Source organism: Mesocricetus auratus, unplaced genomic scaffold (genome assembly GCF_017639785.1).
Source record: "Mesocricetus auratus isolate SY011 unplaced genomic scaffold, BCM_Maur_2.0 Super-Scaffold_100019, whole genome shotgun sequence".
Lineage (NCBI taxonomy): Eukaryota > Metazoa > Chordata > Mammalia > Rodentia > Cricetidae > Mesocricetus > Mesocricetus auratus.
Window position 1 is genome coordinate 16,338,489 of NW_024429200.1, and position 72,089 is coordinate 16,410,577.

At 38.2% G+C, this 72,089-nt stretch overlaps 2 protein-coding genes and 1 long non-coding RNA gene across 5 annotated transcripts; 1 reads left to right on the plus strand and 2 right to left on the minus strand.

Annotated features, from left to right (window-relative positions):
* Positions 1-20,918: 20,918 nt before the first annotated feature.
* On the minus strand, positions 20,919-41,430 carry Hyal5 (hyaluronidase-5). 2 transcript variants are annotated; one of them, XM_040728721.1, is made up of 5 exons: positions 41,327-41,430; positions 39,792-39,848; positions 27,676-28,828; positions 26,851-26,940; positions 20,919-21,637 (listed from the first exon to the last, which is right to left on the minus strand). In XM_040728721.1, exons 3-5 carry the CDS (start codon positions 28,627-28,629, stop codon positions 21,101-21,103), a joined length of 1,581 nt encoding a protein of 526 aa, XP_040584655.1. In that variant the 5' UTR covers positions 28,630-28,828; positions 39,792-39,848; positions 41,327-41,430; the 3' UTR covers positions 20,919-21,100. The 2 variants fall into 2 exon arrangements, with proteins under 2 accessions (XP_040584655.1, XP_005078156.1); XM_005078099.2 differs by lacking the exon at positions 39,792-39,848.
* A 114-nt stretch (positions 41,431-41,544) lies between these two features.
* LOC121133018 lies at positions 41,545-55,502 on the plus strand. 2 transcript variants are annotated; one of them, XR_005869749.1, is made up of 5 exons: positions 41,545-41,793; positions 41,884-41,963; positions 43,419-43,747; positions 44,235-44,426; positions 55,188-55,502. It is a non-coding gene; the product is annotated as an uncharacterized LOC121133018 (long non-coding RNA). The 2 variants fall into 2 exon arrangements; XR_005869748.1 differs by lacking the exons at positions 43,419-43,747; positions 44,235-44,426; positions 55,188-55,502 and adding an exon at positions 42,046-42,787.
* LOC101843883 (hyaluronidase PH-20) lies at positions 50,661-55,191 on the minus strand. The gene is given in 7 exon segments (XM_040728701.1): positions 50,661-51,018; positions 51,021-51,201; positions 53,507-53,599; positions 54,061-54,096; positions 54,098-54,361; positions 54,363-54,694; positions 54,697-55,191. Coding segments are annotated over 7 exon segments (1,482 nt in total). The 5' UTR covers positions 55,022-55,191; the 3' UTR covers positions 50,661-50,767.
* Positions 55,503-72,089: the final 16,587 nt, after the last annotated feature.

The window sequence follows — 72,089 nt, forward strand, 5'->3', positions numbered from 1 at the left end:
GAATCCTGTCAACATCCATGATAGTTTGTTGACTGGCTATGTCACATTCACACCTTACTTAAGCAACTGCAGTTGTTATGAGTTACTGAGTGCAGTTGCCCTGTCATGTCAGAAGACAGTTTCACGTTGATCCTACCAGACCCTACAGGCTTTTACAATCTTTATAGCCTTATGGTGGGATGTCCATTAAGCCTTGGAAGATGGGATGTGATCCCATGTATAGGTGAGCAGCCACAAACACTTGTTCCCTACACCCTGAACAGTTGTGAGTATTTTAGTTGCTGCCCTCCACTGCACAAAGACTCTTCTCTGCTCAGATCTGCAATTAGCACAGCTGCTTTAAGCAGAGGGACGATTCTGCCCACTGTGGCAGGCTGCACACGACACTGTTTCAGACTTGGAATTATAAAGGAGTCAGGGTGCTGGCAAGGGTGATGGTGACAACAGCACCACCCCACATCTTCTCAAGAGTAGCTAGCAGATGGGGAGCATATTCATGTCAGTAACCTCAAGAGCCTAATCTTTGGCTTCTGTTCCATTTTATCCTTTACCATGTTGACTCACAGAATGAACCTTAAGAATGATTTTCTGTGGCTTTGAGATGGACGGATAAGGTAAATTTGCAGAAAGTGATGGGAAGAAGAAAATTCTGAAGTATAAACAATAGTTTAACCAAGTTAGAGTCAGTCATTTCTAGCAGAACAGGCTCATCTGCTGATACACCTGATAAAATACCTCTGATGGAATGAAAAACAACACAGCACATTTTTTTATATCCAAGGCAAGCACTTTGCTTCCATGCCATGGGAACCTAACAAAAATCAGTCTCGACATTTTCCACTTCATGTTCCATCACCCTCCCTATACTCGATCACCTAAGCTAAGTCCCAGTGAAGTGAGAAGAGCCTTAGCTTCATTCAGTTTCATAGCACTCATTTCCATCATATTCCATGAGAAAGTATTTGCCTTTGGACCTAACAATGGTTCACTTATGCCGCCAATTCCATATTATAAATAAATAGGGTCCTACAGCTCTGGGCCAAGAGAAGTCAGTATCTGTCAATGAAGGTCCAGTGAGGACAAGTTTTCCTTGCACAGAGCCTGAGGTATGGGCATCTGAGAAGTAGCTTGTGGATGGAAGCCAATCAAAATGAGCTAACCAGCCCAAGAAGAATCAGTTGGAGGGTCTGGCCAAGAAGGAACCTGTACATAGAACTCACTGAATCCACCTGGATTGCCAGTCACTAGGGGAAATTTAAAACATTATAGGGCTGGCAATTGTATTTTTGATTGGTAGAATGCTTGCCATAAATGCAGAAAACCCTAAATTTGATCCCCAACCAAAGCATCAGATGTGGTGATGTATACCCATAATCCAACATGTGAGAGGTATCAGTAGATGAAGACTGGAGAATCAGAACTTCAAGGTCATCTACAGCTATATAGTGAGCTTTAGGTAAGACTGAGGATATCTGAGATCCTGTCTCAAAAAAAAGGTAAAAAAATAATGAAGAAAGGAATCTGATTTAATTCCTGACCCATTTGTCATTGTCTTTGTTATCCTGGTTATGCCACTTAACATTCCCCCAGCCTCAGTTTTATCGTCATGGAAACAGTTACAGCTTCTTCCTCAGGTATGGTGAAGCAAAGAATAGAACATTTAGTATAAATAGAGTCTCCTGAGAGTTCTACTAGTGGCATCTTAGTTAATATTTCTGTGGATATTTATCTTGAATAAAAGGGAGAGTGCACTATCTGGTTTTATGGAGTCTTCCACACACTTTTTAAGGCATTCAGACAACACAAGACAACTTCTGACCCCTTATCAGAAAGTAGGTTCTTAAGGTCAAAAAAGAAAATAAATGAAAATAAACTATCTGCAGTTGTATAGATAAATAGCAGCCTTTAAAATCAAACCTGATCATCATGCTCTATTGTGAAAGTTGAGCAATTCCAGTAACTTAGAGTTTCTTAGGCTTATTTACAATTCCCTCAGTGTGACATCTTAATTTTCAGTTTTATTTAGAATATGATGGCCATTAATATTGATTGTCAAGTTGACAGTGCCCAAAATCACCTAGGAAACAAGCCTGTGGGCATACTTATGGATTAGGTTAATTTAGATAAGAAGCTACACCTTAACTGTATATAGCATCGATACATGGGCTGGGGTCCTGGTATTTCTGTAAGGTAGTACAGTGGACTGAGCTCCAGAATCTATCACTCTTTGTTTCCTGGCTGTAGTTGCCATTCACTCAGCTACCTTAAGCTCCTGCAGCCAAGATTTCCCCATCATGCAGGCCTCTGTCCTCCAACTATGATCTAAAATAAAATCTTTCTTCTATAAGTTTTTTTGTTAGAGTATTTTATCACAACTATAGGAGGAATAACCAAAAAATATTGCTATCATAGGTAACTATGATAAACCTGACGACTTGGTTTGCCTTAGTTAGTGTTATCATTGCTGTGAAGAAACACCATGACCAAAAGAAAGGTGAAGAAGAAAAGATTCATTTGGCTTATTCTTCCACATCACAATCCATCATCTAAGGAAGTCGGGGCAGGGACCTGGAGGCAGGACCTGATGCAAAGGTCTTGGAGGGTACTCCTTACTGTCTTGCACCCATGGCTTGCTTACCCTGCTTTCTTATAGAACCCAGCCCAGGAATTTCTCCACCAACATCGGAATTACACTCCAGTCAGTCACCAATTAAGGAAATGCCCAATCAGCTTGCCTAAAATCATCCTGTCTTATGGAGGCATTTTCTCAACTGAGGCTCCCTCCTCTCTGATGACAAGTTTGTGTCAAGTTGATATAAAAACAAGGATATGGTTCTTAGAATTCTTCCTCAAAATTTGTCAGGGTATTTTAGCAGAGAAATGAACTCAATTATCCTTTCTCCCCTTCTCAACCTAATAAACTTCAGTCCTTGAAGCTGCAAGTCAAATATTATCATCAGAGTTTTTTTCCTACAGTCATCAAGAAATCGGCTCCCTCCTATCACTGGAGTCACACCATCCTTGTCAACTTCCTCCCTCACTGAAGTCACACTACCCTGTCAGCTTTCTCCCTCACAGGGATCACACTACTCTTGTGATCTCATTAGATTTTTAGGTCTTTCTGAATCTCCTAACCACTCCATAATAAAAGGGATGTTAACAGGATTCCTCAAATAAGCATGCCAGAATGCTCTGGGTACCATGTACATGACTATGTGTATTTTGGAAAGATGAAGGAAAAAAGAAGTGTGGAGATATCATTTTCTTGATTTCCCAAGTAATTTGGTTGTATAAATAATTTTTATGCCTACTAGGACGTGTACAGTCACCAAGTACTCATCACCAAGTGATGACATATGACAGAACAGTTCCCTACTGGGAGAGGTTAAAGGCTGTGTGGTGTGGCCTACGGGCTGGAAGATGGCTGCATTGGTAAGTTCTTGGCACGCAAACATGAGGACATGTGTCTAGAATGCCAGGATCCATATGAAAACTATGTGTGCCCACACAGTCCTTTAACCCCAATGCTGAGAAAGCAGATGGGATGATTCTTGGGGACTGAAGTTGGGAAGCCAATCTCCCCAAATCAGTGAGATCCATCCAAGATCAATGAAATACTCTGAAAAAGTGTAAGAGTGCAGAGTAACTGGAAAAACTGTCAATGTTGAATTCCGGCCTAAACATATACCTGCACAAACACACATTTGCACACATTCCATACTTCCACACAAGCATGAACACACATCTACAGCATGTAAGATAGCATGAGCATGTGCCCTCCTGTTACAGTGATGAACACCTGTCTTTATGTACTTCAAGATGAGCTTGAGCTAGAAAAATATCCAAGAAACTAATAGCAAAGAAATATAAGCATCCTTGGCTTTGCTTTCTGCCAAGAGTGACATGTACTTTTTATGTAACAATGTTTTTGCCAGTGGTAGGAGTCAAACTACTGGTGTATCAGTACACATTTTTCTTCCAAAACTATGGTAGTATTGAATGTTTTATTCTAAGAAAGGAAAGATGGGATTGAAAGAAGCAACTTTATCAAACTTTGGTTTCCTCTTACCCAATAACCTTGTTTTACAGTAGTGGTAAGGTGAAATCCAGAAAACCCATCAAAGTTATATTAGCAGATGAAATAGGTGACTCCAGGGTCCCTATGAACTGAATTAAACTTTTTCATTACAGGTATCTTCAAAATACTATTTTGAGACATTTGATGGAGACCTTGATCCCTTGAAAGGTGAGTTCCTAGCTGCCAAGATCTTCCTGGAGTTCCAAACCCATCCCCCTCTCCTAAGTAGAGGACTCTACAGATAAATCTCAGAGGGCACCTACAATGAATGCCTAGAAATGCATTATTGTGCATGATTTTTAACTGAAAGATAAACTAACTAAATTTTTTCTGGAGATGACTGGCTATCATTTCTGTTTCCTGAAATAAAGTGTCTTCAAGAACACATACTGATTACTGTTAAAGTAGCCCTGGAACCTGACATCACAGTCTTCATGTCCCTGTAGCTCTGTGATTAGCTCAAGTGCTTTCTGTTGTATGTCAAAATCAGGCCCAAGATGAAGCAAACTTTTTAATAGTTTTCCTTGTCTTCAGTTGCCAGTTTTCCCTTTAATATATAAAAACAAAAACAAATTAAAGTGTATGTAAGCCTAAGTGGCCGTTTGACACTTGAGCTCAATGGTCCAGCACTTAGAAAACTGATATTAGACATTTTTCAGATGTGGTTCTGAATCAGAAACTAAAAGAATAACAATGATTTTAGTCTTCATAGTAGTTTACAACATAGTCTCATGGGGGCAGTATTGTGTTAATAGTGGACAGTGGGGACTTGAGAGTCAAGATCAGCCTAAAGCAGATGCATCTCAATTGAGGGAGGAAAACATTTACTGAGAGATCAGAGATAAAGCACCTAGTATTCAATAAGAGACAGCTTAATTCTGAAAAATTATAGAGCAATGATTGGCAGTTTCACCCCTGCAGATTCCAGTGTTTCACAGGAGAAAAACTTCACTGCACTATTAATGGCTGAAGTTGAGTCTCACTACTTAGGAACTCAGTGTTCTATGGAATACTTATTTTTGATTGATCAATTCTCACAAATATTTATGTACTTCCTATGGCAAGATTTTTGCTTTTTGTTTGTTTGGTTGTGTTTAGCAATGAATCAGCATCTTTATTTTTATTGTTTTTCATATTTTATTGGCTCTTTGGAAGTTTTATGTACTTAAGTTTATCATATATACCTCCTCCCCAAAACTCTTCCCAAACCTTACCCTTCCCTACCCATGCGGTTTTGTGTCTCTTTGATTTTTCCATCAAAACAAACTCCTGCTGCCCAAATTTCTTTATTTGATGTGTGGCTTCCACTGGAGAATGGACAATTCACCCAGGGCTATGTTCTTTAAAAGAACTGATTCTTTTTCTCCAAGAAGCTATCCATTGCAATAGCTACTCAGTTAGGGGTGTGATGTCACACATCCTTCCCTTTATCATGCTAGGTCTTGGTCTGACTTGGGCTTTGTCTTTTACATGTTGTCACAGCTGCTGTGAGTTCATATGTGTAGATGTCCTCCTGAATCCAGAAGACACTGCTTCCATGTAGTCACCCATAACCTCTGTCTCTTAACCTTTCTGCGCTTCTTTCCCAATGGTCCCCAAGTTCCTATTGCTGCACCTAAATACCATGACCAAAAAGCAAGTTGAGGAGGAAAGGGTTTGTTTGGCTTACATGTTCACATTACTGTTCATCACAGAAGGAAGCCAGGACAGGAACTCAAACAGGGCAGGATCCTGAAGGCAGGAGCTAATGCAGAGGCCTTGGGCGGGTGGTGGTGGGAGCTGCTTACTGGGTTGCTTAACATCCCTTGCTCAGCCTAACTTTTTATAGAGCCCAGGACCACCAGTCCAGGGATGGCACCATAGGCCCTTCACCATTGATCACTAAAGAGATCTAATGGAGACATTTTTGTTTTCAATTGAGATTCCCTCCTTTCAGATAACTCTAGATTGTCAATTCAAGTTGATATAAAACTGTCTAGCACAGTTCCATTATTCTTTCCATCTTGCCTAGTTGTAGGTCTCTGGGTTAATCACATCTATCATTAATAAAACCTTTTCAGATGAAAGTTGAAAGATGGGTATAACAAGTCACTAGGAACCAGTTTAATGAGATGTTCTATTTAGCAGACTCATAGTAGGTTTTCTTCTAGAGTTTATGACCTATTATCCATAGGTCTTTTACTCAATAATTGTGTCAGATACATGTTTCCTCGTGAAGGGTAAGAGTTAAATCAGAAAGTGAGTGGTTACACATATTATGATCATGCCACTGTTGCACGAGTAGTCATTTTTTTCTTTTTGGGGGGTTCGAGACAGGGTTTCTCTGTGGCTTTGGAGGCCATCCTGAAACTAGCTCTTGTAGACCAGGCTGGTCTCAAACTCACAGAGATCCTCCTGCCTCTACCTCCCAAGTGCTGGGATTAAAGGCGTGCACTGCCACCGCCCAGCCAGTAGTCATATCTTACCAGAGCAGTCATTATTGTAGCTCCCAGGGTTCTCAGATGAGTAAGACTGACAGTTACTTTCCTTAGCCAATGACATACATAGCACCTTCCAGCACTATGAAAGCTAGTCAGTATGGGTGGGGAATACAGTGAACACTAGCTTGATTATTCATATTCTATGATTCAAGTATGTGATATCTTCAGGAATAGGGTTTATAATAAAGTTCTAGAGAACAACCAAGAATACTGGCAATAGCTTATAATGTTTGGTTGTCTGTGGGACCTCTCTGACTAACAACTATAAAAGCAGTAGCCTGTTCCTATCACTGAGCTTTTTGTTATCCTGTGGTGTCTAATAGGGGCATTGCTCCACGTTATAGGGTGACTCCATTTTAGTGTGTGTGTGTGTGTGTATGTATGTGTGTCAAAACGACTATTTAAGATATGTTTCAAATGTCATTTCAGCTATCAGATGACTAGTGGCTATAGAATTTAACAAAGTCCTGTTAGTGAGTGAACACCTGTTATTCACTACTGTGTTGGTATTAGTTATGTTTCTCTAGAGGGACAGAACTTATGGTATGAATATATGTCACTTTCTACATTATTATGGATTTACCCTATGCATCAGCAATTCCATTGCCTGGCCTACACTGTGCCAAGATTATAGATGCCCATGGTGCTAACAGCAAGATTTTGAAACAGAAAACATTTTCAAAGGGATTAAAACTGGGCTGGTTTAACCCTCAGAAACAGCTGACCTGACAAGGGTTAACTCTTGAGTCCCAGGCTGATATTTGGGAATCAAGACCCCCTGAATGGAGGTGTCAGTGAGGAGGCCTAAGTAATCTATTGAGCCTTGGGCAGTAGATCAGTACTCATGCCGAGTATACACATGGACTTTGGACTCCCATCCAACAATGTGAGATGCACCCTCACCCTGAACTCTTGGGGGAGGGTCTAGGCCCTGCCCTGGATGAAATGACAGACTATGGACACCCCCAAGGAGGGCCTCACCCTCCCTAGGGAAATGAGGAGATATTGGGGGGGTTGGTGGGAGGGCACAGGAGGAGGGGAAGGAAATGGAGAGGGACCTGGAAGTGACTTGTGAAGCAACCTTGTTTCTAATTTAAATTTAAATTTGAAGAATCCTAGTCAGGTGAGCTTGGGTCTGGGGGGGCACTCCCCATCCTCTGCCCAACACCCATCCCCTCGATCTTCCAGGGCTGCTCCTGGCATTTATAAGACCGGCCCACACAGGAAAGACATCAGCCCTTCTAGGCCCCAAACTCCTACGATCCCAGCTTCAGACCCCAAACTCCCACGATCCCAGCTTCAGCCCTTCCAGTCCCCAACCTCTGGCAGCCCCAGCTTCAGCTTAAGCTTCAGTGTCAGCACTCCCAGCTTCAGCTTCAGGAAGGAAGGAGACCAGTGGAGACAGAAAGACCCCACCAGCACCCACTGGAAGAAGAGATGGGAAGAAGACAGAATAAGAGCACACTCAGCAATAGAAAGACCAACATGACTCCACCAGAATCTAAGGAACCAACACCAGCAAGATCTGAAAAGCACTACATAGACGAAGCAGAGGAGACAGACCTTAAGAATTATTTTATGAAGATGATAGAGACTCTCAAAGAAGAAACGAGTAAATCCCTTAAAGAAATAGAAGAAAAAAAAACAAACAAAAAATCCATGAAATGGGGGAAAAATTCAAGAAATAAACAAATCTCTCAAAGAATCTAAAGAGTACCAAGAAAAAACAACCAAACAAATGAAGGAAACAACTCAAACAGTTGAAGGATTGATAGCTGAAATAGAAACAATAAAGAAAACACAGAACGAGGGGATGCTGGAAATGGAGAAACTGGGTAAACATTCAGGAACTACAGATGCAAGTACCACCAATGGAATACAAGAGATAAAAGAGAGAATCTCAGGTGTTGAAGACTCATTAGAGGATACACAGTCATCAACCAAAGAAAATCTCAAAACCAACAAATCCCTAACACAAAATATCCAGGAAATATGGGACGCCATGAAGAAGCCAAACCTGAGAATAATAAGTATAGAAGAAGGCAAAGAAATACAGATCAAAGGTACAGAAAACATATTCAACAAAATCATAGAAGAAAACTTCCCTAACCTAAAGAAGGATATGCCTATGAAAATACAAGAATCTTACAGAACACCAAATAGGCTGGACCAGAAGAAGAAGTCACCTCGCCATATAATAATCAAAACATAAAACCTACAGAATAAAGAGAAAATATTAAGAGCAGCTAAAGAAAAAGGCCAAATAACATATAAAGGCAGACCTATCGGAATTACACCTGACTTCTCAATGGAAACGATGAAAGCCAGAAGATCCTGGACAGATGTCCTACAAACTCTAATGGAAGAAGGATGCCAGCCCAGACTACTATATCCAGCAAAGTTTTCAATTACCATAGATGGAGAAAACAAAATATTCCATGACAAAGCCAGATTTAAACAATAAATATCCATGAATCCAGCTCTACAGAAAGTGCTAGAAGGAAAACCTAGATCCAAGGAAGAATACTACACTCATAAAGACACAGGCAATATATTATCCCACTTTACAAAACACCAAAAGAAAAAGGTAGGAAAAAACTACACAAAATAACTTCATTAACAATAAATCAAGCACAAACAAGAATCATCAATCAATGGTCATTGATATCCCTCAATGTCAACGGCCTCAACTTGAATATAAAAAGACACAGACTAGAAGAATGGATACAAAGACAGAACCCATCCTTCTGCTACAAACAAGAAACACATCTCAACATCAAAGACAGACGGTATGTCAGAGTAAAGGGTTGGGAAAAGATTTTCTAATCAAATGGACCCAAGAAACAAGTGGGTGTAACAATACTAATATCTAACAAACTAGACTTCAAATTAAAATCAATCAAAAGATTTGAAGAAGGAGATTTCATATTCATCAAAGGAAAAGTCCATCAAGATGAAGTCTCAATTTTAAACACCTATGCCCCAAATACAAAGGCACCTATATTTGTTAAAGAAACATTACTAAAGCTCAAATTGCACATATAATCTCACACACTAATAGTAGGAGACTTCAACACTCTGCTCTCACTGCTAGACAGGACCTCCAAACAGAAACTTAACAAAGAAACAAAAGAACTAATAGAAGTTAGAACCCAACTGAGAATAAATGACTGTGAGTACTTAGTCATATGGGATATTTATAGCAACCTTCCATCCACATGGCTCAGAGAACTCTATGGAAGTAGTTAGAAAGAGTATCAGAGATGAAGGAAGGGAAGAGTGTTGTGAAGCCTGCCTTTAGGATATGACATGGCTGTAGTTCTCATGAGATAATAGGTGTGAATAACTGCACAATAATTTCACATGATCAAGTCATTCCAGAATTCCAAGGGATTGGAGAAAGACTAAAAAGGTTTCTTCCCTAATTGAGGAACTTTTGGCAATTGATCACTGCAAGAGAAGAGAGTCATTTTTCTTTGGATGTATGCTTCACTGAATGGTCCCATTTCTACCTACATGCTGGCAGGACTGATTGGACTCAGCGAGGTATCTAAAGAAACAAGGAGTTCACAAAGTTTGGAGGGAGATATTTTGCAGGGAAATGAAGAGTATGGAAAATACATTGAATATATGTATTAAGTTGTTAAAGAATAAATCATTATTTTCAAAAAAAAGAAGTTATGACCCAACTGGGTTTGACATGCATCTATAGAACATTTCACACAACCACAAAGGAATATACCTTCTTCTTGCCACCACATGGAACCTTCTGTAAAATTGGCCACATAATAGGAAACATAGCAAATCTCCACAGATACAAAAAAGTGGAATAACCCCATGTATCTTATCAGACCACCATGCATTAATATTATAATTCAACAATAACACAAATTGCAGAAACCATACAAACTCATGGAAACAGAACGATGCACAATTGCACCATCCCTGGGTAAAGGAAGAAATAAAAAAAAGAAATTAAAGACTTCCTGAAATTCAATGAGAATGAAGACACAACATACACAAACTTATCGGACACTTTGAAAGCAGTGCTGAGAGGAAAGTTTATAGCACTAAGTGCCCACATGAAGAAACTGGAGAACAGTCATACTAGAGAATTAATAGCACAGCTAAATGTTCTAGAACAAAAAGAAGCAAACTCACCCAGGAGGAGCAGACGCTAGGAAATTATCAAATTGAGGGCTGAAATCAATCAAGTAGAAACCAGGGAAACATTGAGAAGAATCAATGAAACAAAGAGTTGGCTCTTTGAGAAAATCAACAAAATAGACAAACCTCTGTCCAAACTAACCAAAAGACAGAGAGAGAGAGCATGCTAATTAGCAAAATCAGAAATGAAAAAGGGGACATAACAACAGACTGTGAGGAAATCCAGAGAATCATCAGGGCATACTTTGAAAATCTGTACTCCACAAAATTTGAAAATTTAAAGGAAATGGACAATTTCTTGGATATATACAACTTGCCAAAACTAAATCAAGAGCAGATAAACAATATAAACAGATCTATAAAACTTAATGAACTAGAAGCAGTCATCAAAAGTCTCCCAAACAAAAAAAGCCTAGGCCCAGATGGCTTCAGTGCAGAATTCTACCAGAAATTCAAAGAAGAGCTAATACCAATACTCCTCAAAGTATTCCACAATAGAAGCAGGAAGCTCACTGCCGAACTCTTTTTATGAGGCTACAATTACCTTGATACCCAAACCCAACAAAGACACAACTAAGAAAGAGAATTATAGACCAATTTCCCTCTTGAACATCGATGAAAAAATACTCAATAAAATACTTGCAAACTGGATTCAAGAACACATCAGAAAAATCATCCACCATGATGAAGTAGGCTTCATCCCAGGAATGCAGGGATGGTTCAACCTTAGAAAATCTATCAATGTAATCCACCATATAAACAAACTGCGAAAGAAAAACCACATGGTCATCTCACTAGATGCTGAAAAAGCCTTTGACAAAATCCAGCACCCCTTCATGATAAAGGTCCTAGAGAGATCAGGGATAACAGGAACATACCTGAATATAAGAAAAGCAATATACAGTAAAACAACAGCTAACTTCAAACAAAATGGAGAGAAACTCAACGCAATTCCTTTAAAATCAGGAACAAGACAAGGCTGTCCACTCTCTCCATATCTCTTCAATATTGTACTTGAAGATCTAGATACAGCAATAAGACAACAAAAGGAGATCAGGGGGTTACAAATAGGAAAAGAAGTCAAGCTTTCATTATTTGCAGATGATATGATAGTCTATATAAGTGATCAAAAACTCTGCAAGGGAACTCCTAGAGCTGATAAACACCTTTAGCAAAGTGGCAGGATACAAAAAATCAGTGGCCCTGTTATATACAGATGATGAAGTGACTGAGAAGAAATCAGAGAAACCTCACCCTTTACAATAGCCATAAACAGCATCAAATATCTGGGGATAATGTGTTAACCAAGGAAGTGAAAGACTTGTATACCAAGAACTTTGAGTCTGTAAAGAAAGAAATCAAAGAGGATACCAGAAAATGGAAAGATCTCCCATGCTTTTGGATTGGTAGGATCAACATAATAAAAATGGCAATCTTACCAAAAGCAGTCTACAGATTCAATGCAATCCCTGTCAAAATTCTGGCACACTTCTTCTCAGACCTCGAAAGAATATTAATCAACTTTATATGGAAAAACAAAAGGCCCAGGATAGCCAAAACGACCCTAAACAATAAAGGAACTTCAGGAGGCATCACCCTACCTGACTTCAAGCTCTATTATAGAGTTATAGTCCTGAAAACAGTTTGGTATTGGCACAAAAATAGGCAGGTAGACCAATGGAACCAAATTGAAAACCCTGATTTTAACCCACACACCTATGAACACTTGATTTTTGACAAAGAAGCTAAAACTATACAATGGAAAAAAGAAAGCATCTTCAACAAATGGTGCTGGCATAACTGGGTACTGGTATGCAGAAGACTGCAGATAGATCCATGCTTATCGCCTTGTACAAAACTTAAGTTCAAATGGATCGACGATCTCAACATAAATCCAGCCACACTGAAACTTTTAGAAGAGAAAGTGGGAGATACTCTTCAACGAGTTGGTACTGGAGACCACTTCCTGAACATAACACCAGTGGCACAAGCACTGAGATCGACAATTAACAAATGGGACCTCCTGAAACTTAAAAGCTTCTGTAAGGCAAAGGACACAGTCAACAAGACAAAAAGGCAGTCCACAGAATGGGAAAAGATATTCATTAATCCCACATCTGAGAGAGGGCTGATCTCCAAAATTTACAAAGAACTCAAGAAGCAAGTCTCCAAAACACCAAAGGATCCAATTAAAAGGTGGGGTACAGAACTAAACAGAGAATTCTCAATAGAGACACTTAAGAAAGTGCTCAACATCCTTAGCCATCAGGGAAATGCAAATCAAAACAACTCTAAGATACCATATTACTCCTGTCAGAATGGCTAAAATCAAAAACACTGAAGACAATTTATGCTGGAGAGGATGTGGAGAGAGGGGAACACTCCTCCACTGCTGGTGGGAGTGCCAACTCATACAGCCACTTTGGAAATCAGTATGGAGATTCCTCAGGAAAACTGGAATCAACCTACCACAAGACCCAGGAATTCCACTCTTAGGCATATATCCAAAAGAGGCAAATTCATACAACAAGGGCACCTGCTCCACTATGTTCATAGCAGCATTATTTGTAATAGTCAGAACCTGGAAGCAGCCTAGATGCCCCTCAACTGAAGAGTGGATAGAGAAAATGTAGTACATTTACACAATGGAGTATTATTCAGCAGAAAAAAAGCAATGGAATCTTGAAGTTCGCAGGGAAATGGATAGCAGTGGAAGAAACCATCCTGAGTGAGGTAACCTAGTCGCTAAACGACAAACATGGTATTTACTCACTCATATATGGATTTTAGACATGGATCAGGATAGTGCCAGTCTGCACTTCCACTGAGAGAGAGTCTGGGAAACAGGAAAGAACCTAAAATATATGCATGGTACCCAAGAGAAGAGAAATAAGGCAAGATCCTCTGAACAGATGGGGAACACTTCAAGGAGTCGGGGGGAGTAGGAGCTGGGAAATAGAGAGGGGGAGAAGAGGAAGAGAGAGTATGTCATGAGGGAACAGGAAGGTTGAGTGAGGGGGCTAGTATAGGGGGAAGAGGGAATCATAGGTTAAAAGACAGATCAGGCACCATTGTGACCTCTAGTGTTCTAAAGGGATGATACCAATTGCCAAGCTAAGCAATAGTGGAGAGACCACCTGGAATGCCCATTCCTGATAATGAACTTGATGTCTATAACCACCCGGGAGCCTTCATCCAGTGACTTATGGAAGCAGAGGGAAACACCCACAGTTAAACACTGAACTGAATCCAAGGAACCCAGCAACAGTGCGAGAGGAGCGATGAGCAAATTGGCAAAGAATGGGCTGGCAAAACCAGCAGAGACAGCTGATCCGACCAGGGGAGAGCTCTTGGACCCCAGACCGACAGCTGGGAGGCCAGCATGGGACTGATCTAGACTCCCTGAGTTTGAGAGTCAGTGAGGAGGCCTGGGCAACTTATGGGGCCCTGAGCAGTGGATCAGTGTTTATCCCTGGAATACAAACAGACATCGTGTGTCCATAACACAAAGAGGGATGCTCTCTCAGCCTAGACTCTTAGGGTAGTGCCTGGACCCTACCCTGAGTGAAATGACAGACTCTAGATATCACCTATGTGGATGAATTGGCAGTAGGGGGGAGGATGGGAGGGATGGTGCGGTGGGAGGTACGGGAAGAGGGGAGGGAGAGGGAACTGGGATTGACATGTAAAACAAGCTATTTAAAATTAAAATAATAAAATAATTTTTAAAAATCAAATTTAAAAATAAATAATAAAAAAGAAAAAAAAAGAAATAGCTTTTCTGTCAGTAAGACCTTCCTATAAAAGTTACCATAATTGTGACTGGAGTATGATGTGGTCACTACATGGTATACTTAAACAGGCACTCAAAATACACAATGCACAGGAAGAGTGTTTTATAGAAAATTATGGACAACATACTTCCAGCTGTGGTAAATCTACACACATGCATTTACATCCATAATCCTGAAACAGCTTATGCTATAAAACTAACCAAAAGGATAGAATCCTCAGCTGGTCTTCAGCGCACACCAGAATCCTGAAGAAGTTGGCTCTAATGCCAGTGAGGAAATGGAGTTTCTAGAAAGAGCAATCAGGCAAAGAGAGCTAACTTCCTTCTTCGGTGTTCTCTAATAAACGTTGCCAACAGAAGGTGTGTCCAGATTAAAGATAGGTCTTACTACCTCAAAGGATCTACATTAAAGGGAGAATCTTCTCAGCTCAAAAGATCCAGATTAAAAGTAGACCTTCATAATTCAAATGATTTAATTTTTAAAAATTCTTCCAGGGGTACCAAGAAACTTGGGTTTTAGTTAATTGCTGATGTTGTCCAGTTGACAGCCAAGAGTAACCACCACAACTCCACCTCTTGCCAACTTGACACATAATGGTACCTTCTTTTGCTTTGCTTGATATTCAAATGAAAACAGTAACCAGGTCATAATTATACCTAATATGCTAGAGCTTTCCCTCATATAACCACAAATGCATTATAAATTTTAGAACAGGAGGCAATATTCCTTCAGGAATATTCTTTTTAGTATCTCAAACTTAAATATGATAGCCACTGACACCCTCTTTACTGGTTACATTACAGATAAAGACATTAAGGAAAGAAAACATAAATATCTACACAAATACATCTTTAACAAAATATGACAATAGCACTCGTGTCGATTATAATCCTCACTCCTGAAACTGGTCACATGGCCTTAGCTGATAACTACCTTCATCTACTACCCATTCTGTATTTCCTCAAACTTCAGTGAGCACCTCTACAAGTCTAGGTTCTTTTCCTGGAGGAGTGACCCATACCTTCATTCCTGGAGTATCTGTGTGTCCTTTGCCATTCCTCTTGGGTTAGGTTGTTTTGTTTCCCATTGACTTGAACCAAAGGCATATACTAAAGATCAGCTGAGACATCCAACCTGGTGGACTAAATAGTTACTGTATTCTTGGACCTTCTGTTGGTAGACAGTCATTATTGGACTATCTAGATCTGTTCCTCCAGAGAATCCTGACTAATCATAGCTTGGTACCAGAAGCAGTTCTGGAGCAACAGAAATACAAAAGTGAATTATTTAAATGTATGGAGTATGCTTTTCAATTTACCAACACCTATGGTTAAAGAAACCTCTAGAATTACTAAAACCTCTCCTAGAAGCTCAGAAAGTCCTGAAGACCTAAGGTGTAAACTATTTTCAAATTTAAGGAGGCGAGTGAATTTAACGATCTTGATTAAGCAGCTGTGAAAGGCGAAAGATTTGGTGACTGCGTATAAAAATTTTGATAATTTGTGAAAAACTAAGGAAAGTGATAATGTTGGTTGGTTGCTCCTAGTCTCTCTGGTAAATTGTCAAATAAAAAGAACAAGCTCCATGATAAAATTAACCAACATCTGGCATCTCAGAATACAGTGAAGGACAACACTGAACTCAGTGATAAAACTGACTGACTCCAGATGAACATAAATAATCTAAAGGTGTTTAAATGTGCCCTGGAGGATAACTTTCTCTCCAGCAGCTACAGAGATAAAGTTGTGGGAAATCAAATGAAGCTCTCGTTACAAGCTTGGCTGAATTACAGTGAAAATTCAAGCCCTAGACTTAGAGGGTGTTGGCAGTTGAAGTAAGGACATTAGTTGGTAAAGAATGAGATCCTAAGGTCTGGGATGATGGTGTGTGGAAGGGCCCTTTTGAAGCTGAGAACTTTGATCCCTCAGAATCTCAAGGGTTTATCTCACCTGAAGAAGTCTTTCCGCTTTTCTGCAGAAGATATGCCCCCACTCCCAACCCCTGAAAAATTGTCTTTCCCATCTTTGACTGAGGAAATCAGTCCTTTCAGGGTCTGCTAAGCCAGCAGTGACTACCTCTGAAGGAGGTAACTCACAAGACAGTGCTAACGTACCTCAGGGCTGCTAGACCTATAAAGCTGAGTAGGCTCCTAGAAGATACATAGAAAACATAGTCCATGAAGAGGCTCACTATGCTGCTAATGACCATAATGAGTTTGCTAATTCATTCAAGCAGCAGTCTGGAAATAACTGTGGGGATGGATTTTCAAGGATATGGGATAATGGCAGAAGGAACCCAAAACTCCATCAGGCTGAGTTTATTGATATGGACCCACTGTGAGGAAATTTATGTTTAATACGAAATCTCATAGAGTTTCTTTTACAATGTCAAGTTTGTTTAAATGGTTGACTAAAGCATTTGTCAAAAGATGGCTTACTGGAAAGGAGTTGGAGATGCCTGATAGCCTTTGGCTCAGTGTTTAGGAAGATATTTAAGGCTGGGGAAATTGCAATGCTAGAGTGAGTATGCTGTGTAAAACCTAATCCTCCACAAAAGGAAGGCCCAGAAGACATGCCATTCACTAATCTACAAGATGCAAAATGATGAGAGGGCACCAGTATATTTGAAGAGTTTTGTTGTAGCCTCTTTCCTTGTACCAGACACCTTAGGGTTGGAGATGCTGCTGCTCAGTTGGATGCACTAAATGCAGTAGGTTTATTGAGCCCCAGGTTTATTGAGCCTCAGGTGGGAGCACTGAATTACCAAAGGCAAGGTGATCATAGTTATCCTAATAAGCAGCATTGACAAGGCAATTGTTATGGTGGCATGACTTTTATGGATTTTCAGTGCTGTTAATCAATCATGGTATTTCCAGGCATGAAATAGATATGTCTACAGCATTTTTGTTTAATCTGTATAAGAAGAAAAACTCTCAAATTAAAGAGAATCTCAGCCTGTGAAACAATTTCCAGACTTGAGCTAATTTGCAGACTTAGATCCCTTGAATGAAGGGGTGGCTAAGTTTCCCTAAGGGAAGACCTTGATAAGATACATAAGAGTTTTACTGTTACCCTTTCCCCAGCCTCCAACAGAGGGATCTGCAGCCTTTTACAAGGGTAACTGTACACTGGGGGAAGGAAACTAAGAATTTCTGGGGTCTATTGGACCTGATTTCTAATTGATGCTGATTCCTGGAGATACCAAGAAACATTGTAACCAACCAGTTAAAGTAGGAGCTTATGGAGGCCAGGTGATTAATGGAGTTTTGGCTGAAGTCTGACTCACAGTAGGTTCAGTGCTTTCCCAAACTCATCCTGTGGTTATTTCCCTAAATCTGGAAATAACTTAGAAGTTGGCAGAATTCTCACATTGATTCCTTGACCTGTGGAGTGAGGGCTATTAAGGTTGGAAAGGCTAAATGGAAGCCTGTTGTGGAATATTATTTTAAGGTGCATTACATTTGTTTATGCTGTGGAACATTTGAATAATGATTTAAAGATGTGTTGCTATTGTCTATGTTGCATTTGTTTAACTCTATGAAGTTGTGTTCCTTTGTCTATATAAAACACCTGACGATCTAATAAAGAACTGAATGACCAATAGCAAAGCAGGAGAAAGAATAGGCAAGACTGGCAAGCAGAGAAAATAAATAGGAGGAGAAATCTCGGAAAAAGAAGGAGCAAAAGAACAAGGAAAGGAGAATGCTAGGGGCCAGCCGCCGAGGAACCCAGCTATTAGCCAGTCATGGAGTAAGAGTGAAAGTAAGACAAAGAAGTAAGAAAAGGTAAAAGCCCATAGGCAAAAGGTAGACAGGTTAATTTGAGTTAAGGAAAGCTGGCTAGAAATAAGTCAAGCTAAGGCCAGGTGTTTATAAGTAATAAGACACACTTATGTCAGCCTCTCACATTCACACCCAAAATTCACTTCCAAGGTCGTTCTTCTTTCTTTTCCTTTCTTCTTTGTGTCTTTCTTCCATTCATTCTTCCTCTCACTCTTCCTTCTTTTCTTCCTTTTGTTTCTTTATGGCATTTAGTACTTAACTCAAAACTTCATGTACACTAGCTAAGTCGTCTTCTACTGAGCTATATAACCCTAACCTTAGACTTACTTTTAAAAAATTATCCCTTTTCCTTTGTCTTAACTACAGCTCAGTAAATACCTAGCTCCTGCCAGGCGGTGGTGGCACACGCCTTTAATCCCAGCACTCGGGAGGCAGAGGCAGAGAAACCCTGTCTCATAAAAAACCAAAAAAAAATACCTAGCTCCTTTCTAAAAACACATTTTTTGTTGAAAATGTGATCCCTTTATAAAATGTTTTCTTTTTTATGAAATATTTTCATGGAATGCAGCCTTCATTTCCTTCCCTCAATTCCTAAACCCATTACAGCACTTTTAATCCCCATCTTCTTATGGAAAGAAAAACTGAATCCACTCAATGCTACTTGAATGTACATGGATGGAGGACCATATATTAGAGCACAGATAGCCTCTCCAGGGTCACATCCTTGAAGAAAACACTCTCTCTCCTCTCAAGGAGAATGTTTTTTGTGAACCTCAACTACTTAAAGGTAATCTGTACTCAAACAAACTAATAATAAATCAGTAGAAAGTCAGTTACTATTTTTTGCTTTGTCATTAATTTGGGGAATGTCTGTTCTTGCATCTCTACAATTTTACTTTTTATGTTTGTAGCATATTCTATGGACATTGTTTTTTATGACTCTACCAATGAAGATGAGCAGAAAATTCCTATCATTTTCTCTGTAAGTCAGATATTAACATGATACTTGATAAAAAGTACTTGACTGAAATGGAAATGCAATTTGCTTCTGCAAACATCATAAACAAAGTTATGTTATATGTTATATGTAAAATATTATCAGTGAGACTAATTTTCAGCTTGGCATATGTGTTAGCAGTTGTATAACTATGAAAGACCTTTCAAGGTAGATAAGTTTGTTTTGACATTCCATCCAGCAATATGTGAGAGAGTTTCCATGATCAACAAAACAAACCCATATCCTTGTGGATCTTTACTGAGTTATGTTTAAAGTCAACTGTTTTTAATGAATCATATCATTCAGTCTTTTCAAGACCATAAAAAATAAACCTTAACTGGATTTACCAAGTCCTAAGCTGAACTTGGAATTTGGAATTTGTTTTTCAAACCACTCAGTTATAAACTCTCTTTTCAATTTTTGCTGCCACCTTTCTAACTCCTGAACATTAGTTACTGTGACACCCATCTCACTAAGGTAGTATATATGTTGGGTCTGTTTCAAAACTTTATCAGATCATTTCTTTTCAATAACTAACTTTTGAAGACATAGCTTTGACAAAACCTTAACAGGACTGAAGGGTGAAGGATTCAATTTAAGGAAAAGCAAGCATTGCTCCTAGATCTTAAGGTTAAGAAAGGTGTCCAAGATCATCCCCAAGTTCAAAACCTTGTACTGAGTCCTCATGTTTTGTACTCAACAATTTTTCGGTGGGCTCATCCTAAGTCCCAGAGGTTGTTAGTCACACACCAGATACAGTTGCAATACAAGTCACCAAATAACTGTCCTAATTGGGTAGATATTGCAGGACTATAATGGGAATTAAAACAGACACATCATGTTGCCAGTGAGTGAAGAAAAAGGGTAGGCATAAAGACGTTGCAGTGTCTTCACTGTAAGGGGGTCAGCGTGGGTCACAAAGACTGCATCGTTTGACCATTTTCTGCTTTGCCTACTCTAACAAGCATGCACAGCTTCCCTCCTTCTGAAGTGTTTCCCTCTCGTACTAGCTTGCATCCACCCTTTTGAAAACTTTTACTCATTTCTTTCAGGATACTCTGCCCTCTTGGCTGCTTATTTGCATGCCAGAGTATTGTAAACATACTAGATCATTGAAAACACACCGTGTTGTCATTCGCAACATTCATTTATTTCGTTTTCAAACATACAACAAACTCACTAAAGGAAAGAAATATGCTGCTTTACAAGGATTTAGTGACACTGAATACCAATCCTGAAAGAAGTAAAACTCAATAAATGATTGATGAAGTAGGTTAATGTACAAATAGGTGCTTAGGGGAAAAAGGCCATTTAGGTGCACTAATTAAACTTGAGGAGAAGAAATGAAAAGTTAATAAGACTTTCAAAATATGAATTTCAAACATATATTAAGTCATATAAAAATAAGATTATCATTTTAAAGTTTACTTTTCCATAAATCCTAAATATATTTTTCAAGATAGAATAGCTAAAAAATATGACAGGTTAAAGCACTGCCATTTTAAAGTTGTAAATTTTCATTTTCTTTCAAGATTTTAACCAATGATAAATGACTAAAACATTACAAAATTTTAACCAACAGCAAATTACTAAAAACAAATTACTAAAAGACATTCATTTATAGAAACTTGATTTTATTTAATCTTCACTCTTCTCAGGCTGTTAACCCTGTAACTATGACAGCCTTGCACTCAGATTTTGATAGAAGAATATATTTTGTCTCTGAAATTCAAAGTAGAATCTTGATCATTTATATAGAATTGTTTCTGAAAGATGATGTCCAATTTTTGAGTGATGGAAAACCTATAGCAAATATTTCAAATGCTGTGAATAAAGAGATAGAACAAAGAGATACCCACTGACATCTCTCCTTGGCACACATGGACCTCCTGTGGCAGATGATACAATATCTGACTGACTGCTATTAGCAAAATAAGGGCGCTTCCAGTTCACAGGTAGAGCACTAGGTGTTGCAATTACAAAGGAATTAATGCAAGCCTCTTCAACAGCACACACACTGACCGTGCTCACACTTTCCAGGTCATCTCTCTCCTTGCAGTTCAAGTTGGAGTAGCAGCTGCAACGGAAGTTTTTGGAAAAGTACTGTAGGTCGTCAAGGGTGGGACTTCCGAGGATTACATATTTTCCACTTTTCAGAAATTGAATCTGAAAATTTTGGGGGCTCAAGTGAAGATAGTTATCTGAATTCCAGTCTTTCCTCGAACATATACCCTGATCTTGGCAAAGTGTTTGGCTACACATTTTGGCTGCAAGGGTGACGTTGATTAAGTAAGGATTCAGGGTGTTCTCCAAGTAATCATGTAAGTTCAGACAAGCTTTCTGTAAAAACGTAAGACAGAATATGTAGACATAAGTTCTATGTGACAATACACTGCATCAAGCAACGCTAAGAAAACAAAACAATAGACACACCACATGTAAGGAAGTACTCTTTTTCACTTTAACAAGCAATATTATTTAATCAATTATTTTCACAACATTGCTAAGTTTTGTGTGCCATTTCATGGCACTGAATAATTATTTAGTTGAGACTCAGTTTAGCCTTGAACTTCCACAATTATTATAGAATTAATCAAAAGTATAGAATGGTTCATCTTCTAGAATGCGGGCCTTCAATCTCTCTTGCCCTGGTAGTTGACATCATAGCCTCACAAATCACTTCCTGTGTGACTTGGGAATATCTCAGACTTGTAAGTCTTAGTTTTCTATTTGGATGACCCCAAGTCTAAGTAATAAATTTGATTATGCTTAAGTTTAATCACTTGAAAGATAAGGATGACTTTTAAAGCCTGATATTTGGACTATTCCAAAGACAAAAAGAAAGATACATTTATATAGGCTAAACATAGGGCCTGTGATTTCTTCACTTAACCATAATAAATCATAAAAATGATAGTAAGAATCATATTTGTCAGACAAGTTTAAACAGCATCAAAATAGTTCCCAAAGTGATGGCTCAAAACAAATGGGTTCAACTTGTTTAGTTCATAATAAATGTTACATAATTGTGTGTGCGTGACAGTCAGTTCTTTGGAAAATTTAGCAAATTTTGAGTATTGATCATCTTAACACTGGTATAAATGAAGACTGAAGATAAAAATTGATTAAGCCACTTAGAATTCTTTGCTGGATGCATAGAATTCCAGAAAAGAGTTCTGGTTCCTAATTCCTTGTTATCTCTTCTATGGGAATACCCTGATTAGAAGTTATGCACTGTGAATCAATAGTGACAGAAACATTGTGGAAGTAACCACTGCCTGATTGGATTTAAGGCCCACTTTGTGCGATGGAACCTATGGCTGACACTGTTCAAGTGGCCAAGACCTAGGAGGAACTCAAATACTATTGTTCTGCTAAAAGAAAACAGCGATAAAACAACTCCTAATGGTAGTCTGCTATACTCACTAGATCAGTTTCTCACTTCATTCTAATCAGAGTTTTCTCTTGCTTTAAGTGGTAACTAACACAGAAATCCACATTGGGACAATATGCAGAGAGTGAAAAACCTTGTAATACTCAGTCTTAAATTGGATATCTCTGTCAAATCCCTCACCACAGGGCTAAGGGGATTATGTGAAAGAGGAAGCAGAAAGATTGTAATAGCCAGGGAGATGAATGACACCAAAGAAACAGTGTCTTTCAGACACAATAGGACTAACACACATAGGAACTCACAGGAACTGTGGCAACATGCATAGAGCCTACACAGATCCAAAGAAGACAGAGTATGAGCAGTGAGATGGCGAACAGACAGGTGTTCCCATCCCCAACCAAGAAGCTTTCTCCAATTAACAACCACTCACAAAGAAAACTTAGTTTCTCCAAATGGACTTTGGACTCCCATCCAAAAATGAGAGATTCACTCTCACCCTGGACTCTTGGGGGAGTGTCTAGGCCCTGCCCTGGATGAAATGACAGACTATGGACACCCCCAAGGAGGGCCTCACCCTCCCTGGGGAAATGAGGGGATATTGGGGGAGGGGTTGGGGGGAGGGCACGGTAGGAGGGGAGGGAAACAGAGAGGGACCTGGAACTGACTTGTGAAGCAACCTTGTTTCTAATTTAAATTTAAATTTAAAAATAAATAATAAAAAATTTTAAAAAAGAAATAAATCGTTCTTCTATCTTCAAAAAAAAAAAGACAGAAAACTTAGTTTCTCCAAGGGGGTCTTACCACACTTTATGGCAGGCTCCATGCCCTGCTGGAGATGACACAAAATAAACTCAAAGGTATTAGGGAGACTTTGTTGTCCATATTGCTTTGTCTGGGCATTTTTTAAACCTTACTAGTCTTTTGCTTGGATATTACTATTTCCATTTTTAGTTATTATGGATTTGTTGTGTGTGTGTGCATGTGCATGTGCACACACACACACACAAACACATTTGAGTTTCTGTGCTCCTTAGTTTATTTTTGTTTTGCTTTATCCTTGTTTGTCTGTTTCATTTACCTGTTTGTTTTCTTAAGAGAAAAAGAAGGCATAGAGTTGGAAGGGTAAGGTCATAAGGAGAATATAGGAGGAGGTGAGGAAGAGAAAATCATGTTCAAATTTATTGTATGAAAATAGCTTTATTTTCAATAGAAAATTAAAATAGGAAGAAAAGATCAGGAGAGAAGGGGAAGAAGGAGAACGAGGATGGAGGAGAAGAGGAGAAGAAGAAGAAGTAGGAGGAAGAGGAGAAGAAGGAGGAGGAGAAAGAGAAGGAGGAGGAAAAAGAAAAGGAGGAGGAGGAGAAGAAGAAGAAGAAGAAGAAGAAGAAGAAGAAGAAGAAGAAGAAGAAGAAGAAGAAGAAGAAGAAGAAGAAGAAGAAGAAGAAGAAGAAGAAGAAGAAGAAGAAGAAGAAGAAGAAGAAGAAGAAGAAGAAGAAGAAGAAGAAGAAGAAGAAGAAGAAGAAGAAGAAGAAGAAGAAGAAGAAGAGGAAGAAGAAGAGGAAGAAGAAGAAGAAGAAGAAGAAGAAGAAGAAGAAGAAGAAGAAGAAGAAGAAGAAGAAGAAGAAGAAGAAGAAGAAGAAGAAGAAGAAGAAGAAGAAGAAGAAGAAGAAGAAGAAGAAGAAGAACCCTCCAGTGAACAGTTTTGGAACTGGGTGACTGGACTGTCCTGGTAGAAACAGTTTATCATCTCTTCCCCAATTTCAGCCCATCTCCTAAATGATTTAAGATACATATTCAAGGAAGGAATGCTATAGAGCCATAAAGGCCATTGAGGAAGGAATCTTCCCTCTAGCACTGGGCAAAGCCATGGCATTCTGATATACTCCAAAGAATCCATATTACATGCTATTCTTTCTCCCTTTAAAAGTTACTACAAGGCAGTCCCCATGCTCAGGAATAATTGGCCAACACAAATGAACGCCAAAGTTTGTGTGCATGTGTGTCTGTATGTCTGTGTCTGTGTGTTTTTGTGTGGTTTGGGTGACTGCTATTTGTTTAATTTTGTTTTGTTTTGGTATTCTTTGTATCTTACTGGTTTTAGTTTGTTAGTTTTGATATTTTTGCTTTATGTTTTATGGGAAGGAAAGAGAGGGAGGAGAAAAGGGAGAAGGAGAAATTAAGAAAAAGTATAAAGTTGGATGGGTAAGGAAGTGAGAAGGATCTGGGAGGAATTAGTGGAGGGAAAATTATCAGAATATATTATATGGTAGGACTTACATGCCTATATTAATTGCCAGTAACACTCCTAATATCAACTGTTTAAGTACTTTTTTCTTATTTAATGTTCCAAAATAAGTTTTCATTTATTTTTATTTAGTTTTCCCTTTAATTGAAAATATGCTTTTTTCAGAAAATATGTCTTGCTTTTCCCTTCCTCTACTCCTCCCAGTTTCTCTCCACTTCCCTTCCCAACTGATTCCACCCCCTTTCTGTCTCACATTAGAAAAGAACAGGCTTCTAAAAGATGATATTAAAATATAACAAAATAAATTACAATAAGCAAAACCAAAAAATAATTGCATTGGCATTGGAAGGAAGAAACCAACAGAAAAAAAAGAGCCCAAGAGAAAGCACAAGAGACCAGTTCATTTGCACACCTAGGAGTCCCATGAAAACACTAAACTGTAGATCATAATCTGTATGCAAATGACCCAGTGCAAACCCCACAGTCCCTGTGCACACTGCTTCCGTCTCTGTGAGTTCACATGAGCTTTGATCACATTGATTTAGATGGATTTCTTGGTGTCCTCCAGTTTCAAGTGTGCACAGACTCTGCCAGTTTTCCTTAACATTGTAGTCTCAGTGCCAAATATGTGAAAAGTAATACCAACTTCAAGTGATGTTGCAGATGCTTTCAGAAACAAATTTGGGCAAGAGGCAGACTAGTGGAATGAGTCTGATTTGAGGAACACCTTATATGTACTCTATTGATAGATTTAAACTGGCATTATAAATATGCCCACATTGGCCAACTTCAAGTTACCAGTCTGACAGCACTGAACACATTTGGAAACTGAGCATACCACAGTTACACAGTATAGATGTGTGATGGGGGTAGCTTCCATTCTAAGATGTATCCATCCATATATATTTAACAGCCAGGTCTACCCAACCTCACGCACAAAAGTGATCATGAACTAACAACTAGTTTATTTTGAGCATTAGTTATTATTTTTATTATAAAAATGTATTGGTATTTGTTTTATGTTGTTTTCCACATTATCTTTTTATTTATCATGCTACATCTTCCTATCATTTTGTATTTTAACAATGACAATGTTTAACAACTCACAGATTCCTGAAAAACAATCAGGTCTCATTAGGTAAGACTGGCAGAACTGGCTTCATCATATCATTGGATATGATAAAGTGAAATGGAGGGAAACTGTTGTCTTTATAATTCTTGTAGTACAGTTCTAGCAACTGCCAACAAACATAACTCTGCAATCACAAGTTCTCAGACAACAGAGAAAACATGACAGGTGATCCATGGGAATACAGATAAGAAATAATGAATAGCAAAGAGAAAATTAAACTGATCATGGATTGGGAAAACCTAGTAGAAATATATTGAAAGAGTTCACAAGAGATAATGTTAAGACAATGCCTTAAGTAGAAGACAGTGACATGAAGGTTGAAGGCTGTCTCTGAATGAATCATACTGAAGAACCTTGGTAGGCAAGGTAGAACATCAACCTTTGTCTGTTTTTCATTCACACACATAACAGTGAACTATGTTCCTTCAAATAGAAGAAACAAAATATTATTACAAGTCAGTAACTGAGAACTGTACCCACTTGCATAAGACAGGAAGTCACTTCCTGCCCCAAACAACCAAACACACAAGATGCTGTACTGAGACTGTACAGGCCAACCTTCTCTTGGGAGGTGATGCTCAGAATGCCTTCTTCCTACCCATGGAGAGGAGTGGGGATTGGTGGAGGGAGGATGTGGGGGTTGGTGGGAGGGCATGGGAGGAGGGGAGGGAGAGGGATCTGGGGTTGACATGTGAAGCAATCTTGTTTCTAATTTAAATTTAAAAATAATATTTTAAAAATGATAGAAATATCTTCATCTATTTTCTACTAATTCAACTTACCATACTTCGTACTAAACCAAGAGTTCCCCACATTACCATTCCAGAGGCACCCAGAGCAACTGTTTCACCAATTGTATTCACAAGGTCATCCTGGAAAAATGACAGGAAGAGTTATCCCATAAGAATGAAGTAAAAGTATTAAACATTTGACAGTAATAACAAAGCTAAACATGATGATCCAACAATTTACATATTTCTATACTCCTTATACATTCTTTACACAGCATTTTGTTAATGTTTTAAAATAGAGACTATCATTTCTTTAATTACTTCTGTTGGCAAAAGAACACATCCAATAAATAAAAAAGAGAAACACTTAAGGTATAAGTGTTCTTCATAGATACTGGTGTTTCATAGGGTTAATATCAGGATTCAGGTGCTGGGCTGGGGAGACAGATTGGTTGGTAAAGTTGATTCTATGCAAGGACCCAAGCTCTACCCCTAGGACCAATGCTTTAAAAAAAGGAATGGAGCATATAGGTGCAAGATTGCAAGCTTGCAAACCCAGTGTTGGGAGGTAGGAAGGCAGACCCCTGGGGGTTCACCAGCCAGGTAGACTAACCTAACAAACTGTAAGTCACAGCAAGAGGGTCAAGATAGACATTAGGAATGACAGCCAATGTGCATGAAACCTTACCCACACCAGAAATTTTACTTTTGAATTTAAAAGATTTAACGTGTCCTCATTTTGCCTCCATTACAGACAGCACTTTCTTGATGTATATAATCATAAATATTAAAGACCAAATTTCACCCTTTAAAAACATAAAATTACACCAGCATCATTTGTAAAAACTATCTCTTAGCTGCCTTGCCTTGCCTTACCTGATGCAGGAATTTATAAGTTAGATCAGCAAACACAATGCGAGAATATACAAAAATGGGAACTGGATTCTGAGGGTCCTTTGTTTTAGACACCCTAATGGCCTCTTGTACACGATTTCTGACATAGAGTGCTGCCTGTGGAGATGACTTCAAACGACTCCTCAAATAGACAGATGGGTAAAGGGCTGTGCTCTCCTTCCATATCCAGGACAGTTCATCATTTTTTTTCTTTTCTATATCAGGGCAATTTCCATTATAATCCGCATCATGAAACTGAGCGTTGTAACAATCAGGAAAAAGAAAAAAACCCCATAAGTGATTTGGCCGAAGTGATTTCCCCAATTTTAAGGTCTGTTCCATAAAACTTCTTGCTGCCTGTTCAAATTCTTTTCTGGCCTTCTTGGTGGCTTCTGTTAAATTAAGGTGTATGTTTTGTTTCTTGACTAATTCAATAGACTTATTCCTGTAGATATCCTTGGGTTTCCAGTTTCTTGACCAGGTGGGTCTCCAGTCTTCCCAGTCGATGACAGCCAAGCCCACATTGTCTATTGGCATATAATGCTGGATGTCGTTCCTAGATTTTGCCAAATGATTTTTTAGAGATCCCAACTGGGGTATCCCTCCATGAACACTTGTTTGTGAATCATCTATATAAGGGTAGAGGCCAAGTCGATCAGTATAAAATATTGTGATAGGCTGGCCAGTAGCGGTTTTTTTGGGGCTTCCTACTAAAGAGAACAAACTAAGATCTAGTGGCTCATTAAATTTTGTGAGACAAGATTCAGTTGGGGCATTCCAGACCCAAAGGAAAGGCACATTAGGAATAAGTGGAGGTGCTCTAAAATCTGCAGTCAAGCAACATGGAAGCAAAAGGAGGACTAATACTGTATGGGGTGCTCCATTAGACTCAAGGAAGCTCCCAGAAAAGGAGTGCTTCAAACAGAACACTCGCATTGCAGAGAATTAATTAAGATGCAAACACTTCTTTCTTCTTACACACTTTGGCCTCTACAATATTTGGTGCAAATGCTGAGAAAGATAGTGACATGAGGCCACTCTGAGGGATGAAAATTGGATGACTGCTTTATAAGAACTATTACTCTTCTTGCATCATGTTTCAGGAATGTTTTGTGACAAGTTGTATAATCTATAACTAAAACAAGGAAAAAAACAGTAAATACAAAATACATTACAACTGGACTTGAAGGTTGACTAAGTCCTCAACACTGATTACAGGCACTTCAGTTCAATTTCAGAGGATTAAATCTTCTACTGTGTTTAAATTAATAATGCTTTTTTCTCTTACATATGATACAAATTCTGTTATGGCTAAATTTTCAAACCTCACCAAATAGCATATTATTCCATAGATAACTACACATACCTATGTTTCCTTTTTCCTTTCTATAGGCATCAGATGCCTTAACAAAGACAGGTTAAAAGAAAATAAACTCTTAGAGTTGAAAGATCACTCTAGTCACTATATGCCAAAATTTGAAAACAATGTCTCAGGCAATTGAAAACTTTTACCTTTTCATGATTCATTTGTATGTGTGACTGTAGGAACAATATTAGGAACTAAATCCAAGGTCTTGCACATGAAGCAAATACTGTTACTACTGTAAGTTACATTCCCAGTCAGTGTTTGTTTGAACAAGATCTTATGAAGCTCGTGTAGCTGACCTGCATGGTTCTCAGCCTTTCAATCATTTAGCATTATGGCTGTGTGCCACCAATCTGGCTCATAATTCTTTTCATTTCTCCCACCTGTTATTGTTTTCTTAGCAACAATAAGGGAGAAAGCAAAAGGCAGCTCAAACAAATTCAAGAGCACCTCAGAACACTGCTCAACCGAAGCTTACGGCAATGTAACTCATGGTAAAAATTAACAAGCTACATTGTCTTATAAAAGGAAGTTACTCTGGCCTACCTTTAATAAAAACAAGCTATGGATTTTGGACATTAAGTAGTGTCTGGTAAGCAAAATTGCATTGTTATTCTGAGGTAAACTGAAGGATTATTAGTAAATTTGTCATATAATGAGCAAACCAATAACCAGAGATTAAATTGCATGGCTTAGTATTTACAAAAATTACTACTTCTAACACATTTTTAAAGATTTTACTTTTAGGAGGAAAATATGTTCTTTCTATACTCATGTTGCTAGTATACTTCTATGTAAGGGTAGAGTGATAATTATATCCTTCTTGATTGAAATACTGTCCTTATCATAGCACATTATTCACTCATTCTCATTGTTGAAAAACAACCTCAAAATAATGGCATAGTCAAAATAAAAGGAACTCTTAACCTTTGTTAATCTCATGTTTTCAAAACAATGACTTATACCCTTGCGTTAAGAACAGGTGAAGTCACCAAGAAGTTCCTTGTTTAAACTCCTACAGACCTCCATAGTGTAAGATGTAGAGAATTTTAATCTAAAGTAAAGGAGGACAAAATAATTCCTTTCAAATATCAAGTGTTAATATCAATGACTGAATAGTAGATGGGACAAGGAAACGGAATAAAAGTTTAGCTTTCCAGGAATAGCAGATGAGAGAGACACTAGGCCTTCGTCTTTCTGGGTCTGATTCACATCACCCAATATAATATTTTCTTGGTCCATCCATTCACTTTCTGAACATAACACCAGTAGCACAGACACTGACATCAACACTTAATAAATGGGATCTCCTGAAACTGAGAAGCTTCTGTAAGGCAAAGGACACTGTCAATTAGACAAAATGGCAGTGTACACACGGGAAAAGTTCTTCACCAACCCCACATCTGACAGAGGACTGATATCCAAAATATATAAAGAACTCAAGAAATGTCTGGTGGCACACACACCTTTAATCCCAGCACTTGGGAGGCAGAGGCAGGCTGATCTCTGTGTATTCAAGGCCAGCCTAGTTCTACAGAGTAAGTACCAGGTCAGGCTCCAAAGCACTACAGAGAAACCCTGTCTCAAAAAAAAAAATAAAAGAACTCAAGAATCTAGACACCAAAATACCAAATAATCCAATTTAAATATGGGGTACAGATTTAAACAGAGAATTCTCAACATTAAGAATCTTGAATGGCCAAGATACACTTAAAGAAGTGTTCAACATCCTTAGCTATCAGGGCAATGAAAATCAAAATGACCCTGAGATACCATCTTCCATCTGTCAGAATGGCCAAGATAAAAATGTCAATGACAGCTTATGTTGGAGAGGATGTGGAGTGAGGAAATGCAAACTAGTACAGCCACTTTGGAAATCAGTATGGTGATTACTCGGAAACTGGGAATCAGCCTACCTCGAGGTCCAGCGATATCACTCTTGGGGCCATACTCAAAGGATGCTTAACCATACCACAAGGACACTTGCTCACTTATAGTCATAGCAGCATTATTCATAATAATCAGAACTTGGAAACAACCTAGATACCCCTCAGTCAAAGAATGGATAAAGAAAATGTGGTGTATCTACACAATAAACTATTACTCAGCAGAAGAAATACAATGACATAATGAAATTGCAGGCAAATGGATGGAACTAGAAAAAAATCATCCTGAGATAACCAAAACCCAGAAAGACAATCACGGTATGTACTTATAAGTGGATATTAGATGTAAAACAAAGAGAAGAAACAAAGGATAACCAGTCTTCAATCCTCAGTTCCAGAGAAAATGGATAACAAGGAGGACCTTAAGAGGGACACAAGGCTCTCTGTGGGAAGAAGAAATAGAGGAAATGCCTTGGAAAACAGAGTGGGGGAGTAGAGGAAAGGGGTTGGGGAGATGGGAATGAGGGATCAGGATTATCTAGTTGGGTAGGGACAGAGGGCGAGAGTAATGAAAGAAAATCTTGATAGAGGGAGTCATTATGGAGTTAGGGAGAAACCTGGTGCCAGGGAAACTCCAAGGAACCCACAAGGATGATCCCAACTAAGACTCGTAGCAGTAATGGAGAGGATACCTGAACTGGCCTTCCCTATAATCAGATTGGTGACTACCTTAATTGTCATCATAGAGCCTTCATCCAGTAATTGATAGAAGCTGATGAAGAGATCCACAGCCAAGCACTGGGCCAAGCTCTGGGTGTCTAGCTGAAGAGAGGGAGGAGTGATTATCTGAGCAAGGGATGGGGGAGATCAAAATCATAAAGGGGAAAAACCACAAAGACAGCTGACCTGAACTTGTAGAAGCTCCAGAACTCTGGACTTACAGCTGGGGAGCTGGCGTGGAACTGACCCAGGCCCTCTGCATCTGAGTGACAGTTACATATCTTGGTCTTTTGTGGGTCCCTAGCAGTGGGACCAGAACCTGGCTCTTTGGAACCTATTCACATGTTAGGATGCCTTGTTCAGCCTTGATGCAGAGGGGAGGAGCTTGGTCCTGCCTCAACTTGATATGCCTTGGGAGGCCTTACCCCTTCTGAATGGAGACAGAGGAATGGATGGCAGGGCTGGGGGGGTAGAAGGGAGGTGGGAACAGGGAATGGGAGGTGAGGAGGGAGAAGAAACTGTGGTTGGTATGTAAAATAAATAAAACTGTTGAATACAAAACAATTTCACTTTTCTTTACAACTGAGTAGTATTCTGTTCTGTATACTAACCACAGTTTCATTATCCATTCGTGTGTTGAAAGACATTTAGGTTGTTTCCATTCCTACCTATTGTTAACAGAGTGGCTTGTAATATTGTTGAGCAAATGTCTGTGAAGTAGGATGCCAAATCCTTGTGTCATATGTCAAGAAGTGGTATAGCTGGGTCATATTGCAGATTTAGGTTTAGTTTTTTGAAGATTTTCCATTCTGGTATTCAGAGGGTATGAACCAAATTGCATGCCCACTAACACTGAATGAAAGTTCCTCTTTTTCCGCAGTCTTATAAGCATTTATTTTCTGCTGTTGGCTTTAGCTATTCTGACTTGGGTGAAATGAAATCTTAAATGTTTTCATTTGTATTTTTCTAGTTACTAAGTCATTCCAAAGACAAAAAATATGATATAGATGCAGCTCTTGCTTTCCTCTCAAGGCTTGGGGTGAGTCCCTAATGCACACTTAGGGCACAGGACTCAAATGATTGGAGCTGAATCTGACCTGAAAGACCCTTTTACACACTCTATCTTCCACGGTTCCAGAAAATATTATGCAAACTGTCAAGGGGAAAAGAAACATTTGATAGTCCTATCCAGCTGCACACTAACAAATCATCACAAGGACCAGCATGGCAAGATATGCATAAATGTGCAATAAGTGACATTCACATGTCAGTACCAGCCAACAGCTGTCAAATTGGATGTAAGATCCACTCAATAGGATGAAAATCATGCCTCCCCAAGGCTAGCGAGGTTACAAACCTTAGAAGAACCTACTATTGTCACTTTTCTAGACAAATGTAATTCCTTACTACATTCTTGATTTTATCATTATGCCCACAGATCAGGGGAGCTGCCATCCTTCAGCAAAGAAATCTCTCTTTACAGAAACCAAAGACTGTCATAGAAACCCACAACTGGACATACTGCAGAGATCAACAGATTGTGGACTGATCAACACCAACAGCTGTAATGTACATCTACATCAAAGCTCCTGTATCCCTCCTGCTCAAGGATCATCATGGGGGAGGGGCAAAAGGATAGCTAGAGCCATATATATGACTCTGGGGTACCAGGAAGTCTGGTGTAAAAAGTCTTTTCTTGAAATGTCTGCATAAACAAGAAAGAACAATTAAAATATCAACGGATATATTATTGTGGAAAGGAAAAAATTCACAGGGTCCCACTCTAAAACAAAGAACTACAGGCAACTAATAACTTCTGGGAGAAGGAGAATTACCCTCCCCCCAAGGATAAGTCCCCATATTGGTTATGCAATGCAAAGTGATCAACACACACATTCAAACAAGCAAACAAAAAACTGACTCAACAGATTGGGTTTATATATTTGTACACACATGCATACACATATGCATATGTTATATATGTGTGTATATGTATAATATATATATACTTAATATGTATATATTAAAGAAAAAGAGGGTATCAACTTCAAAGTAGGATTCGCGGGAGGAATTTGAGAAGGGTGAATGGAAGGGCCCAGAGGAAGGAAGGGGAACAATTACTTACAAGTATATATATATATATATATATATATATATATATATATAAAATAACAGAATTTCATTTTTTCTTTGGTCCCACTCCTAAGATCTTCCCTGTGTGTATTCAAATATTGTAAAACTATATGAAGTGTGAAATTTGTTAAGGGATAGGTCTCCTGTATTCTACCACAGTTCACTCCTAAGTGTCTTCTTGTTCATTCTGCAAACAGTTTTCTCAATACACATCACCTAGGTCCTCAAGCTCCAATAGGGGGACTCACCCTCTAAGTCCAGCCACCCTACCACTCCTTAGTGACTCTGTGATGGGAAATAAGTTAGTCTCATCATCTTCTCAAGTAGCGACAGGTTGATTGCATCCCTTTGCAAATAGTTTTCTTTCAAAATAATTTTAAAAGCACAAGAATGAAATACATTTAAAATCCTGATTAAACCCTTATTTTTGTTGTAAAGAAACTTTATTAATGGAATATATGTTTGCTTACTAAATGCTTTGAATCAGACACCACTTGTCTGAGAAATCTCAAAATTGATTTGCAGTAAAATTGTAAAGTCATATGCACACACCTCTCAATGTAGAGTTAACCACTATGTATTCAAAAATCTCTAAAATGAGAAACTATATAGAGTTTAAGTCACTGTGACACTTTAAAGCCACATTTCAGCTTGGTGGAATTTATACAAATATCAGAAGGAGTTATAGGGAAGCAACAGATAAATTGTCATAAATGCTTGTTAACTAAAGTAGAATATACAACTAAAAGTTGATGTACACAGGAGCATTTAAGTACATGGTTAAGGACTTAAATTTCAGATGTTTGAATGCCCATTTTTCTGACTGTCTTTAAATACTTCTGAGCTAATCTTGAATCAACTATCATATGGTTTGTCACATAAGAAATGAAAGTGAAATAAAATGTAAATTTAAAAATGAATCTTCCAGAACAGATTTGAATTAGTTATGTCTCTTCACTAAGGGAAGAAAAATTACTACAAAGTTTCTTACTCTTGTTCACTGTAATGCTGATCAGGACTTTTGTGTTATTTTCTGGGAAAAGAGTTGGTTGCTGCTTTTTGTTTCTTTTACTATGTATATTTTAAATGTACAAAATGATGTTATGAGGAGGTACAGGTTGTTGAGGTCAAAACAGGGAGTTGGGATGGAGAGGACCAACAAAAGAGACCAGATTTCTTGTATTGATTTCTGCTCTCTTCACAGCTTACGCTTTCTTTCATAATGAACACTTTGCTCTAGTACATCTTAATTAAAAGTATGGGAAACATGGACGTAATAAAGAAATGAGAACTGTCTCACTGCTGTGTCCAGAGCTTGGTGATGACGTTCTTCATCCATCAGCTTTATGGCACTAGGAACTGCATGAAGCCATAGTCACTTTACCATTAAAATTACAGATTTTTAAAGATAAATTGTTACTGTAAACATAAGCAGAGAGGCTTCAGAAATAATCGTTAAGTATCAATATACAGAAGATGATGTTTTTGGTGGCAAAAGAATCCAGGAGTTGGTAGGGCACAGAGCAGAACAGGAAGACTTGGGCCATTCTCTGTCTACTCCCTCATTCTCCATTGCTCCACATTTCCAAGAACTGTTGTGCAGGATAAAGGCACAGTCCCAGAACTGAACAAACAGCTGCCTGCCTGCAGGAGCATCACAATACCAAAGGCAGATTTTACTGTGTCTGGATTATATCCACAAATGCCAAATGATTCATTCTTTAAAATAAGTAAATAATAACTAAATACACAAACAAAATCCATTTGAAAGTAGACTCCAGTTTTACCATCCTTGTACACTAATGACATTGAGTACAAAGTATTCAATGTTCTTCAAAACAGAGATGGATGCCTACCTCCACTTATACAGGGATTTTAAACTAAGTTTCAGACAAACTTTTAAAAGGTAAGATTAAAAGAACCAGAAAGATGGCTCTTACCAATGACCTGAGTTCAGTTCTCAGCACTCATATTGGATGCTCACAACTACCTGTGACTTCGGGTTCATGGGATCTAACACTTCTGACCTCCATGGACACTCCCTACATGAATTTACACACACTCACACACACACAATTAAAACTAAATCTTTTAAAAAAAGATAAGCATGGAAATAGAAAAGGTGAAGTTTCTTATCTTAAATTGTGGAGATTTTCTAACGATGTTTTTCTTGAACCATATTTTATAAATAATTTGGCCAGAACTAGATTACACAGACTTAATTCAACAAGAAAATTTGGTATAATGTTCCATTTCTACTTTCTTTGCTTTTTAATTTCCCATTCCTTTTCCTCATCTTTACTGTCTTGTACCTTTGTCTTAGCTTTCAGGACGCTGCCCTAAACACGTTTGGAAAATCTGGAGAACATCAAAGTCCAAGAAGTTCTACTTCTACACCTATCAGGGATGATTACTTGGCAGAAGCACTACTCACACGATTGAGTTACAGGAAAAAAGACTCCGAACATACAGATACAGAACTTCATAATCGTCTTCCCCATTTTTCTCTATTTGATTATAACACAGAAAAAAAACAGGTGACTTACTACTGAAGCAAATGAGTTTTCATCTAGTGTCTTGTAGGTCAGAATTGCTTCCAGTCTATTGGGTATGTAGCATCTAACACTCTGGGTAAGGAAAAGGCAGCCCTTTGACCAAAGACAGAATGTTTTGCAATGTTTCTTTATGATGGGGTAGAAAGACCAGTATTTCTGTGTGTGACATGTGAGTCGATGTTTGTGTCTAGTGTCAGGGAAGACTAGCAAGAATGGTACATTTAAAAAAAAAGAATGCTATAAAAATTTTTTATTGGCGTTTGAAATGAGTTCTAGGGTCCAGTGGTAAAGGCAGCTCCCATTGGCTGTTTTTTCGATGACTAGGTATTTTAGGTTGCCGACAGATAAGTGTCTGCCTTACAGCACAGTAAACTTAAGACAGATCAGCATTCACTGATAATGTGGTTTATTTCAAAATATTAGAAACAATGTTTTCAAAATTTTAAGGAAAGTAGTGCTTGGTAGCCATAGGAAAACAATAGTACTCTGAACAGATGCCTCTTCCCTTGAGGTGGTGCTGTAGGTAGATATCAGTCACCAGAAACACCTCCTGAGAGTCCCAGCACAGAGGAACCTTGCCTATATATCATCAGCCTTCACAATAAATGCTAATTGTGCTCAAATTCTCATTTCCCAACTGGGAGATGCTTCAAAAAGACTCCGGGGGGAGGGGTTTTCTTGACTTCCGGTGTCCCTGAAATATTTTCTTTTACTTGTACCAAATCACTCATCTTTTTCTTATTTCAACCTCACACCAAAGCACTCTTGCTTGAAATCTAAATTATTCAGTCTGGATTAGTCCATTGGGGGCTTTTACAATAAGATGTTAGAGCTTGTGGACTGGGGAGGTGTTTCCACAGGTAAAGCATGGTCTATTCCCCTGAAGCATCTGATTCCAGTTCATAGCACCACCTGTGTTGGGTGACAGCCAGCAGTCCAAGGGATGCCACACCCTCTCTGGACTCCACAGGCACCTGTACAGATGTGGCAAGATGTGGCATACACATGCACAAGCACACACACACACACAAACACACACACACACACACACGCACACAAAAGCACGCTCGCACACACGCACTTGTGCACACATGCACCCAAATAAAACATAAATCTTTAGTATATACTTGGTAGGAAAAACAAGAGAATTTGATTTTGTATAATGGAATTCTGAAATCAAAATGAAAGTCACTCTCACATGATAGTAGGAATCAGCAAGAGCATGCTGTCGCCTGTCTTAGTGGTACTCAGCTCATTCATGAGAGCTCTGATTTCATATCATTATGTCCCAAATATCACCACATTTAAATATCTCCTTGAGGGTTAAGTTTCAGCAGGTACAAACATATATTCATGTATGTATGTATGTATGTATGTATGTATGTATGTATGTGATGTGTATTTGAGGGTAGGACATATGCTTTCATACCAAATCTTAAACATTAAATGGATTTCAACTTAAATAGGCAATATTATATTATTTAATGACAGTTGCTTTTGTCTTAGACATGAACTTGCTTCTTAGATGAAACAAATTCAGAAGATAATTTAAAGAATGCTTTATGCTAACCTGATCCTGTATTATAATAGCTCTCCCAGCTGTCATCATTTACCATCACTAATGATGGACTGTGATATAATTTTAGAATGCTTGTGTCATGAGATGGAAGTAGAAATGCTTACTGGTGATGCCAATATACAGGAAAGGAAAATATAGCATGAGCGCTAGTTAATATTTGTGGATCATAAAAACCAATGTATTAGGGTGTAACTCTTGAAAACTGTGAATATTGTGAATTCCTAAGCTAAGATACCAAAGTATATTTACCAGGAATCTGTATTTAGAGCAGTGGTCCTCAACCTTCCTAATGCTGCAACCCTTTAATATAGTTCCTCATGTTGTGGTACCCTCCAATCATAAGATTATTTTTGTTGCTACTTCCTAACTATAATTTTCTACTTTTAGGAATTGTAACATAAATATCTGATACGCTGAATATCTGATATACGACTCCAAGAAAGGTTGAGACCCCCATGTTGAGAACCACTGATTAAGAGGTTGCAGAGTTGTTAACCTTCTCTCCTTTCGTACAACACTGGATGCAGAGTTGTTAAGGATGACAGCAGAACACACATTCTCCATCCAAGACCGAGTCAGTGAGAAAGAGAGAAAAAGCATTATTTAAGGAAACCCTCCAGAGCTAAATCTCTTGGCTGACAGTTGAGCCCAGATCCACAGGACTACCCCTCCTTCAGATAGCAGTCTCAACCTACAGACGGTTTCTGCCTATGCTTTTAGACAACTGCTTGTACACCAAGCTTTCCACAGCCCTCTCCTTGGGTTAAGTTAACTTATTAAGAAGTTCTGAGAACTAAAGGAAGCAGGTTTAACAATGTGCATACAAGTGCTACAAGAGACAGGAATGGAGAGAACCACAGAGTGATGTGGGGAGTGAAGGATTCATAGCTTCCTGCTCTCTCTAGGTGAACCTCCATCCAGGACTTCACAGATGGAAACTCGGCAAGTCTATCCTTTCTGATTTCATTAGTGACGTCAACGCATTGGTGCGATAGAAGCACTGAGAAATACGTCAAAATGAGATCAGACAAGCAGAGTGTGTTCTGATGACTGAACCGGGAGTTCTGGGAAAGGTCTGTGCACACCTCCCGCATGTACAGTTCAAGGCAGGCAACCTCAGGGATAAGGAGTCTTCTGACCTCTTATCAGACAAAGGGAAGTCAGAGAATTTATGGACAATTCAAAGACAAAGTTCAGGGCTGTTAAAGTTTCTGTGCCATGCCTGGGAGAAGAGTCTCCTATCAGAGAGGAAATTATAAATCAGGACCTACATATGAGAAGCAGATTTATGTATTATAAAAATCTAGTTGCATGGTAATGTTGGAGTATTAAGTGCAAAATACACACTGTTACTGAAGAATGGATCAAATCACTTTGAAAGACAAAAATGTTATAGTTCAACGCACAGGTTTGAATTTTGAAAGTGGCCACGTTCTAATTAGTTGGCCATAGGCAAATTACTTCCTTCCACTCTAACTCGTTCTCTCAACAATCACAAGAAAACTCCTACCTGCTTGAAGAAGGCTTAAGTAAAGTCAGTAAATAGCTTAACTATCCATTAAATATTCTAGGTTAGGACCAATAGGATCAAAACTGAGATAAGATACACTTTAGAGCTTTTATTTATTTAACTGTAAGATATGGGTGATAAATAAATAGTACACAGGTTTCTCTGTGAGGCTGCTTCTAAATGGCTCACATAGAAAACAAGGGTGTACGTAACACTTCCGGAGGGTTTCAGAGCATACCACCCTCCACCGCAATGCTTGCCATTTAAAAGGGACTAAAGCTCCTAAATAGACTGAGCAAAAGCTGATGAGCAAAGAGCTTGTTCATCTCCCCCAAGAGATAATACTTACCATGTACTGAGGACCCTCCCCTGTACATGAAAGAGGAGAATATCCTATACCTGCAGACTGGGAACAGAAGCCAAAATGAATTTGTGCAATCAAACCTTTGGTATGCTCTTTATTGATAGCAAGTTTCCCCCACATATACCCTAGTCACTTCCCTGTAAGTTACTTCCTCTAGATGTTTCTGTGTCTTATTAGTTTGTCATAAAATTCGGTTTAAAATGGCTATAGTTTCTTCTTTGAATGTTTCCTGTGCACACGAAAGTCATTAAATAAACTTGCTTCGTTTTGCCCTTACTTGCACGTTAGTTCAATTTGATCAGCCCAGGTCACAGAACTTCAGAGAAGCTCACTGAAGTATGCACACTGGGAAACAAGAAAATTGCTCCAATTCACTATTCCATGCAAGATTTTGGGGGTCTGTCGTGCTAATAATCATATTTGGAACCTAGGGATGTTTAATTTTTTCTGATATTCTTATTAGAAATGGGAATGTACTGCTGGTGTTTCAAACTATTCCTTAACAATGTATTCGCCATCACAATGTATCCACCTGCACCTAGGAAAATGAAATCTCTTGAGAATAAAAGAGCCTGCAAAGTTGCTATTACATGCACCTGGAAACTGATCCCTTGTTTTCTTTCTCCACCAAGTTTGCAAACTTGCTTTTTTCCTGATTAATATTATTTACAGTCATGGAAATCTGGGGAAAAATAATATGTTCATCAAACAATCAGCAGATGGTTCACATCCTGGGCCAGAAATAATTCTTCTAGACTAGTTTGTTTCAATCATTTGTTTGTACTTATTTTCCACTGGATAAGGTACACATACAAGTAGTGAGAAAAAAAGAAAGTAAAATGCAATTAATTCTGCCCTAGCATTCATATTCTGAGAAAATCTATTTATTTCACTAAATGTAAATATTTTGGACTTTCAGGTGGAAAACATCCTGCTCTTACAAGGTCTCAGAGTGCCCTGACAATACTACACATGATCTTATAGAGCCATCTCCTGCTCTAAGTTATTTACACTGCTGTTATTCTCTGCATGTTCAGTGAGTGACCTGGATGTAACCCAAGTATTCATGCTGACACTATGACAGTGGCAAAGATATTAGCAACTGAGATTATTCCCCACCTTGACATTCCATTATAGTTGAATTTGACCAAGAAACTCATTTTTCCCATAAATAAGCTATTCAATCACAATAACTATTTTATATTCAAGATAATTTTATAATTGATAACATCCTTAACAATCAGGACAAAACAGACATAAATCTAAACATAAAAATTAAAACATACTTAGGGAAAAATTCCAGTCAAGAAATTTTACTTAACCAAAATGGGCCTGCCTTTAAAATAATAATTGTCCAGGCACAATGAGATGCTATGATTTGCAATATACAAGAACTAACTGGTCTATGTGGGGGACATATTGTAGGGGAACAAAGGATAGCCTCCACTGAACAACAATTCTTGTCATCGCTTTCAGTCAAGTGTTTATCAAGAAGCGTAGGAATGACTGTGCACCATTACCTTGCTTGGAAGGGCCTTATGAGGCTCTCCTCGCCACCTGCACTTCCATTATAATAACAGACACTCCTCCTACAGTCACGTGAACCATGGCCTAGCTAGACTCACCAACATTCCCAGAACAGCTGGAATACCATCTCCACAGGTGACCTCATAGAAAGGATTTCAGAGTCAGTTCAAGGTCCTAGAAGCAGATGACATCACAAAGTAGACAGATTTTCCCAAGACCACAAATCAAGAAACTTTACAGCCATCTCTCTCTCACTTCTTTTCATGCTTCTCTGAGAGAGACAATATTTTTCATACAAATCTTCCTCTCTCTTCCTCTCTCCTCAATCTATTCTGCTCACCCTCTGATCTTCTGGGCTGGGCTTTGTTTCAAACTTGTCTTTCCTACCAGCCTTACTGTTTTCCGAAGTGAGGCACAGTTTTTATAGTGCCTTACAACATATATCCAAACTTTTGTCATGGTAACTAATCAGTCTAATTGTTACTTATGCCAATATCTAACTACTATCAAAAATCTACATTACATTTGTCTCTGCCAATTTGTTCATCAGGTAGAGTCATGGTAGCCAGTGCATGAACGAAAGGATGGTATCTTTGACCAGAAAAGGACGCCTTGCTATCATTCCTGCAGGTGAGATCCTAATACCTAAGAAAAAACTCATGGAATGTTTCTTGTTTATGGTTTATTATGCCCCCAAATTGTTATCCTATAGACACACAACCAATCTACAAAGAGGAGTGTGAACAGTCACTGTGAGACAATGCTGACTACTGAGATTATATAACACAGTATCTTCTTTATACACGTGAACTGATGACACCAGCACTGCCCATCAGACAACTGAGATTCAACCATTGTTGGGCTGACATATTCACAAGGTCGGGAGATACATTTAACTGAATTTGAGGCCGTGTGCTTACGTTTGCTCTTTTCGGTGTATCTTCTCCCAGTGGACCTCTCCCTCTGCAGAGCTCTCACTGCTTGGACTCTGACCAGATTCTTTTCCCCACAGATACCCATTTCACTTTTACTTTATATAACTTACACTGAAATTTTAGAGAGAGAAAATGGATGGCTTCAGAACACTCCACCACAAAGCATGCCACTTAGGCATAGCAGGTATTTGAGCCAATGATGACAAAGAAACAGTAAACGCAGGAAGGACTCGTCAGCTTTCCAAGACATAACAAATCCTTCATATGTACAAAAACCATCACTGACTAGTCTGGACACTTGACAATTGGAGTGGACACTGAAATGGGTCAGGATAAGTAGGAGTAGCAATGTAACCTGTACCCTTTATTAATTCCCAACATATATTTTACTTTCTCAGAAGTTATTATGCCTTACAAGCTAAAACTCCCTTTTCCCTTTGTGTTATCAATTTTCACAGTTTCCTATTCCTTCCTTTTAAAATTTGAAAGCTCTTGGTACTAGTTGCTTCTTTGCTTCTGTTGGTCTTATCACATGAAGTCTTTCTTGTATCTTGAAAATTATTAAAGAAAATGTATGTTCTCTGGCAATCTGCCTTTGTTTTTTTCAATCAGATGCACAGATACACAAAACTTAAAAAGACAAGATTTGCTTGTTTTGCTTTTTGTTTGTTTTATTTTCCCTTATACTTGGTATATAAAAAACAAAAACAAAACACAAATGATTTTCTCCAGTGGAGTGTCATTGGGGTACATAAACCACATTTCAGGGCAGGCTTCATGCTCAGGAGTAGTTAGCCAACACAATGAAAACAAATTCAGTGGCTTGGTGTGTGTGTGTGTGTGTGTGTGTGTGTGTGTGTGTGTGTGTGTGTGTGTGTGAGTGTGTGTGCTGTGTGTGCACGTGAGCAGACACCATTATTTTTAACTCTTGTTTATTGTTCCTTTTTGTTTGTTTGGACTATTTTTGAAAATTCATAGAGATAACGTAAGGTTGAGAAGGAAGGGAAGTGGGGAGGATCTAGGAGTGGGAGAAGGGAAAATGTGATCAAAATACATTGTCTGAAAAAAATTAAAAAGAGAAAACAATAAGTATGTTTTTTCTATCATTAGTATTAATATTTTGGTTTCTTGCCCACTCTCTTTTTTTAAGGCAGTAGTAGCAGATATGAAAAGAAATATAAATCTCAAGCCCATTTAATGATCTGTGTATCCACTGACACTAAATCTCCCCCCAAAATGAAAAAGGGAATCTATGTAAACCATGGAGAAATTGTTCTGGTGGAAATGAAACACTGCAAGAATTCACTCTGCAACTGATCTGGTAATCTCTGCCTAAGTGATGATTCTCAGGAACCAAACTCTGTGATGCTGACAACAACCTGCACAAGGAAATCGTTATGGACCAGGTCTCTATCAACACATCACACTGATGCAGGCTCTTTATGGGCTGATTCCCTGGCTTAGCTTCTTTGGGAGAAAGTAAGAAAACACTCTATTCAATGTTAGACTTTAAGTTGCCTCCCTTTAATCCAATGAAATCATTTTCTCATCAGCAAAATGCAACTTCCCTGGAAAATATTACTCCGTTGAAATAGATTATTAGACTAAACTTTATATAAGTAAACATTTAAATGAAATAGTAGCAAATCATATGATTAATATAAAATCCAGATATTTTTCCAGTGTTAGGAGATTATATTTTAGTCTAGTCAAACAAGTTGATTGTGCTTCTATTTCACAAAAGGGGAAGAGTGGTTATCAAAAATCAAAGCAATGATAGTCTTTCTTTGGCTATTAGTGTGTATATTGCATCTATGAGACAAGCAGTCATCAATAAGCATTGGTACAGCATATCGTGAAAGTGCACATCAGAGGTAATAAAAAGGAAAGGGGAACTAAAACTTCAACCTCATAATGCCACTGCAAATATGCGTCAGTAGATTCTCTGCCTCTCTGTACTCCATAGAAATCTTCAGACATTTACCATTATGGATGAGAAGACCAGACTGCTGTATTTGTCTCATCACTAAGGACAAAGGAAAGTGAAAAAACTGCCAGTCATTTCACCTGAAAGAAAGAAACAGAAACTCATTTTCAGAGCACTGAGAGAATAAGAAATTGTCTACGTACTACACAGGGAAGTTCCAGCTACAAGAAAGTAAGATCTTTGTAGAATCTGGGAAACCAGATGCAAATATGCCTGTGAATGTTTCTAAAGCTGAGGGCTGTTATTGTTTCAGAGTGCTTGATGAATTTAAACCAAGAATAAGATTGGAGGTGGAGACTAGATCTTCCTAAACCCTAGTCTTTTGGTAGAAAAACAAACAAGCATAGCCAAGGTGTAAAATATGGGAAGATATTCCAGAGCAGAGACATTGATAACTCCAAAGATTTAAAAAGAAACTTCAAAAGGCACAGACTCCATTGTAAACATAATTACAAAGCCGTCAATGTCTTGGAAGTTGGATCTAATTTAATTAATGTTATGGCTGACAGAACAGATATCAATTGCATGTGACTTATTTGCTTTTAATTCTTAGCATGAAAGCACTGCATTTCCAAAAATAATACTAACTAAAGTGAAGTAAATACTACTAAAAGTCATATTTGCTGATAATCCACAGTTTTAAAAAAGTGAGATTTTTGTTATGATTTTAAATATTAAAATACAGCAATTTTTTCAATAACATTCCATTGACACATTATTAACAAGAGAGTAATTCTATCAAATATCTAAAAACTGACCATGTATATATGACTATGAAACCATTTAAGAATTTTCAACAAAACTAGGGTAAAATTGTCGTTGTCATATTTTCCAAGTAGGAAAATAAGCATTAGAAAAAGTTTCAGTGATTTGCTTCACAATACAACGAGGAAATCCAGGTCCAGCCACCTCCCCCTAAGTGATACACTGTTGTTACAGAGGTAAATTGGACTCCCATAGAACAATGTGAGGTGCACTCTCACCCTGAACTCTTGGGGAAGGGTCTAGGCCCTGCCCTATATGAAATGACAGACTATGGACACCCCCATGGAGGGCCTCACCCTCCCTGGGGAAATGAGGGGATAATGGGGAGGGGGTGGGGGGAGGGCACGGGAGGAGGGGAGGGAAAGGGAGAGGGACCTGGAACTGACTTGTGAAGCAACCTTGTTTCCTACCTAAATTTAAACTGGAAAATAAAATTTAAAAAAATGGCAAAAAAAATTGAAACCAACATAAGACACTTGAGACTGAATGTTTTGTATTGCACAGCATGTAGATGATGGAGACCTTTCTGCTGGTACAAGTAACCAAAAATTTGGAGTTAGAATCCAGTTGGCTTGGGCATGGGAATGAGGAGGAGAATAATTAAGTCCATATCTAGATATCTTCAAAGATATCAATTTAGGGCTGGGCATTGGTGGCCCACACCTTTTTTTTTTTTTTTTTTTGGTTTTATGAGACAGGGTTTCTCTGTTTTGGAGACTGTCGGTCCAGCCTGGCCTCGAACTCACAGAGATCCGCCTGCCTCTGCCTCCCAAATGCTGGGATTAAAGGCGTGGGCCACCAACGCCCGGCGGTGGCCCACACCTTTAATCCCAACACTCGGGAGGCAGAGGCAGGCAGATCTCTGTGAGTTCGAGGCCAGCGTGGTGTACAGAGCAAGTTCCAGGACAGCCTCCAAAACAATACAGAGAAACCCTGTCTCGAAAAACCAAAAAAAGAAACAAAGATACCAATTTAGAGTCCAGTCCCAGGTGTCCCACCGGCTTGGAAACTCCTTGCCTGGAGGGATATGGCAGTGAGCAACTGGGCTCAGCACCTAAGCAAGCTTGACATCCCGCCTTTCCCCAGCCCCTCGCTGAGGGGAGGGGATGCCTCGCAGGTAGCCAACTGTCTGCTCCTGGAACAAGCCTTCTCCCGCACCTGCCATGGAGCCGGCTGAAGGCGGCCCCTGGGCCCACAGCAGAGCGGTGCTCGCCGGCCTGGGGAGGCTACTGAGCTGCTCATGCTGGTAAGGGTGGATCACCCAGGGAGACGTTGGCAGGAACTCAAGGCAGGAAACTAGAAGCTGGAACTGCTGCAAAAACCTTAGACTATTGCCTGCTTTCTAACCAGAGCTCAGCTGGCTTACTTATCCAGCCTAGGCCCAACCGCCTAGGGATGCTGCTGCCCACAGTGGCCAGGGCTCTCCACATCAATTGTCAATCAACACAATTAGCCAATCTGATAAGGCAGGTTTTCCATTGACATTGCATTGACCCAATTAACTCTAGGTTGTATCTAATTGACAGATACAGTTAAAAAAAACAAACAAAAACAAACCAGCACAGCTGACTTCCTAAGGAAAGCTACTCATGTGACCTAGAATTCCCGTGTCTTTAGCTATCAAATGATGAACATAAATGAATTGGCTTTTAAAGCTGTCTCCAATGTACACATTTCGTAATTGGCAGTATTGTTTAATGCTTTTAATAAACATTTAACACATAAAAAAAAGATCAGTTTAGACTCCGATATAGTGCTCTTATCTTTGAACTTCCATGCAACAACAGGTTCTCATTAGCTACATGATAAAAGGACTGAGTACAACAATCCAGGTTCATTTTGTGTTTGAAGTCATCCACTAATAATCAGAAAAATAGAAGCTTACACACACACACACATCCACTCAAACTTTTCTTTCAGTGGGATTTAAGAATCAGAATAAGACCTTTGCACTGAGACCAATACTTTACCTAATCAAATTAACTTTCAATGCTGGGGAAATGGACCAAAGGGTAAAGTGAATGCTACATAAGCATGAGTTTGGACCCCCAGCACCAGCTTAAAAGTCATTTCATAGTGCACATGCTAACCCCAGAGCTGGGAGTTAAAGACAAGAGAATTCTGGAACCTAGTTAAAATGGAGTGTTCAGGGTTCAGAGGAATCCTGCCTTAAACAAAGAAGAAGTTGACTGGATGTCAATCTGTGGCCTACACACACACACACACACACACACACACACACACACACACACACACACACACACCTCCCTGTGTAGAAAGAATAATAAAAACCCAAAGACAGATATTGGGGTTCAAGTTGAAGATCAGAGAAGCAGAGAAGCCAAGCCAATAGCTCTTATTTCTACCCAGGTTGAAGCAATCCTGCCCTCAACATGACTGGAGACTAACTGCTCTAACGTGGCCGGAGACCAAAATGCCCCAGACTGATTATCTGTTCCTATCTTACATACCTCAACTGCTGGGATTAAAGGCATATGATCTCAAGTGCTTGAGTTCACCTTTGTGTGAGCCGTTTCTCTTTTAGATTGGATCAATTTCATGTTGCTCAGTGTGGCCTTGACCTAACAGAGATCCTTCTGTCTCTTAAATCCTGGGATTAAAGGTGTATACCACCACTGCCTGGCTCTATGGCTAGATACTATGGCTGCTGGGATTAAAGTTGTGTATCACCACTGCCTGACCTCTAAAGAATACATGAAGATGTATGAGTACCAAACATCAATGCATAGAAAAGTAAAATTTGTTAGATGTAAATTATAGGTGAGGAAAATTTACGAATATGAGCAAAATTAAAATATATGGTTGAGTGTGGAGTAAAAGTTTCTGTTATATTATAAAGTGTTCCAGCTCTCAGCCTATTCTCTAATCCTATGAGAAGCACAGTTCCTGAGAGGGCAGACATTTTCAAAGTAATTTTAATTGTGTTGCTTTTAATATGGACCCACTATAAACTATCGTCCATTTTGTACGTCAAAACTTCAGTCCTTCTATGCCTCCTAAATTTGAATGACTTGATTCTGTAGCATAGGGTAGTTACATAAGGAAAATTATAAAAATATCTGAATTATCCTAGGAACTTGAGAAATGGATAAATGGTTAAGAGCATTCACTGCTCTGTCAAAATATTAGAGTTCAGATCCTAGGACCCACATCAAACAACTCAGCAAGAAATTCCTGAAATATCCTAGAACTCTCTAAATGGAAAAACAGAGGTAGGTTTTGGCAGCACCTTTCTTGGACAGAGCTATATCATCAGACTGAATGGGGACTACAAAACTGACTATCTGTAGGGACTTGGGCCCCTCTAATCACTGACTGGGTAGTTTCAGTTTGCAAAGTATATAAAAATCCTAAATATTATGAACTCAGTTTTGACATACTTTTGAAGGAGACAAAACAATAGACAACATATACTCTTTGGAGTCATTTATTTAAGGATATGTCCAACACTTTTACTGGCCTGTAGAATCTGCAGTTTCATGTATTGAAGGGCTGAGGAAGTGGTTGGTTTTAAATGGACCTGGTAGCAGACATAACACAGACAGAGTGATGAGCATTATGAGTGAGGTAACTCACTGTCAGCTCCTGATTCAGACAAGTCAGGAGCAGAGTAGGAAACACAGACTGAGGCCATTAGTAGAGACCCACTTTTGTTGCAGTAGCGAATTCCTCTGCTAATGGGGGCCATGCATCTGTTTTTATTAGTTATTAAATCCTCTGTTGGTTCAGTTCCTGGAGGACTGTGGTAGATCTTCTATAGGTCTGCTGGAGGGGAGTAAGACACGGCTCGTGAATGAATGATTCAGCTGGAAGGCATAAGCAGCTCAATTGTTACGAGGGTGAAAATCAAGACACTGATAGGAACTTTCCAGTTGACCCAGGGCAGGAGGGGACCCTGCTCCAAATGATATGACAGACTTTGAAGATTCACCATGGAAGGCCTCACCCTCCCTGAGGAGCAGAAAGTGTTAGAGGGTTAGTGGGAGTCAGGGGAGGATGTGAGGGAGAGAGAACTGGGATTAACATGTGAAGCAAGCTTGTTTCTAAGTTAAATTTATAAAAATACCCTCACAACTAGAATGGGCCATGTAGAAGAAAGAATATCTAGGATTTAGATTAAGTAGAGGATTAGAACACACAAGAAATAATATGAAAAAGGTTTTTAAAGTACAGGAAAGGAACATGTAGGAATTGGGGGACACTACCAAGGGACAAGAACTTAATGTTACAGTCATAGATGGCGAGAAGAATCCCATGTTAAGAGCATAGACCATATCTTCAACAAGATCATAGAAGAAAACGTCCTCAAAGTAAAACAAATCTATATAGATACTAGACTCTCATTGAACACCAAATGAACAAAACCACAAAAGAAACCACCCTCTAGTATATTACAATTAAAACATTAAATATGAAGAACAAAGAAAGAGTATTGAAAGCTGAAAGAGAAAAAACACAAGTCACTTATAAAGGAAAACCCAAGACCTACACAAAGAACCAGAGGCAACTAAGGAATGCTGAGAGTGGCAGAAACGGTCTTCCCCACAGATGAGCCTCCTACCTGGCTAACCAAAACCAATTGGTACTAAAGCTATGTACACACAAGTAAATATAAACAAATAAAAATAAACCATCTTGTATTTATATATTTATCTGTTTACATATATGTGTAATAATAACAGTTAAATAAAAAGAGGCCTTCAATTGAAGAGGAAACAAGGAGGGCATGGGTAGAGTTGAAGGAAGAAAAAAGAAAGAAGAAAATTATGTAATTGTACTTCAATTTAATTAAACAAAATTAATAAGTAACTTTTGCTTCATCTTTCCCAGAAACCTCTGATGTCTTCAGTCTTTCTTCTCTATGCCAGAGCACTCTAGACTTATAATAGCGTTTAAAACACACTATGTTGTCATTTTCTTTTTTTTAATTGAAAATAGATTTTTCTCTCGTGCAGTTTTCTCTCCCTCCACTCCTCCCAGAAATCTCCTCTCCTCTCCCCCAGATCCACTCCTTCTCTGTTTCTTTCACATTCAAACAAACAACAAACTAGCATTTGGTAATACTGAATACCAAGCTTCAGAGAAATATATAGTCAGTGTGCTATTGAAGCAAATGGATTATCATGTGAATGATTGGATGAGATTGGTCATTTGGGAAAAACAAATTTAACTTGCCAATTAGGAATGAGTGATAGGATAACTAGCTTACTGTAAAAAAGTGGTTTCTGAAGACATAAGGACAAAAATAGGTAAGGTTGTCATTTGTAAAGTTTATCTTACTATAAAATAAAGATATACAAATTTTATTTAGAAAGATATAAACTTCATAGTTCTGTAACTGGTCTGACTAACACTTCAAACATACTTTCTTCATAATAAATTTTATCTCAATACTTACTTAATCATTTTTAAACTATGACAAACTACTAATAAAGGCATTCCTTTACAAGTAATTTGATTTTATTCAATATTCATTCTTCTGAGACAAAAACTAATATCTGAGTATGGTTACCTTGTTTGCTGCCAGTCTTCCTTAGAAGAATAGACACTTAGCCTCTAAATATCAAAATAGAATCTCAACTAGTAAAATAGAATTACTTTTGTAAAATAGGATCACATTTTGCTTTTCTGAGTTAACACAAGACTATAACAAATATTTCAAATGCCGGGAGCAGATATAACTAAGGGGCACCCACTGATACTTGCCCTAGGAAAGTCAGTGGCCCCTAGAGCAGATGACAGAGCATGTGAGTGACAGCTATGAAAAAGACAATGCTTTTTCCAGGTAGGAGATAGACTGCTGCATCAGGTTCTACATCAGCATTTATACAAATATTGTTGCGAGTGTACACATTAACATTTTCCACATTTTCAATATCAACTCTCTCTTTACAATTCGTGTTGGTATAACAGATGCATTTAAAATGCTCAGAAAAGTACTTCAGATCTCCAATTCTGGGGTTGCCAACTACTTCAAAAGCTTAATTTCTAAGTTCTTTGGATTCAACTGAATATAGTGATCTGAATTCTCATCTTTCCTTGTACAGATGCCTTGATGATCGCAAAGTGTTTGACTGCACATTTTGGCTGCTAGGGTGACGTTGATCATGTATGGATTCAGGGTATTCTTCATGTACTTATGGAGGGTTGGACAACCTGTCTGTAAAATAATAAAACAGTCAGTGTAGCAAGGCACACTTTCCTCTGTGAATAGATATATATTAAAGAAGCATAGAGCATCAGACTGAACAAGTGGTAGGAAATACTCTTTTTCACTCAAACAAGCAATGTGATTCCAACTGTATTTTAACATTTGTAAGTTTTGTAGGCCATTTAATTCCACTGAAAAATTGTTTAATTTTTTATCTTATCCTATACTTCATCTTTTCCAATAATTCATGAATTAATCAAGATTATGGTAATTTTACAACTGTTGGATATGGGCTTTTGAGGTTAACTTGCCCAAAAGTAGTATTGCCTACATTAATGACCATGTCTGCCAATCTATGCTATCTCAAATTTTGTAAATCTTAGTTTGCTATCTGGGTCACATAAGGAAAATTAGCTAAATTGGTTATGCTTCAGTTTCATCCCTTGTAAATTAGAGATGGTTTTTGAGTCTGCCTCATAGGCTTATTGGGAAAACAAATGATAAGATGTACATGGTATCTACCATTTCTTCAGTTAACACTCAATAAATCATAAATAATTTTAACAAGAATCACATTTGTCAGATGAGTTAAACATTCTTAAACACATGCAAAATTGATGTCTCAAAATAATAAAGTATGTTCAACTGTGTATGTTTTAACTAAATGTTATACAGTCAAAGGTGTGCATACTGACAGTTCTTTAACAATTGTGTAGACAAGAGAGATGAAGAGCAGAAGTAGTCCGTCTCAACATTACTGTGTTCTTAAATTTGGTCACTGACCATTAGAAAATACTATTGATCACGATATACCATGATCAACAACTCTACTGAATGAGCCAACTGTGGTAGCACATTGGCAGGAAATGCAAAGGCTCTTGGCAGCTCTGACTTGAGTTTGCTATTGTGTTGAGTCTCTATTTTTGGTTCAGTGATGGCCTGGAAAAGGTATCTGTGCTCCTGTCCCCAGAAGCTGGGACTATGTGAGCTTACAACGTAGGAGACTGTAGATATGGTTAGAAGCACATTTAAAGGGGAATCCGAGGAAGCATGAAAAGTGATTGATTAGAACACTGAGCAGAAATGACACATAACAAAGGAGGGGTGATGACGAAAGTAAAACTAATCGTAGATTTGGGAAAGTAACTGAAATATGTAGAGTCTATAAGGGACAATGTTAGGAAAACACCACAAAGTGGGAAATAGTGACATCAAAGTTGAAGTCTTTATGTCCTTGAATGAATCAATCATACTGCAGACTTTTGGGTGGAATGATAAAACAATAAACAGCTAAGATTAAAGTGACATTAAAAACAATTATGAAAACTAAAGAGTATCCTCCCAGCCTACTCACTGTAGATGCCTGGTTGTTTCCTCCTCAGAGGAAGAAGTTCTCAATTCCTTTATTTTTTTAAGAAGACAGTATACAGAAATCATAAACGTACCTATTACTGAGTTAATATCCTTGAGAAAGTATTTATAATTTTGGAAGAACAACAGCAAGTATTTGGGATAAAACTTTGCAAGATTATAATTTTAAGACAATTTTCCTCAACTCAAAAGATTTTACCAGGAGGTATATACCATTCCCTGACATGCATTTTCTGTTACTTACTTTCTACTGATGGTCACACTAAAGACAATAATATTGTGTGTGATGGGTTTTTAAAATGTAAGACTTTGAAAGAATCTAGCAAATGCAGTTGTTTAAACACTTTTATGTGATATATTGATGTTCTCTAAAAGACAAATGTTCTGCTCCTCAAAAGTCTCTTCTGGCCTGAGAATATAATATCTGTTCTCTGCGATAGCAGGACAGGACTCCTGAGCAATGAGCTTCTCTGAGAGTCTCTGTATTCATTGTTTGTATTACCACATCAATTACACAAAGAAAATCAGCCTCAGCTTAGCAATGTTAAACTCACATACATTGACACACATACATATATACACACAAATATATGTGCAAAAACTCTTTTACTCAAGAGATTTGTAAAAATGTAGACAATATTTAATATGGAGAATTAAATTACGGAGACCTGTTGTGTGACATTAAATATTATGTCAAAAAACTGAAATTGTAGTTCTGGTTTTGCTACTTACAAACCACGGAGCCTAGAGAAGAACTTCAGTTAATCTCACTGGAAGACAGGTACAACATTTTCTACTTCATAATTTAAAAATGCAGTATATTTTGATTTAGCTAATATCGAGCATTTACTTATTGCCAAGAGTAATGCTAATTTTATTAACATAAAGTCTTCAAAAGTATTAAAGTATAGAATTCTTTTTCTATTTCCCACCAACATGTTACCTTGACATGTTGTGCTATAGATATAGAATCCGATATTACAACTCCACTGGTCCCCAGAGCAACAGCTTCACCAATTGTATTCACAAGATCATCCTAACAAAGGTGATACAAAGAGTTAGCAGGAAGTAATCAGTGGAACTATTTACACAGGACAACTTCACCAAGCTAAGCATGCTGACCTAACAATAACACATTACATACTTCAACAGTCTTTAAATATTTCATTCAGGCATTTCTTTGCTATATAAGAATTTATCATTGTTTTAATGACTTCTGCTAGCAAAAAGACCCAGATCCCTGGAAGAAGAAGAAAAAAGAATAGTTAAAATATTGTCTACATTTTGCAGAGTTTTTTTCACAGTTGCTAACAGATCATATGATTATATTAAGCACTAAAAATTTAGTAATTTTGCCTCCTTTGGAGAACATAGAACTACTGATGGGTATATTCCTAAATAAAACATAAAGCCGAATTACACTTTTGAATAACTTACATTCCTGTTGACACTATTTCTGCACAGTAGCACATAGCTGTAATTCTTTGATTTACTCACAATAGAAAGGAAGTTCCATATCCGGTCAGAAAAAAAAAACAGGTGTATACAGAAAAACAGGAAGTGGATTATTTTCTGCACGCACTTTAGAAATCCTGATGCCTTCCAATACACGGTTGTGGTTGTAGAGTTTTGCATTTGGGGATAATTCCAATTCACTCTTCAGGTAAGTCAATGGGTAAAGGGCAGTGCTTTCTTTCCATAACCAGGTAAGATTATTGTTTCTGACTATTTCTATACTAGGACATTTTCCACTGTATCCTGGCCATGTATAGTTTTGATAATTATAACAATCGGGAAAAAAGAAAATATCCCCAGAAGTATTGGGGCCGAAGATTTTTCTCCAATTTTAATGTCTCTTCCATGAACTTTCTTCCTGCCTCTTCAAATTGCTCTCTGGCTTTTACAAGGACGTGTGCAGTGTCCATACCTGGATTTTGGGTCTGTACCAATTGAACAGACTTAGTCTTATAAATGTCCTTGGGTGTCCAGTTTCGATCCCAGGTGGGCCTCCACTCTTCCCAGTCAATGACAGCTAAGTCCAATTGGTCTACTGGAATATAATACTCGATGTCAGTCTTAGTTTTGTCCAAGTGCTCTTGAAAATTCACCTGCTGAGGTACTCCTCCAAATATTCTGTCTTTTTCTCATCTATATACGGATACTTTCCAAGTCGGTCAGAATAGAATATTGTGACAGCCTGCCCTGTGGCAGTTTTTCAGGGGCTTACTACTAAAGAGAAGAAACTCATATCCAACACGGAACTAATATTTCCAATACAAGCTTCAGCTGGGACATTCCAGGCCCAAAGGAAAGTCTCATTTGGCACAAGTGGTGCTGCCCTATAAGTCACAGTCAAGGAACAAGGAATCAGAAGGAAGATTATTAACACTGTCTGGTATATCCCCCCAGAATCCACAAAGCTCTTCCAAAAGACGTGCTTAAATCGTAGCGCTCTCATTGCAGAAAGTAATCACTGGGTAAACACTTATTTCTTCTTACACACTTAGGTTTGTTCAGTATTTGATGCAAAAGATAAGAACCACAGTGACATGAGGTCACTCTGACAGATGACAGTATGATGACTGCTTTATGTTGAAGACTATTCTTCTTGTGTCACATTTCAGGAATATTTTGCAGCAAGTTCAATCATCCAGAACTGAAAAAAAAAGACAAATATGGAATTCACTATAGCCACGAGGGCTTTGTCAACACCTCCATGTTCTATGCAGAGAACATCACTCAGCTTCAAAACATAGAATACCTACTATTGTGTTTAAAACAATAAGATTTTTTTCTATTCTATATAATACAAAATCTGCAAGTCTTCTAAAATCATCCCTGTTCATACACAGAACCGAATGTAAATATTTTCCCTTTTATTATGTATATAAAATATTGTATCTAGCAATGCTTTAACAAAAAACAGTTGAAAAAATAAATTCTTGTCTATTGGTCTTAAAATACCACTGTGTAATGCTCTATTAAATTTTGAAAATAACCTCTCACATAATTAAAATGTTTTTCAGATATGAAAGGAATTATCTTAACTTTGGAAATCATAAAGCCCTATGCATACACTTAGATTGAGGGACTATCTTTAAGTCAGTCATGAGAACATATACACACAACAAAAATGGATACAGGAAGTTTTACTTATGGGTATAGTATAATGATCAAAGGAAAAGAGGCTATAGACTTGAGAATGAGGGGAGACAAGAAAGTATTTAGGGGAGAGCATGTGTGAGAGACCTGAAGGAGAAAAGTTAAGGGGAAAGTTATGCAACCATTTTACTTAAAAACCTATAAAAATTGGAGATCATGTATTACTAACCTAATAATTCCAAAGAAATACTTACCAGCAGTTTTCATTTAGATAATGCAGAAGTGTTTGGGGACAGTACCAATAAGCAAAGTCTTTGTCAAAGACAGAGTCAATACAAAAAATGAAAGAAGAGAAACTTCTCTAGCAGAATTCAATCTGTAGAAGTTCAGAAACACCCATACATGTAAATGCCCATGCACACACTTATCACTTGTTTAGGTTCTCACACTTTCACATTCCATAATCTAGATATGATAGTTGGTAAATTTTAAAAAATTCGATACACTCTTGGATATCAGATATTTGTGGAAGATATCACCACAAAATAATGGTGGAACATCTATATTTACAATTAAACCACCCCTTAATATTACCCAACAGATTGCTATTTTATCATCAAAAGAGATCATCTGTGTTTTGTTGACAAAAATAGGACAGTGAAGCTTCCCCTTCACAGATGATTTAGTTAGGCTCTCCACATTGAGAATGCCTTCAGACTAATCCAATTAGCAAGAATACTTTAAAAAGAGCCTAAATAGCACGTCCATATCCCATTCATCATAGGTAAAATGGAGCTAATTGCAAGCATGATGATCCAAGACAGTCTACTCGTAGCACTTTCTCAAATTTAAGATCAGACCTGTCAGTGATACACCTGCCACAAATTGAATTTAATAGTTGTAATGGGCATTTCAATAACAACAACAATGTTAATAAATAACTGAAGTAGATTCATGTGGAATAAGTTCCTCTAAGCTTGATATCCATATGTGAATACATACCTTGCTTGTCTTTCTGTGATACAGTTACCTCACTCAGTATTTTTTCTTCCAGTTCCATCCATTTGTCTGCGAATATCAAAATTTCATTGTTTTTTCTGCTGAATAACACTCCATTGTGTAAATGTACCAGATTTTCTCCATCCATTCTTCAGTTGAGGGGCATCTAGATTGCTTCCAGGTTCTGGCTATTACAAACAATGCTGCTATGAACATAGTTGAACATATATCCTTGTTGTATGAATGTGCATTTGGGTATATGCCCAAGAGAGGAATTGCTGGATCTTTAGGTAAACTGGTTCCCATTTTCCCAAGAAACCATCATACTGATTTCCAAAGTGATTGTATAAGTTTGCACTCCCACCAGCAAAGGAGAAGTGTTTCTCTTTCTCCACCTGCTCTCCAGCTTAGACTATTATTGGTGATTTTGATTTTAGCCATTCTGGCTCATGTAAGATGGTATCTCAGAGTTGTGTTGAACACTTTCTTAAGTGTCTTTCAGTCATTTTAGATTCCTCTGTTGAAAATTCTCTATTTAGTTCTGCACCCTACTTTTTAATTGGATTGTTTGGTGTTTTGGTGACTAGGTTCTTGAGTTCATTTTATATTATAGAAGTCAACCCTCTGTCAAATTTGGGGCTGGTGAAGATCTTTTTCCTTTCTGTAGGCTTCCGTTTTGTCTTGACTAACTGTGTCCTTTGCCTTACAGAAGCTTCTCAGTTTCAGGAGGTCCCATTTATTAATTGTCGATCTCAATGTCTGTGCTACTGGAGTTATGTTCAGGAAGTGGTCTCCTGTACCAATTTGTTCAAGGGTACTTCCTACTTTCTCTTCTAAGAGGTTCAGTGTGGCTGGATTTATGTTGAGGTCTTTGATCCATTTGAACTTAAGTTTTGTGCATGGTGATAGATAAGGATCTATCCGCATTCTTCTACATGCCAGCATCCAGTGACACCAGCACCATTTGTTGAAGATGCTTCCTTTTTTACATTGTATAATTTTAGCTTCTTTGTCATAAATCAGGTGTTCATACATGTGTGGCTTAGATTCCATTGGTCTACCTGTCTACTTTTGTGCCAATACCAAGCTGTTTTCAGGACTATAGCTCTATAATAGAGCTTGAAGTCATGGATGGTGATGCCTCCAGAAGTTCCTTTATTGTACAGGGTTGTTTTGACTATCCTGGGTTTTTTGTTTCTCCATATAAAGTTGAGTACTGTTCTTTCAAGGTCTGTGAAGAATTGTGTTGGAATTTTGATGGGGGATTGCATTGAATCTGTAGATTGCTTTTGGTAAGTCTGCCATTTTTTACAATGTTGATCCTAACTATCCAAGAACATGGGAGATCTTTCCATTTTCTGGCATCTTCTTTCATTTCTTTCTTTAAAGACTCAAAGTTCTTACTATACAGGTCTTTCACTTGTTTTATTAGCATTACCCCAAGATATTTTATGTTGTTTGTGGCTATTATAAAGGGTGATGTTTCTCTTATTTCTTTTTCAGTGCATTTATTGTCTGTATATAGTAGGGCTACTGATTTTTTTGAGTTAATTATCTTTTGGTTTTTTGAGACAGGGAGCCTGTCCTGACCAGACTGGCCTCAGTGATTTAAGGATCTGTTATATCAGATGCTATAAAAGATGGATGAAGAGATATGTATGGTCAGATTGGGAGAAGCAGGAAAGAGTTTCACTGTCTTTCTGTCCAGGACTCCCCATTAATCAGAGGTCAGAGAACTCCTAAACTCTGTTCTTTCAGGTTTTTATAGTGACTTCATTGAACAGTCATGACTCAAGTATCAGCAAATATGTTAAAATGACATTATACAAGAGGGAAATGATCAAATGCCTATAAACTGAGCCTAGGAAGGGTAGGCAAGGATTGTCATTCTTCATGGCCTGTTTGTGTAACCTTCTGCCATATGTAGTGTGAAACAAGACACTTCTAGAAATGAGCATAGCCTTGTCATCTCTAATTAGATTAAAGAGAAATCAGAGAATTTATTACCAGTTCAAAAACAAAGAGCAAGAACAATTAGAAAACCTATGACTTCTAGCAGAAAGTAAGCATAAAGTGGAACCTAAAGATAAAAACCAAAATTTATGTCTTATCATGTCACAGTTAGGTACATATTTGTGTGTACACTGATGTATTCATTGGTGTGTGCTGAGTAAAAGTACAAAATACATATACAAAACACATATTTATACCATAGAATCAAACAGATTGGCCAGGCAGTAGTGGCACATGCCTTTAATCCCAGCACTATGAAGGCAGAGGCAGCCAGATCTATGTGAGTGCAAGGCTAGCCTGGTCTACAGAGTGAGTGTCAGGACAGGCTCCAAAGTTACACACAGAAACCCTGTCTCAAAGAAAGAGAGAGAGGGAGAGAGAGGGAGAGAGAGAGAGAGAGAGAGAGAGAGGGGGGGGAGAAGAAGAAGAAGAAGAAGAAGAAGGAGGAGGAGGAGGAGGAGGAAAGAAGGAAGGATGAAGGAAGGAAAGAAGAAAGAAAGAGAAAGGAAGGAAGGAAGGAAGAAAGACATCACTCTGATAATGCAAAAATTTTGGAACCTACTACATTTGAATTTAAATGCTAAAAGCTATTTTCTTATAAAGTGACCAAAGGCAAGTTACTTGTTTCCTTTAACTTAATCTTTCTGACAACAAAAAGAAAAACCATCATTGAAAGAAACCCATGATATAAATATCTGAACTACTGGACTATATAAACATTTTAGATAGGACCACCAAAACATACATGGTGGCTCAATCTCTATCAACTTACCCAAACTATTAACCTTCTCTATATTTTACACTTACTTCCTTATTTAATTATAAAATACAGCAACAGTTATGCATCTGGGGCTGACAAGATGTTCAGCATGTACTCCCAGAGGACTTGAGTTCAGTGTCCAGCAATTACATAGGAACAATCACAATGGTCCATAACTCCAACTCCATGGGATCCAACACCCTTCTAGCCTATATAGGTGCCCATAATTGTGCTTGTATATAGACCCAAAAGATATACACGCACATAATTTAAAAATAAAGATAAAATATTTAATTAAATATCTATTCATATGTTTATTGTTTCAGAATACACTACCCAAAATCACAATGAACTAAAGACTAATGAGCAAAAGCATATGAGGGGAAAACTCTCCGATATACCCCAGAGCAAAATATATATCACATAGAGGTTAAGCTCCCTATTCTAAGAACACATTTCATAACTGATGACTGGGAGTGGCTGTTTAAATCAGTACTGACAAACTCACTGCATAGCCCTTATTATCAACTAATTTCTTTATGTCTCTTGTTCATGTCCCCACACATTACTTCTGCTACAAGGTTTCATTTGTCTCATGTGTTTCCCAATAATTATTTTTTGCTTAAAAAGCCTACTAGGATCTTGGTCATGGACATTTCTTTGGAGCTTCATGAAAGTTTTCATGTACAGGATACTAATGTTTTAGCTTTGCTCCTATTTACCTATTTGCCAATTCAATTCATCATGATCTCCTGATACAGAACTCCAGATAACAACATCAGACTTATTCATTTGCTTTGGTTCTAGCAGAATGAGTTACCATTGCCTGAGTTACAAGGTTTACTTCACAGACTGCAGCTGACAGTTTGGAGACATGAGAACCAGCAGAATGCAAGATACTTTACGACTCTGCATGTCCACTTGCTGAAGAGGAAACTGTCCCTCTGGCTCTGCCTCATCTGCGCTTTTAGAGTCTGTTATGCTGATAACAGCATCTGGAAACCTATGGACTTTTTATCTCTTCTGATGCTTCAATCACAAATGGACATGTGATTGCTATGGTGTTTCAAATCATTCAAATTGATTCTGCCCTAGCATTCATATTCTGACCAAATTATTTCAACATCCACTATTATAACTACATTTCTGGAGCTAGCTACCACACCTGAGGGAATCCTCCAAGTATCACACAGCCCTGAAGGCACTCCACTTGATTGTGTAAACCTATCTTCTGCCCTTGGTAATTCCCACTCTTTGTTTGCTGTCTACATGTTTAGTGGACAGACTAAATAAAAAAGTCAAATAACTATGCTGATGTTACGACAGTGAAACAATTTTAGTGACTGACGTCATTCCTCCCATTAGTATTCTTTATGGGTTCAATTTGTTTAAAGTTCTCATTTTTGCCACAGATTAATCATTTGCTCCAAAAAGTCTGTGGTGCTCATATTAATTTTATATCATAATAATGTGAATAATCAGGACAAGTATAACAGAAAATATAAATTTTATGTTTTAAAACTCAAGAAATTATACTTAAAACTAAAATACCTTAATCCTTATAAAAATTATTGACTTCAATTATGAGGCATAAACACCACTGTGTTAGCTTTTAACTATATTGACAGTATCTGCAAGACTTTCATTCCTGCATTAAGAGGATTTTGCAGGAACTTCAGTGGATAGTTTGAAGCTGTGACTTAACAAGTGTGTGTGTGTGTATGTGTGTGTGTGTGTGTGTGTGTGTGTGTGTGTGTGTGTGTGTGTGTGACTAAATACTGAGCTGAACTCAAGGAACCCAGTGACAGAGACAGAGAACTGATTAACAAAGGGCTTAAGACTGGGCTGGTTTAACCCCCAGAAACAGCTGACCTGACAAGGGTTAGCTCTCGAATCCCAGACTGATGGCTGGGAATCCAGCATGGGACTGATCAAGAACCCCTGAATGTGGATGTCAATGAGGAGGCCTAGGGAATCTATTGGGCCTTGGGTAGCAGATCAGTATTTATCCCTAGTATAAAATGGACTTTGGGTGCCCATCCAACAATGAGAGATGCACTCTCACCCTGGACTCTTGGGGGAGGATCTAGGCCCTGCCCTGGGTGAAATGACTATGGACACCCCATGGAGGGCCTCACCCTCCTTGGGGAAATGAGGGGGTATTGGGAGGGTTTGTGAGAGGGTGTGGGAGGAGGGGAGGGGAAGGGAGAGGGACCTGGGATTGACATGTGAACCAACCTTGTTTCTAATTTAAATTTAAATTTAAAAAATAAAACAATAAAAATAAAGAAGTTTGTGTGTGCGCGCATGCATGTGTGTGTTAACTTCTTACTAGTATTCCCAGAGCATATAATGGTAGGGAAAACATAACCTTCGTTGAATGATTGTTCTTTTAATCACTTTCAACCAAGAGTCAAATGAATATCAAGAAGTTGATTTAAAAAAAAAAAAGCATGCACGGTTACCTTGCTGGAAAGAACCTTATTAACACCTGCCCACCATCTGCATCTCTTACATAACAAAAGAAACTCTTCTTAATTCATGTGAGCCATAGTTAGCCTAAATCTACTCCACCACTCCTAGAACAGGGCAACAGGAAGACCATACATACAAGTGACCTCATCGCTTGGATTTCAGAGCAAGTTCCAAGGTCCTAGAAGCAAGTGACATCACAAAGTAGATAGATTTCCCCAAAGATTACAAACCAAGATATTTTATTTCCACCTCTTTTGGCCCCATTCAGTCGTCCCATCCTTTAGGGAAGAAAATTCTTTGTAAATAAAAATTCTCCCTATTTCCACTTTTGTGAAAACCTTGACAGATAATTACCCATCTCAATCTATTTTGCTTTCCATGTGTTCTTCCACTATGGGTTCACTTTCAGACATGTGACTTTCTTTTTAACTTTGTTTTTTCCTAAGTCAAGCATGAAACTGGCAAAACTGAATCAGTGTCCAAAGTTCATATCCCATTAAGTTATCAATTTGATAGTAATTTCAGCTACTATGAAAACATATGAACTAGCTGTTAGCCCTATGAAGGTGGATATATAGTATACTTACTGAGTATACCAAAACATGTCAGAAGATGGCATATAGCAACATCCCTATAGAATTTTTCTCATGAAATCTCTTCATGCCTCAGAAAAACACTGTGAAAGTTCAAGGACTACTCCTTGATCAGGAACAGTTGGAACACAGTTTACTTTTTATTAAAGGTAGACATAATCATGACGCTAGATTTTTCTTAATTCAATAGTGGGACTAAAACCTTGTTATTGGTTTCATAGGGACTATGACAAGTTCTTGATAACAACTCTTAAGTACTTCTAACCTTGGTTGACCAAAGATCTGGACTGGACCAGACCAGAGAGATGGCTCAATTTTCCTGATTTTCTTCGGTTAATCTGTCACATGTAAGTTTAGTTTACAAAAAAAGTACTTTAAAATAGAACAGGGAAAAATATGGGTTTTTTTCTTTTTTTCTTTTTACATTTGATACAAAGAAAGCACTTAATAAATCAGAAACCACTTAATAAATCTACATTGTTCCTAACTGTTGTTACCAACAATGTTTTCCTTATTCCCATTCCTTTCTATATGTAAGACAGTAGCATTCATAAAAAACAAAGTTTCCTACAGACTCTTTTAAATTAAGCTATTTATGGTGAACCACAGAAAACACTTCAAGAAAATAATGCCACAGGAGAAGAGATCAGGTCGTGATGCTTACTCAGCCTGAGTGACAGTGCTCAGGAAACAAACTGTGTGATCCTGAGACGAATCTGCATGAAGAAATCTCCATGTACCAGGATTCTATCAGTTTGGCAGAATAACTCATGCTCTGGAAGGATTGTTTCCTTTTCCTACCTCTTAATATCATTGAGGAAGACCAGGCTAAGAAAGCACTGTGTTTGAGGTTAGAATTTAGCTGCCTTCTCTCAACCAAACTGAAATAAATTTCTAGCTGGTAAAATGCAACTTATATCAAAAGTTTGTATTCTTTTTAAAATAGATCATTGGAATAAGTTATGTTTTAATAAATAGCATTTAAAACACATAAGAGCAAAAAAGTACAGATGTAAAATCCATGTATTTTATAGCGTTTGGTCGTTATATATCTATCAAGTCAAGCAACCTGTGAAATGATTGCTATTTACTTTCAACTTTATAATGTCTAGAAAGATAAATGATTATGAGGGGATTTATTGTGTCCCAAAATGGTGCACTTCCTTCAGGACCAAAATGGGCATGCACGTTTTCTTTCCACCCTATCAGAATACTCATTGGTCTGCATATATGGCCACTGGGAAAGAGTCCTAGAACACTAATATATTAATTTCATTATTTTTCTTTTTTGTTATTCAAGACAGGACTTTTCTGTATATCCCTAGTCATCCTGGAATTCTCTCTACAGACCAGGCTGGCCTTAAACTCAGACAGATCATCCTCCTGCCTCTGCCTCCCGAGTGCTTGGATTAGATTAAAGGTATGTGCCAACACTGCCCAGCATAGCATTAATTTCTAATGTAGTTGGAACTTTCTAACTATGTCTATAAGGACATCTAATTACAAAAAGACATTTTTACTACGTAGGGCCGAAGTTATCACCCTTCTTAATACTGCAGTCCTTTAATTTGGTTCTTCATGTGGTGATCCCCCCCCAACCATATTTCATTGCTACTTCATAATGGTAATTTTGCTATCATTATGAATCATAATTTAAATATTTAATATTCTACCCAAAGGGTTGTGACCCACAGATTGAGAATCACTGACCTGAAGACACTGCTACTGTGAAATAGCTATTCCCTTTGTTACCTCATGCATAACTCACCACCTAATCCTTCAGCCTACACCTAACTGAAAAAGGGGTAGATTTATGTGACACCAGACTGATTTTGTCTGCCTATACACCTACTATAAGTCCTCTTCCTCAAAAATTTTGAACTCCAGAATCTTTCAGGGAAAATCTCATAGTGATTCTCCTGCCTCAACATTCTGAGGACTGGGATTACAAGTGGCAGCCTTTATACCCAACATCTCAAAGACAACATCTCAAAGACAGCATTTCAGTGTTAGTGGAGTCCCTATAGTGAAAGAGAGAGAGAGAGAGAGAGAGAGAGAGAGAGAGAGAGAGAGAGAGAGAGAGAGAACAATAAATGTGTCAGGATCTATGGTCTATGATGATTTATCTGTGTGGACTATCTACAACCAAAATTCCAAAATTTGTAATTATAGGTAGAATTATATAATTTTTGGTGCCTGAGAGCCCAACTGAGAAAAGAACCCAGACTAAGGATATTTGCTGGGAAGGAAAGAACAGTGAAATTTATAATAAGAACACCAAGGAAAATAGTGACCACAGTGCAGGTTCCATTCTATGAATGTTAAATCTTAGACAATACTTCCTTTCTGTCAGAAAATATCAAATATCAAATCTCTGAGAGAAAATTTTTGTTTGAGGACCCAGTCGCCAGGAATTATTGGGGCAACCATTGAAATCTAGCATTCGAGGAGTCCCAAAGTTTAAAGATTCATATATATCAAAATAACAATAACAACATGTAGAAGAGTAACTAAAACTTAGAGGTGAATTATAAGTTTGCAGGAAATTGGTGGAGAGAAAGGAGTAAAGTTGTCATTTAAATTATATAGCATTCCAGTCTCCAAGTCTCATATCACTTGAGAAAGATGGTTACTGAAGGGTTAGATATACTCAAAGTAATTTTTGGTTGCGTGTTTTCATTATTGCCCCCACTATAAGGTATGGTTGACTCTCTACAAGTCACATGACTCAGAAGTATTATAAGGCTCCCAAATTTGATTTGTTGCCTCTATAAGTGGGTGTTTGCATATTAGCAACGTTCTGTGCCTCCTGGAAATATCCTCGAACCTTCTGCTTGGGAGAAAAACAAAAATTTGTTTTGGCAACAATTCACCTGATTAAATCAATGCATTTAGTACAAGGTAAGTACCCTCATGACTTTCACTGGAGATCAGACAATTTCTGTGTGAAAAGTGCATGCATGCCTGAAGACCTAAGCTCAGTAGGCAAAGCACTTTCCATGCAATTGTGAGGACCTGGGTTCCAATCCCTGAATATGTGTAAAGCCAGGCATGATATCGTATATTGGAAATCCCAGTACTTCTGGGGTAAATCCAGGGTGGAGACAGGAGAATCTCAGAAATCTCTTAGGCAGTTAGGTTGGTATACACAGCAGCAAAGAAGAGTCCTTGTCTACAACACTGTGAAAAGCAGTCAATGACACTCTTGGTTGTTCCCTGATTTCTATACATAGGAACACAACACAACACAACACACACACACACACACACACACACACACACACACACACTATATTTAAAGCCAGCAGAGTAGTATGCTGTTGGTCACTGAAAGATTATTAACTCTTTCAATAATTATTATCATTTTGGAAGGAATAATCTCCACCAAGCCTTTAGATAACTATTTCCAAACAAATGACTTTGCAACCAGGCTTGTCTGGAACTCAAGTCAATCATCCTGACTACCTCATAGTACTGGATTATCGGCATGGCTAACCACATCTGCCCTGTCCAAGCAGTTTTGATTCCTGTTCCTTGCCCCAGCAAACTATACTTGACTATACTGTAAGAAAGTTGGAGAGCAAGGTAAGAATGGATGTGTGAATTTAGCTAATCTGTGGTTTTGTTTACTGTCCTATAACCTCATCTTATCCCGCATAAAATGTCTAGAGGTAGGCAGCCTCTAAAAGGGTCCATACATAATTGGCATATTGGAAACACTCAAATAGCCTTATCCCTTGTATTGCTCAACTGAAGCGGTAGAATTAATACATACATTTCAAATGGGATCTATTGAATTTGCTTACAGAGGCTGTGTAGTTCAACTATGGTTTGTATACTCTAGGGAAACTGAGAATCTTTAAAATTCAAGACCACAGAACTATGATCCTGTAGGTTCAAAGACGTTTCCCTTAAGTATTTTGGCATGTCCTCCTAAGGCATGTGCTCCTTCTTAAGCCATGATTTCCATCCAAATAATGCAAAAGATCCCAAAGCTATGTGGTACACTTGAACCATATAATTGTTTTCTCTTTTGAAGAATGATGGGTCACTTAACAAGAGAAATAATGACTACTATATTTCATAGACTTCAAGAAAAATTTGTTTTAATTGTTTTTTATATTATGTATCTTACAATGGATGTTTTTGTGGTTCAGTTGGGAGCATTTGTTGCTGGTATTCTTCATGGTGTTTAAAATGATGGTGCCCTTAAATTGATGACAATTAAATTCATAGAAATTTGGTTGGCATGAGTTGCAAATAAATGAGTTGCTTTATAGTCACAAACTTATCTTTAATCTTTAAGAAAATGGCAAATAAACATGTGTTTTGGTCAGAAGGAAGAATCATCTAAGAACATGTAAGTGTACCTATACCTCACCTCTGGACAGCAGGGAGAATTAAAACTTACTATTTTTCATGGAAGCTCCATAGTAACTAAGATGTTTTGGTGATAGATATTTAGACTAAAATGGCTATAAGTACAGGATTTCCTATACTCTCTGCTTAATGTGGTCACAACAGAAATTATATTTATTAAATTAGATTAGATTACAACAGATTATTATATTAGTACAATAATCTGGAAATTTTCTCAATGAGAAGGAAGATTTATTACTACACAATAGCATTTTATTTTTCCGCCATAAGGAAAGCTTCCTTTGGTAGGAGGTAAAGCCAGAAATCAACTGAATAAACAGAAAAGAGAAGGTGACCCAAGTATGCATATAGGAGCAGACTGAACTGGGAAACATAGATGTCATAGTTATTTACATCCAAAATTTGTTGGGGACACAGATGTCCTTGCACTCACATAGACACACTAAGAGAATCAGTAATGTTAATCATGGAAGGGTGGCTCCTCAATGGAGGAGATAAAATCAAATACCTGCATTCTTTCCAGAAAACTGAGAGGGGATGTTGTTAACTACCTGGTGACCTTTTTGGTGTCTGTGGATGCAGATGTCACCCACCTTTTGTTATATAAGCAGATCTCACCCAAATTTACCCAGAATGATTAATCCAGACTAGATCATTACCCATCCTTACAGATGTCACAAGTACTTTATGGTATGTGGACCTCTATGTTATCAGTCAGAGACTACACTAGATTCTAGATCTATTAGTTATAGAACCCATCCCCGTGGTCACATGTACTTTATAAAGGAGTCTCCACTTAGTCACACCTTAAACTTCGTTGTGTATCTGAAATAGAACTTATTGAATTAATTGTTGCCTGGAAAACTTTTTCCCAAATTACACTGTGTTTTAAATATGCTAACAATGAACCACCTGGTAATCCAGGTTGACGAATTCTGTTTGTACTGGGTTTTCATTCTCCTCTCTTCTTCATGTGATCTGATTCCCTGTCTAACATTTGCAGAGACTCCCTCAAATGGTGCCAAAAACTAGTACTTTGGAGAAGGTAAGAAAAGTTTTATATATATATATATATATATATATATATATATATATATTTACTTTTTTAATTTTAAATAGCTTGTTTTACATGTCAATCCCAGTTCCATCTCCCTCCCCTCCTCCCGCACTCCCCATCACCCCCATCCTCCCACCCTATTGCCAATTCCTTCCACATAGAGGATATCTAGAGTCTGTCATTTCACTCAGGGTAGGGTCCAGGCACTCCCCTAAGAGTCCAGGCTGAGAAAGCATCCCTCTTTGTTATGGACACACAATGTCTGTTTGTATTCCAGGGATAAACACTGGTCCATTGCTCTGGGCCCCATAGGTTGCCCAGGCCTTCTCACTGACACTCATATTCGGGGGTTCCAGATCAGTCCCATGCTGGCCTCCCTGCTATCGGTCTGGGCTCCAAGAGCTCTCCCCTGTTCAGACCAGCTGTCACTGCTTGTTTTGCCAGCCCATTCTTGCCAATTTACTCATCACTCCTCTCTCTCTGTCACTGGGTTCCTTGGGTTCAGTTCAGTGATTGTGGGTGTTTGCCTCTGCTTCCATCAGTCACTGGATGAAGGCTCCAGGATGGTTATAGACATCAAGTTCATTATCAGGAATGGGCATTCGAGGTGGTCTCTCCACTATTGCTTAGCTTGCCAATTGGTATCATCCCTTTAGATCACTAGAGGTCGTCTGGTGCCTGATCTGTCTTCTAACCTATGATTCCCTCTTCCCCCTATTCTACGCCCCCCACTCAACCTTCCTGTTCCCCCATGACCTACTCTCTCTTCCTCTTCTCCCCCTCTCTTCTTCCCAGCTCCCACTCCCCCGACCCCTCGCCATGTTCCCCATCCATTCAGAGGATCTTGCCTCATTCCTCTTCTCTTGGGTACTATGCATATCTTTTAGGTTCTTTCCTGTTTCCCAGACTCTCTATCAATGGAAGCGCAGACTGGCACTATTCTGATCCATGTCTATAATCCATATATGAGTGAGTACATACCATGTTTGTCTTTTTGTGACTGGGTTACCTCACTCAGGATGGTTTCTTCCAGTGCTATCCATTTACCTGCGAATTTCAAGATTTCATTGTTTTTTTCTGCTCAGTAATACTTCATTGTGTAAATGTACTACATTTTCTCAATCCACTCTTCAGTTGAGGGGCATCTAGGTTGCTTCCAGGTTCTGGCTATTACAAATAATGCTGCTATGAACATAGTGGAGCAGATGCCCTTGTTGAATGAATTTGCCTCATTTAGATATATACCTAAGAGTGGAATTGCTGGGTCTTGTGGTAGATTACTTCCCGTTTTCCTGAGGAATCTCCATACTGATTTCCAAAGTGGCTGTATGAGTTGGCACTCCCACCAGCAGTGGAGGAGTGTTCCCCTCTCTCCACATCCTCTCCAGCATAAATTGTCTTCAGTGTTTTTGGTTTTAGCCATTCTGACAGGAATAAGATGGTATCTCAGAGTTGTTTGATTTGCATTTCCCTGATGGCTAAGGATGTGGAGCACTTTCTTAAGTGTCTCTTGTCCATTTTAGCCTCCTCTATTGAGAATTCTCTATTTAGTTCTGTACCCCACCTTTTAATTGGATCCTTTGGTGTTTTGGAGACTTGCTTCTTGAGTTCTTTGTAAATTTTGGAGATTAGCCCTCTGTCAGATGTGGGGTTAGTGAATATCTTTTCCCATTCTGTGGACTGCCTTTTTGTCTTGTTGATAGTGTCCTTTGCCTTACAGAAGCTTTTTAGTTTCAGGAGGTCCCATTTGTTAATTGTCGATCTCAGTGTTCGTGCCACTGGTGTTGTTTAGGAAGTGGTCTCCTGTACCAACTTGTTGAAGAGTATCTCCCACTTTCTCTTCTAAAAGTTTCAGTGAGGATGGATTAATGTTGAGATCTTTGATCCATTTGGACTTAAGTTTTGTATAAGGCGATAAACATGGATCTATCTGCAGTCTTCTGCATACCAGTACCCAGTTATGCCAGCACCATTTGTTGAAGATGCTTTCTTTTTTCCATTGTATAGTTTTAGCTTCTTTGTCAAAAATCAAGTGTTCATAGGTGGGTGGTTAAAATCAGGGTTTTCAATTTGGTTCCATTGGTCTACCTGCCTATTTTTGTGCCAATAGCAAGCTGTTTTCAGGACTATAGCTCTATAATAGAGCTTGAAGTCAGGTATGTTGATGCCTCCTGAAGTTCGTTTATTGTATAGGGTTGTTTTGGATATCCTGGGCCTTTTGTTCTTCCATATAAAGTTGATTATTGTTCTTTCAAGTTCTGTGAAGAATTGTGATGGAATTTTGATAGGGATTGCGCTGAATCTGTAGACAGCTTTTGGCAAGATTGCCATTTTTATTATGTTGATCCTACCAATCCAAGAGCATGGGAGATCTTTCCATTTTCTGGTATCCTCTTTGATTTCTTTCTTTAAAAACTCAAAGTTCTTGATATACAAGTCTTTCACTTCCTTGGTTAACATTATCCCCAGATATTTGATGCTGTTTATGGCTATTGTAAAGGATGATGTTTCCCTGATTTCTTTCTCAGTCACTTCATCGTCTGTATATAATAGGGCCACTGACTTTTATTAGTTTACCTTGTATTCTGCCACATTGCTGAAGGTGTTTATCAGCTCTAGGAGTAACCTTGTGGAGTTTTTTGGGTCACTTATATAAACTATCATATCATCTGCAAATAGTGAAAGCTTAACTTCTTCTTTTCCTATTTGTATCCCCTTGATCTCCTTTTGTTGTCTTATTGCTGTAGCTAGAACTTCAAGTACAATATTGAAGAGATATGGAGAGCATGGACAGCCTTGTCTTGTTCCTGACTTTAGAGGAATTGCTTTGAGTTTCTCTCCATTTAGTTTCATGTTAGCTGTTGGTTTACTGTATATTGCTTTTATTATATTCAGGTATGTTCCTGTTATCTCTGATCTCTCTAGGACCTTTATCATGAAGGGGTGCTGGATTTTGTCAAAGGCTTTTTCAGCATCTAGTGAGACGATCATGTGGTTTTTCTTTTGCAGTTTGTTTATATGGTGGATTACATTGATAGATTTTCTAATGTTGAACCATCCCTGCATTCCTGGGATGAAGCCTACTTGATCATGGTGGATGATTTTTCTGATGTGTTCTTGAATCCGGTTTGCAAGTATTTTTTTGAGTATTTTTGCATCTCGATGTTCATGAGGGAAATTGGTCTATAGTTCTCTTTCTTAGTTGTGCCTTTGTGTGGCTTGGGTATCAAGGTAATTGTAGCCTAGTAAAAAGAGTTTGGCTAGACAGGACCTCCAGACAGAAACTTAACAAAGAAACAAAAGAACTAATAGAAGTTATGACCCAACTGGGTTTAACAGACATCTATAGAATATTCCACCCAAACACAAAGGGATATAAATTCTTTGTTAAGTTTCTGTCTGGAGGTCCTGTATAGTGGTGAGAGAGGAGTGTTGAAGTCTCCTACTATTAGTGTTTGAGATTTTATGTGCATTTTGAGCTTTATTAATGTTTCTTTCATGAATGTAGGTGCCTTTGTATTTGGGGCATAGATGTTTAAAATTGAGACTTCATCTTGATGGACTTTTCCTTTGATGAATATGAAGTGTCCTTCTTCATCTCTTTTGATTGATTTTAATTTGAAGTCTCGTTTGTTAGATATTAGGATTGCTACACCCACTTGTTTCTTAGGACCGTTTGATTGGAAGATCTTTTCCCAACCCTTTACTCTGAGATACCGTCTGTCTTTGATGTTGAGATGTGTTTCTTGTATGCAGCAGAAGGATGGGTTCTGTCTTCGTATCCATTCTGGTAGTCTGTGTCTTTTTATAGGCAAGTTGAGGCCGTTGACATTGAGGGATATTAATGACCATTGATTGATGATTCTTGTTTGTGTTTGATTTATTGTTAGTGAAGTTATTTTGTGTAGTTTCTCCTCCCTTTTTCTTTTGTTGTTTTGTAACGTGAGATTATATATTGCCTGTGCCTTTGTGAGTGTAGTTATCTTCCTTGGATCTAGGTTTTCCTTCTAGCACTTTCTGTAGAGCTGGATTCATGGATATTTATTGTTTAAATCTGGCTTTGTCATGGAATATTTTGTTTTCTCCATCTATGGTAATTGAAAGCTTTGCTGGATATAGTAGTCTGGGCTGGCATTCTTGTTCCCTT

Excerpts from the sequence above, each read along its gene's own strand:
- Hyal5 (XM_005078099.2), bottom strand. The coding sequence starts at position 28,629 with ATGCGAGTGTTCTGTTTGAAGCACTCCTTTTCTGGGAGCTTCCTTGAG. Across the intron at positions 26,941-27,675 it reads CTTATAAATTCCTGCATCAG|GATGACCTTGTGAATACAAT; the intron begins GTAAGGCAAGGC and ends TCATTTTTCCAG. Across the intron at positions 21,638-26,850 it reads TTGGTTTAGTACGAAGTATG|AAAGCTTGTCTGAACTTACA; the intron begins GTAAGTTGAATT and ends ACGTTTTTACAG.